The sequence below is a fragment of the Natrix helvetica genome (genome assembly GCF_964273705.1).
Source record: "Natrix helvetica genome assembly, chromosome: 1".
In the NCBI taxonomy this organism is placed as follows: Eukaryota; Metazoa; Chordata; class Lepidosauria; order Squamata; family Natricidae; genus Natrix; species Natrix helvetica.
The window spans coordinates 172,976,799-173,048,887 of NC_138548.1; positions in this window are offsets into that span (position 1 = coordinate 172,976,799).

A 72,089-nucleotide genomic window follows, 5' to 3' on the forward strand; every position below is an offset into this window, starting at 1 on the left:
TGGAGCCACATTGCCTTTTCAAATTTGTAATCAGTGAAGCTGGGCTAGATTTTTATATAGTTTTATCCAGCTGTGTGTGTGAGAGAGAGAAATGAATGGGGGCCTGGGGAGGAAGTCACTACACTTGGGGAGGGAGAGCACCAGTGATGTTAAGCAGAGTCATCCACGGTGAGGCAGCAACTAGCTCAGCTTTTTCCTTTTACTTTTTTTTTTCATGATGAGAGTGGTGAGGCTGTGCCTCACTTGCCTCACCTGACTGCACGTCACTGGTTCCCGACAAATGCCCCTCCCCACAATCTCAGTCCCCAGGTGTGCGTTATGAAGAGGGGTGGTGTGCTCTCTGCCCAACTACCCGAGCCATTCTGCACTGTTCTCGCCTTGTCTTCTCTCTCTGTGCTCGAGGATCAGGAGATCAGGCGGTCCCTGCTCATCACCTGAGCTCTGTCTCCTGTGTTCACTGCTTAGCCTCTCTTGGTCATTCTGTCCCTTTCCTCCCTGCCTACAAGCCATCCCAATCCTGACTGGGCCTGCTCCTGTCCATTTTCCTCCGAAGCCAATGAAGCTACCCACTTGATCTCTATCAGCTCCAATTCCAGCTGAACTTCCCCCGCAGATTCAGGCTCCGATGGGGGCATGATAGCTCCTAAATGCACAAGGTGGAAGGACTTATAAACACCTATAAAACTGAGAATAATAACATTTTAATTTTGGGATCTGATGCTTAGAATTACATGTGATTATAGCTATAATGTAGACTATTGTTAATTTTAGAATAAGAGTTGGATGAAGTAAAGTCAAACTTTTCTACATCAGGGCCAAACTCATTAAGGATGTTAACATTCTGTCCTGCCAAAAAATAATGCTTGATAATTTTATAAGCCACAATGAATTGTTTTAAAGGAAGAATATGTGGGAATGTCATAAAATTAGCTCCTTGTCTGATGATTCTTGGCTGGATATTATCCATTTTGTATAACTTGGGACTTTTGGATACTGCCACTGTTATTATATTATTATTGTTATCCTTGGGATGGTGACATGGTTGATGGGTGGGGTTTTTCTTCTTTCAAAAGTGGGCATTGGGATTTCATTTTAATATGTGCCATAGTGTACACATAAACATAACAATAAAGGTTATCTGATGCCATAATTCTATTTTTATTTTTACTTTATTTTTATTTTATTTCATTGTAAGGAAATGTGTTGTGCCTCTTTATTTGGAATAACATATCAGCACACATTGATTGTGCAAAAATGATCACCTGGAATTCATTATAATGTAGAATCATAAGACTTATATTCAGCTCACTACTGCTAATAATTCATTGTTATATAATATGACTCTTATTTTTGTTATTACAGTACATTTGCTTGTGATGACTCTAATCGAGAATGATAACATGATAATGCTGAATCAGAAATTGAGGGGGACAAAAAAAACCACCCCGAAGTGGGTGTTTTTTTCTTTCTTATGAGAAAATTTGGCAATCATTTGTCACATGGTTTCAGCTAAACTACAGAGAGAAAAGAATGAGAAGGGATTGGGGGAGGGGGTGGACAGATAATGATTAAGATGAAATTGGAAAAGTGTTGCCTGCACTGAAGCATAATCAACACTAAATTGTTCATTTCATACAGTGGCTCCTAAAGAGAACACATTTACAAGTATTGCTAGATACTTGTTCTAACTACAGTGGTTTCCACCAAGGTCCTCTGTTCCGGCGGAAACAGAGGTTTAATCCTATTGGTTGAAGGGTCTGACAGCTCCCTATAAAAGGGCTGCTGTCAGACTCAACCTTCGCTGGATTGTTCTCACTTGTTGTATTGCATAAAGAGCTGTGGTTACCATTAGCCTGTGTGTGCCTATCCATTACCCAATCTAACAAGTATAAAGCAGCTTTCTGCAGTGTGTCCTCTCAAGTAACTCTAATGAACATAGAATTGGACACAACTGGATTGTTAGAGTTTTGGCAGTGTGACTATTATTATGAGATAAATCCAGGAGTAAAACACAGCACACAGAGCCATTAGACAATTAGTAGTGATTTATATATACAATTATATGCAGGCATAAACATTACCTTACCACTCAGCTACGAACACAAGGAGAGAAATGAGATACATGATGAGAGAGAGAAACACCCCTTAATGGCCACCTATATATAGAGACACCTCATTGCATCAGCCTTACATTACATTGCATTAGCTTACAGTTTACAACCTTACATCAGCTGGCAGCTATTAAATCCTTATTACCTGACATGGATAGAAGAAAAAAAATTTAGACAACAGAAATCTCCCTTTTCTTTTCTGCCAGTTTGCATAGGAGCAGCTACCCTATTTTTCAGAGTATAAGACACACCCTTTTTCCTCAAAAAAAAGAGGCTGAAAATGTGGGTGCGTCTTATACATTGAATACAGCATTTTTTTGCCTCACCGACCCAGGAGCACTCTGCAAGCCCCCCCCCCCCAAGGCTAATCATGCCTTCTATTGCTATTATTATTACTAAGTGTCTCAGAATGTTGGATCAATATTACAACATGGGGTGGAAATGGCTGTGCTGGTTAGTTAGAACAATAATTCACATTCACAACATTTGGCTGTGGCTCCATATCTTAAAGAGTCACTCATGAATTCAATTTCCCTTTTTAATATATCTATTTCAAAGATGTATTGTATATGCCACCTGCCAGCAAAACATCCAAGATATTACAGCAATAGCATTCAGACTTCTATACTACTTCATAGTGCTTTGCAGCCCTCTCTAAGTGGTTTACAGAGTCAGCATTTTGCCCCCAACAATCTGAGTCCTCATTTTACTGACTTCAGAAGGATGGAAGACTAAGTCAATTTTGAGCTGATCTGGCATAATGCATCCTGCATTCTAAATACTGCGCCACCACATTATTATGCCTGATTCTTCAGATGAACTTAATGTACATCTTATTTAATCATATTTTATTAATGCACTTTTACAGGAAAGGGTAAGAGAATTGTTAGTAGATAGGAAGACAAACCTTTTTGTTTACTTCTTTGTTCCATAGTTCCAATTACATGATATACCACTATACTCAATTTCTGGCTGATCTGAAAAGCTAAGCTGGTCAGCGCTGGTTCCTTCTTGGATGAGCAACTCCCAGAAAATGTCAGAGCCTTGGACCAGATAGGAAAGAAAGCAATGGCAAACCATATCCATATTATTGCCAAGAAAATTATATGTACTGAATGTCTTCATGAAATCACCAAGAAGCCAAACTCAACTTCAAGAAGGGTTACTTTTAATGGTCCATTTGTACTTAGATCAATATATTTTATTCTGTTTTATATGTCAAACATTTAAAAAAAATCAATGATGTAATTTTATCCTCCAGACATAATTTCAGATTTACCTCCCCACCTCACTCCCAGGGTTATATATTTAAAAGGCCACAATGCAGTGATTTAGAAGTTGGTTGTACTAAACTTTATGATGCTATTAAGTTTTTGTCTGTGGCAGTAAAAGAAGAATTATTTCTTCTTGAGTTAATATAAATTGCAGCCCATATCATGTTATGTTCAAAAGTACTCAGTTGCTCTATATTTGGTATCTAAAAGGTAACTAATTCCAAAGATGCTAAAATTAGAACTACTGTACTTAGCATTCACTCATGTGGCTTAATTTTTAAGAGACATTTTATTTCTACTCTTTTTATGACTGCAGTGGGCAATTATTTTAGAAGGTAGGAGGCAGTGGTGAAATTCAAATTCTTTTACTACCGGTTCTGTAGGCGTGATGGGCGTGACAGGGGAAGGATACTGCAAAACCTCCATTCCTACCCCGCTTCTGGGTGAAGGATATTGCAAAATCTCCATTGCCACCCCACTCTAGGGCCAGCCAGAGGTGATATTTGCTGCTTGTCCGAACTACTCAAAATTTCCGCTACCGGTTCTCCAGAACCTGTCAGAACCTGCTGAATTTCACACCTGGTAGGAGGCCTTAGGTAATTTCCCCATTAGAATTTACAGTGCTTTCTATAGTGAACCAACCACCATTTTGCCAAAGAAATAGTAGTGAGGACAGGCTTTGTATCATTTCAGTGAGGGGTGAATGATGCAAAGAAGGCCCTGAATGTCACTGGTAGAAGAATTGGTGTAGTTAGCATTTTCCAGGAGGCAACAAAGGTCAGTGTTGCTATTTTACATATGTCACTAAAGCCAATATTTCTTTGGGGTTTACTTTTCCATTTGGGGGAGGACCACTTTGTTTTTAATATTGTTAGCCCTCTTTGGGTTATGTCTTGTAGTTTTAAAATGTTTTTCTCTTTTGCAGGAAGGGGTGGAACTGTGAAGGCTGTAAACCCCAGGTGCCAAGCCAGTCACCTCTGGTTACTGTGATGGTTAAGCTCTAAAAATTATCTGATATACTAGAATATTTCTTGTACACTCAGATGAATAAAGTATAAAAGTCCTAAAGCATTAATATGTAATCCTATTGCATAGCTCAAGAAAAATAAAACACGATCCCATTAACACTCTTCCATCTACGTGGTTGACCAATAATTCCCATTTCTTTAGGGGTAAAAGATGATTAGATGCATGCTCTCTCTAGAAGACAGGATAGAGGGATTTCAAACTTGGAGTATGATTCTGGTAGGAGCCTAGTTGAGCTTTGAAATATAAAAGCAACAAGAAGGCTTGTTAGAATCACTCCTGAATGGCCACTCCTTCACATTAATGGCAGGTCCTCTTGATTTTCTGAAAAATGAAATGGCACAGTATGGGGGATGATGAGTGAATTTTACTTGACTGAGGTATGACAGCAAATTTAAGTGATATCACTGATATCGGCTTGGAGTTAGAAACTGTCTGAACATAGCTTGAGATGATCCAAGAGTTGAGGCTAGTTGTCTGGAAAGGGTTTAGATCTATGGTTCCTGAGGAATTGGACTGAATCCTTGGTGAAATGAGCTCTGACTCCTGTGGACTGTATTTGGGCATCAACTGGCCTGTACATGATTCCAGAAAGGAGCCAGAAAGTTGTGGTAAATGTTTCATTGCAGGAGGGAAAGTGCTGATAAAGATGGTATTGGTGCATTCCCACTTTAATGGGCAAACTCTGGGCCTTGCTGCAGGGGTGGGCTACTGGGGGTTCGCAGGGGTTCAGGAGAATCTCTAGCTAAGATTCTGTGCAGTTCGGAGAACCCCCAAATCCCACTCCTGGCTGGTCCCGCCCACCACGCCCCACCCTTCCCAGGAGTCCCCATGCGGCCCATTTTGGATCCAGATAAATGCAGGACACGCACAGAGGCTTGGGTAGGGCGAAAAATGAGCCTACCAGAAGTTCAGGAAGGGCCTCCAGAGGGCCTCTGGAGCCTGGAGAGGCTATTTTCACCCTCCCAGAGGCTCAAAGAAAGCCTCCGGAGCCCAGGGAGGCCAAAATTCCCCTCCCCCCCCTGGTGCAGGAGACCGACTAGGCCACACCCACCATGGCCACGCCCACCCTTGCTAAAAATTTTGAAGCCTACCCCTGCCTTGCTGTATAAAGTAACTATTACCCAATCTTAACCTTTCCTTTTTTAAAGGAAGCTGACTGATCTATCAGACCTAAATATGGAATGTAAATTGTGAAAGTCACTCTTTTTGATGAACTATGATAGGACTTAAATGAGATGTGGAACATAACTATACTAATTTTATTTGATCTCTCAGGATCCTTCCGGACCATCAAATATGATGTCATCTGGTATCATCAACTAGTGTCCCAGGGGCAAGAAAATGTGCTAAGCAAATGTATATTACCTAATGTCTGTGGAAATTCTCAGTCATCCAGGCTGTAATTGTCTCAAAGGTACTTTCCCAAAAGGCAATTGGACTGTTTTTTTCTTCCTTACATTACCTAATCTTGCAATATAGAAAACCACATTTCAGTTATTTTAGTTCTTTCATGGCAAGTTTATCTTCATGTTATAAGTTGGAATGTGTACACTGATTATGTAGTAAGAATATATTAAGAGTGTACCACTGAATGTCAGTTATCCGTTTAGTGTGTATTTTCAGGGTAAGAATTGAATCATGATTCCAAAACTAACCATGTCTCCTACTGGTAATCACTTGGATCTACATTGTTCTGAGTTCTATACATAATGGAAGAAAGTTGAGGATATAAATAGACTAAATAAGGTAATAGAGGGATTGGAGTGGTACATCACCATATTAATTTGAAGGCTGTCAAGGCATCAGTTACCACAATATGATGCTACATGCCTGACATATTGTAGTAGGTCAAAATAATAGGCATTGTCACAAATGGACAAAAATAAAGTGTGTACTAACCACTGAAGCTGCATCAGGACATAGGACAGTTGAGCCATATCAATAAAATCCCATTGTCAGATGATCTGAGGCATTTCAAGTAAGTTCCCTTAAGATAGATTGTGCTGTGTTTCAAACAAATATATTTAGAACTCCGAATACAGGGGGAAAATGACATTTTCAAGGGAAGCTATAAGACACAGGCAAAAGTCCCTGGAATCTTACATGCACTGAAATATGAAGTCCTTCATTACACTCATAAGTCTCAAGGGAATGCTAAAAAGCTGGTGGCAGGACTTCCTCCAATTGTTAAATCCCTCCCTCCCTCCCCAGAATTTACAATATTTGCAATTCTTATCTCAAAACAGCCAGAAAATGGTCGAGGAACTGTTTCTTAATGGGGATCGTTTAAAAAGCTAAATTATGAAGTATTTAACAAGTCTGTTAACAAGTCTGTTCAACATTTTCAGTTGCTTGCAGTGCAAATCATTCATCGGCTGAAAGTCATCCAGCCGTATTCAAAACCACCGAAGCTAAACATAATTGATAGCACCACCTTATTGTATTACTTCATTATTTATTTTGCCTTATGTGTTGTTTGATATCAGAACACGCCTCTTCCATCCCTCTTGAGAACATTTTCTTTTAGTTTGGTTTAAATTGGAAATGTAAACTGTTAACAACCAAAAGGACTGAGCTATTTTTAAAATGCTTCTCTGATTTAGCAATACTGGGACATACCATAATGTTACATTGTGCTCAAAGAGGATGAATGTGCCTTCCCCTCGCTAGAGCAGCGTTTCTCAACCTTGGCAATTTTAAGATGTGTGGATGTCTGCTTTAAAGGGAGGGTTCCCTACACTTCCAAAGAACAGCATTTTAATGATTTTTTAAAAAATCCTAATGCTAATGGAAATGAGATGGAAGAAATGGTTAAAACAATGTAGTAAGAAAAAAATCCCAGTAATGAGGCTATGTTATTAAAGAGTGAAACTATTCTGAGCTTTTAAAAATTCTGGAGGAGCTTCCCCTTCATCACTTGTCTCTGTAGCGCATATGCAATCAATTATAATACTTTTATGAGAAATGTCAGCCCATTTCTAGTGTTTACAGTTCATGCAATTTGATGGTGTATATTTTAAGAACAAGAGCATGATCTCTGCAAATTGGATAGACCTAAACTGCTCTGGGCTTTGAACAGATATGTATTCCTTTTTGGGGAACAAGCCACATTGGCCACAACAGGACCTTTAAGCAGGATTCCTAGGATGCAGAATTACGATTACATACCTGATATAAGAGCCATTAAACTCAATTGGATTGATTTCTCTGCAGACATACATAGAAATGCATAATAATTTGCCTCATTTATGGGGCTTTTATATTTTTTCATACAGAGAAGTGCAATAGCTTTCATATAACCTGAAACTGGTTTGTCTCCTTTTACAGCCATACTGTTGTTGTTATTGTTATTAATATTATTTAAAGAGTCCTGGTGGCGCAGTGGTTAGAATGCAGTATTGCAGGCTGACTCTGCCCACTGCCAAGAATTCGATCCTGACTGGCTCAAGGTTGACTCAGCCTTCCATCCTTTCAAGGTCAGTAAAATGAGAACCCAGATTGTGGGAGGCAATATGCTGACATCGTTAACTAGTCTGTCACTGCTGTAAGGCACAATGAAGCAGTATATGAGTCTAAGCACTATTGCTATTTTCTGTTTTGTTTACCAAAAGCAAAACCATATTTCCATTCACCTATATATGTATTCCTCAGCTCTCATTACTGAACATTAGGATTGTTAGCAACTGTAAGCCAGCCATGTACAATTAAATATGTGACCTGGGTATGACTTTACAAATTGTCCCTTTAAATAGTCTCTAAATAGGAACAGCCAGTATCAACAAGAGATTCATATGGAGGCAGAAAATTTAACAGCATATTTATCATTATTTGGACAGTGCACATGGACCATTGGAATGCAAAAAGAGCACGTTTTTGTTCAAGCCCACAGTCCTCAACGTATCTTGAAATTTATATTTCAAACTGTGCGTATGTGGATGGAACTTAACAAATGGGATTTAACCAATTACTTAAAGCTTTCCACTTCCCCCACTTTATCTGTTTCCATGCAGATCAGGAGTACGTTCCTGTACCGGTTGGCACGGGTTTGCTTCACATGCGTGCCTGCCGCATGTTGCTCACGCATGTGCAGTAGCCTGTAAATTGTTCTGTGTATGCTCAGAAACATGCCACTAAGGGCAGAAGAGACCAGGGAACCGATTCGGGTAGCGTGGCCAGCCTGGGTTGCTGCTGATTCTGCAACCCAGGCCAACTCACCACTACCGGGACTAACTGGGGGCAACCCACCTCTGAGGCAGGGACGTGCGGTCAGGGGAGGCAGGGGAGGCTCTCTTCATGAAATAATAGTATATAATATTATATACTATATATATATATATATATATATATATATATATATATATATATATATATATATATATATATATATATATATATATATATATATATATATATATATATATATATATAATATTATATACTATTATATACATCTGTCCGGCTGCGCCCGGGAGGCAGAAATGTTGTCAGCGCTGCCGGATGACGAAGGCGCCTGAATGGGAAAGCAACGAAAGGGGCAGCGAGGGCGGGCGGTGGCTGTAGGCGGCAAGGCTTGAGCGGGGTGAAAGCCCAGCCCCTTTCATTGCTTTCCCATTCACCCCGCTCAAGCCTTGCCCGAGGGAGCTGGGGATCGGGCTTTGGGTTGGTGGGAGACCTTGAAGGAGGGGGGGGGGAGGGACTTGCGCCGGTGGAGGAAGCAATGCTACGCGGATCAGTGCACTCCGTGGTCCCCTTAATGTTGCCTCAGCCTCCTGCACACGTGGTCCCATTCCCCGCCTTCCTGATGACATCACCAGCCTCACCAGCCATAACCCTCACCGCATGTCACTGCTCTGAGGCAGATGTCTTTCACATTTCTTTCATTTTTCTCTTTTTTTTCCAGAGGGATTTTCCTTAGCTGTATCTAATTCTGGCATCCGTATACCCGTGAAATATATTTTGACACTGCCTTAATTTTTCCCACAATCTAAGCATGAAACAATCTTAAATCATCCTTAGAGGTATTCTGTTTAAATAGTTTTACCATCACCCCATTAAGCAAACAGCATCCTGAGGCACTTGTAAAGTATATAAAATCTTCTGTCTTGAACTGTCCATTCCACAAATGGCACGCTCAGGTGATTCTTAGCAAATGGGATCTGCTGGAGCCTCTTGGCCAATTGAATTTGTGCAAATCATCCCTCACCCCTTTCCTCCAATCAGTTTTTGCCCCTGCAATATTGTTCTCTCATATCCTTATTCTTTAAGCTTTCTCATTACATGCTATAGTTTCCTTTTATATCCGGCCTTCAGGGACGTGCGGTCATTGGAGGCAGGGGAGGCAGAGCCTCACCTCTCATCATGAAATAATAATGTATAAAATAATAATATCCATGAGGGAGTTTCATATATATAAGAGGAAGAGGAGGGAGGAGGAGGAGAGTGTGCGGGGTGGTGCCAGCTGGGCAACCTGCGGAGGCAGGAGGGTTCTTGGAAGCGCCAATAACCTTCCTGCCTTCGCTGTACTTTGCGCGCTCCTCACGACTGCAATCGACATCCAGAAGTGGCAGGGGCTTGATGACGTCGCCGCAGCTGCCATGCGCGGATGGACGGAGGTAGCCAGAGTAGCGCCAAGGTAGTCCGGCGGACGAGCGACCAAGGATCAGGCTGCCTGATCCTCCATCGCTCGCTCGCTCGCTCACTTGCTCTTTCGTCCGCCCATACCCCTCGGCGCCACTCCGGTTACCTCCGTCCGGCCGCGCCCAGCAGCAACATCGGCGACGTCATCAAGACGAAGTGGCTTGGAGGCGAAGTGCTTTTCAGTGCTTTTCTGTGCGTCTGGCGTTTAGGTAGATAGCCAGATGTCCTAAACGCCAGACGCACAGAAAAGCACTAAAAAGCAGCTGCTGTTGGGGAGCTTGAGCCGGCAGAGCGCGCTCAGGAAGGCAGGGAATGGGATCACGTGTGCTGATCCATTCCCCGCCTTCCTGAGCACGCTCCGCCGGCTCGCGCTCTGCGATCCCCAACAGCAGCTGCTTTTCTGTGCGTCTGGCGTTTAGGTAGATAGCCGGATGTCCTAAACGCCAGATGCACAGAAAAGCACTAAAAAGCAGCTGCTGTTGGGTAGCGCAAGCCGGCGGAGCGCGCTCAGGAAGGCGGGGAATGGGATCACGTGTGCTGGAGACTGAGGCAGCCTCAGCCTCCAGCACACGTGGTTCCATTCCCCACCTTCCTGATGACGTCACCAGCCTCACCAGTCGTAAACCTCACCGCATGTCACTGCCGGCCTTGGACTTTGGTTTCAGCCACACTAGCTAGTTATTTATACCATCTTTTAGACTCTTCCAACAATTGTTATGCCAAAAGACCAGACTTGGAATATTGCATCCAGTTTTGGTGGCCATGATATAAAAAAGATATTGACATTCTAGAAAAAGTGCAGAGAAGAGCAACAAAGATTATTAGGGCACTGGAGGCTAAAACATACAAATAATGATTAAATGGATTAGCTGCATCTAGTTTTAATGAAAAGAAGGACTCGGGGGAACCTGACAGCAGTTTTCCAATATTTGAGGGGCTGCCACAAAGAAGACTGGGATCAACCTATTCCCCAAAGCACTTGAAGGTAGAATAAGAAGCAAAGGATGGAAACTAATCAAGGACAGACCCAAACTGACTAAGGATACATTTCTTGACACTGAGGACAATTGATCAATGGAACTGCTTGCCTTCAAAAGTTGTGGCTGCTCCATCATGGAGGCTTTTAAGAAGATACTGGTCAGCCATTTGTCTGAAATGGTATAGGGTCTCCTGCTTGTGTAAGGGGTTGGACTAGAAGACCTTCAATGTTCCTTCCAACTTTATTATTCTGTTAAAAGAATAGCAATATGGAATAGCTATATAACAAGAGTTTCTTGATCTGTTTATTCTTTCCTTTAGCTTTTGAACAATCAATGGGAACCGCAGAGGCTTCTGGGTCTCTCCCCCCTTTTAGCATCTTCAGGTATCCAAGGTATTGCACTGCTTGAGAGAAATTGTAAGACGATGTTCTCATATTACATACAGTTAATCAAATTGACTATGGGCTCTTCCCCAAGGCTTCAATGTTATTAAGCATTCCATATTGCATGGAAGTATTTCTCACTTTTTCTTTGCTTCTCTACAAATGAAGTTCTTCAGCATGAACTTTGTACCGTTCATTTGCTTTGGACTCTATATAGAAAAATCCAGACTGTGCCTCTTTAATTGCTTCATGATGTGCCCAAAAATGAAAATGACTCAATCTGCAGGCAATGATTCCCAGGCATATTCCAAGTCTCTTGTTTGAGATGGGTGGACATACAAGTCGAATAAATAAATTAAGAGTAGCGTAGGAGAAAATATTGATAGCTCATTGTAAATATTAAAATCATCCTGATGGTGAAATCTGTATCAATAGGTGAAAATGATTATGATTGACCCTTTAGTGTCTTAAGATTTGGCAACAGCAAAAAAAAAAAAAGCAATAACTTGTAAATATTTGCTAATTATGACAGTGGTCATTTTAATGTTAAAGTAGTCACCAGGTAATACTGGGTGAAAGGTAAGTGATGGCTAAATGACTATGAAAATTGTCTAGCCAATTTGTGCTTAAAAATTGAATGTTCCCTATGATAGATTGCTCACCTCCAATATTGTATTATAGAATACTTCTTACTCCTCCAAAGAGGGAGGAGATTGAAGGGTTAAACTTTTATTCAGCTATCTTGGAGAAATGCAGCACATTTCCCTGTTTTGAATGCAGCACATTTCCCTGTTTTGAATTTTAGCAAGTTTTAAGACCGTCTGTGTGAGTGTGAGCATAGGCATGAATTCTGGAAATAATTTATTACTTACGCCTAGCTAATTTATATAATCAGCTATGTTGTTTTATTATTCATCATAATATTTTATGATATAATTACTTTAGATAACGCTTGAGCCATAGTCTAAGGCATTTATAGAGTAAACAATTAGGCAGCATGAAATAATGTAGTACTTTGAATGTTTAAAAATGCAGTTATCTTTTTAAAGAGGCTTTTGAAAAGATCAAGTTTTGCATTTGTTTAGCTTAAACCAAGCTCAGCAGGATGAGAGAATGCACAAGGGCAGGTTTCCTTCCTGGATTTTTATATGCGGATCAGAATGTGCTATGTGTTAGGATGATTTGGCAGAGAGACTAGGCTCTACTACAACACCTGTTATGTCCAATTTTACTCAAAGCAAATCTCAAGGGGTGAATGATCTTAGGTTTCAAGAGCCACCTCAATATAGATTTTGATGTTTGTCTACAGATGTCAGAGTGACAAATGGTTTCCGAGACTACCTGGGTGGAGAGCAAAGCAATTAATCTTTTGCAGTTATTTACCAAGTTATTTACCCAGCAGATGCAGTACCTACACTGAAAAATATCACTTTCATTTATCTTACGCAAGATATTTATTGCATTTAAATGGGTTATTTCGTGTAGCATAACATCTAAGATTGATTTTTTTTATTTTGACTTTAACATGAGCCTATTATTCCCTTCATGGCAAAGGAAACAGCATATCTTTAAAAATAGGAGAAGATATAACAAATCAAAGATGCACAATGCTAGATAGTTATATGGACAGGGTGAATAAATATTTTCCTTGACAGCACTTGCCTTAATATCAATAACCATAGATAAGAAAGTCTGCACTCTATATCCAGCTTGTCCATATGACAGGTCTGTAATCTTTGACAATTTGACGTGGAGAATATAAAAAAGTAGATTAAAAACTGTGCAACATAAATATAATGAATAAAGTTTACCACTGCACATGTTGAACTTTCATTTGTTCAATATAGTTTTCTCCTGCTCCTCCTCTTTTTCCTCCCAAATCTACTCTAGAATATAGAAGCAGTGTTGGAAGAGATCTTGGAGGTCTTTTGTCCAACCCCCTGCCTAGGAAGGAAACCCTACACATTTCAGACAAATGGTTATCTAATCTCTTCTTAAAGACTTCCAGTGCTGGGGCATTCACAACTTCTGGAGGGAAGCTATTCCACTGATTAATTGTTCTAACTGTCAGGAAATTTCTCCTCAGTTCTAAGTTGCTTCTCTTCTTGATTAGTTTCCACCCATTGCTTCTTGTTCTACCATCAGGTGCTTTGGAGAATAGTTTGACTCCCTCTTCTTTGTGGCAACCCCTGAGATATTGGAACACTGCTATCATGTCTCCCCTAATTCTACTTTTCCTTAAACTAGACATACTCAGTTCCTACAACCATTCTTCATATGTTTTAACCTCCCTAATCATCTTTGTTGCTCTTCTCTGCACTCTTTATAGAGTCTCAACATTTTTTTTTACATCATGGTGACCAAAACTGAATGCAGTATTCCAAGTGTGGCCTTACCAAGGCATTATAAAGTGGTATTAACACTTCACATGATCTTGATTCTATCCCTCTGTTGATGCAGCCTAGAACTGTGTTGGCTTTTTTGACAGCTGCTGCACACTGCTGGTTCATATTTAAATAGTTGTCTACTAGGATTCAAGATCCCTCTCATCTATTCAGGAAGTTCCTCTGAAGAGATTTTAGGTGCTCTCAGAAGTCTGTAGAGGTGTAGAAGGCAGAAGGAATTGCCTTGAAGGACAAGAACAAGAGCTGCTATGGTGAGAGAGCAATGCAGCTTGAATACAATTAGTTTTACATCTCTAGGGAATTAGTGTTTTAACCTGCTCTACTTTATAGGGTTGAAAAAGGATGAATATATTTCCCAAAATCATAGAACAGAGCTGGGAGGTGCTATTTAGGCATAGGAATCTAAATGGATTGATTGAATGAATTTTGATGTCCCTGATTCCATAGCAACATTGGCTGTCTTACAGTTAAAGGGTAAAGAAAACAGAATAAAAGAAGACAGCAGCCAGTAAGTAACCATAGAGGCCGAATCCTCCTTATAGCTCAGAGCCTGGGAGAACAATTAGGTTTCGCCAGTTGCAAAAGGTCAGAAGGGTGGGAGCAGTGAAATTTTTCCAGAGGATACAATTTTTCAAAATAGGAACCATCGCCAAGAAGGCCTACTTCCTAGGTCCTATTGTTCCTCACTATAAGATAACACTGCTTAGTATATGGGACCTGGAACATGGACCTAGCTGACTTATGCAGAGGCATATTAGAGATGAATGGTTGCTCAAATAACCAGGCCCATGGCTTTATAAATTATAACTAATAAATTAAAACATCCTGGACAGATGCTGTCTCGCAGCTGGGACTGTTGATGCGTGAAAAAGAATCAAGATGGCAGTTATGACCTCATGATCAAAGCCTCACCCCTTTGAAGGGACATGAGATGGTGAAATGTGTATATAGTGGATGGGACTTTGGCCACAGTTGTCATCTTTTTTACACTCTCCTGTTCCATACTTGTAATTTTGCTGTTTGCCTTTCTTGTTCATTTGCTAATGTTTACAAGGCTTATGTTAGAAATTATTAATATCTCAGGAAGAATATTTGCATTAGCAACTGGAATATTACTGATCCAACTAGTTCTATCACACTCTGCTATAATTACAGTACAGATTTTAGATATCATATACTGTAGGTTTGTATAATAGATTTATTATTAGGTTATTAATATGGCTACCCTAAGCCAAGAAAAGAGACATCATTGGGAGTGAAAATGAATTTTAAGTTACAGTAATTGAATATGGATGTATATGTTCCTGGGAGTCCAGTCAAAATATTGACAAATGTAGTCAAAATGGCAAACAAGTAGCTGTGAATGTTCTGTCAAGAAGTTCATAACTTTCTTAGTATCACTGAACAATCAGTAGAATGCTAATATTTTGGGACTAGGTCTAAGTTTAGTATGAAATAGTAAATAGTGTACAGACTTCCTTCCTTCCTTCGGCCGATCCGCTCACACAGAGAGGGACTCCTCCGGGTGCCGTCCACTAGGCTGTGCCAGCGGGCGACGCCCAGGGGAAGGGCCTTCTCGGTGATGGGTCCGACCCTCTGGAATGACCTTCCCTCTGATATTAGAATAACCACGGACCTCCGCTCCTTCCGTAAGAAGCTTAAAACCCACCTGTTCAATTTAGCCGGCCTGGCCTAATCCCAGCTCTCCCACCTCAGTCTATATTTTTAAATTTTACAGGTTGGTTTTAGGCCGAGTTTTAATTTTTATAAATTTGTACAGGGGTTAAGGTTTAATTAGATTTTAATGGTATTTATTCTTATTTGTATGGTTTTTTAATATGGTGCCTGTACACCGCCCTGAGTCCCTTTGGGGAGAGGGGGCGGTCTAGAAATAAAATAAATTGAATTGAATTGAATTGGTGTCCATCATTATTTTTCTGGGAAAAAAACTTATGACATTAATAGTTTAGAATTCTTTATACTGTATATTTATCTTCAGAAAGTTTCTAGTCCCAAAACTGACAAATCTGTCCATGCTAGATAAGGAAACTCAGAAGTATATTAAGACATCAAGGTAGACATTACATAACCAAGTATGCTTCTCATGCTTCCATTCAAGATAATTTGAACCAATCTTCCTTCCTTCCTTCCTTCCTTCCTTCCTTCCTTCCTTCCTTCCTTCCTTCCTTCCTTCCTTCCTTCCTTCCTCCCTCCCTCCCTCCCTCCCTCCCTTCCTTCCTTTCTTTCTCTGCTTAATTTTTATGGTGCAACAACCAAAGCTCTGGTGGTGCAGAGGTTAGAATGCAATATTGCAGGCAAACTCTGCCCACAGCCAGGAGTTTGTTCCTGACAGGGCTCAAGGTTGGCTCAGCTTTCCATCCTTCCAAGGTCAATAAATTGAGAACCCAGGCTGATGGGGCAATGTGCAAATAATGCTTCTACATTGTAAACCACTCATAGAATGCTGTAAAGTACTACAGGGCAGCATGTAACCCTAAATGCTATTGCTAATGCAAATGCTATTGCTATCTTTTCTTCCTACATTGCAAAGGCTAGTTACCATGGCTTTCTAGTTTTCAAGTTGGAACCCCTCCCGCATATATGCTTCCACTGGCCAAAGGAGGTGATTATTCTTTCTTTGTTTGATAGCTTTCTTTCTTTCTGGAAGATTTGCAGTGGTTTGGCTATGACTCTGAGAAAATAGATTTATTTAAAAAAATTGTAGTGCATGTATCATTTTGAGTAGGTTTTCTTCAAGACTCTATGCCTTTGGGGGTTTCTTAAATATATAAACAAGCATAAGTACATGAGCAGATATAAAAACATTAAAGTTATATTGGCAACCATGGCTTTGTAATTAAATGTATAGGATGTCTCATAGTTTTGCCAAGCTGAACAGTGGCTGAGCCTTTGGCAAGTTTAACCTCTTAACAGACACAGACAAATTGGAAAGGGGTAACATTATACCAAGAGTTTTGTTTCCATTTTGCACAGTCTGATTCCAGCATGGGAATCAGGCAAAGAATTCCATCACCTTCCCTGCTATGGGAGCATTAGAAGCTCAGTAAGATGAGCCAATAAAAATGACATTGTACAATATTTGTTGACTTGTGATTCGTATCAGACTACAGATAGAGCACTTAAAACTTCATGGATGGATGAGAAAGAGGGAAGAACGATTTGCTTAGTCTAGTCAAAAACTTTTTTCTTAAAATATTAGTCCCTTTTCGCTTTCTTTCTGTTTGAGAACCAAAATACATATTTCACTATTAGAACTTGTCAAAATGTGCACTCAAAATGTGCAGTTCAACAAAATGTGCAGTTCAACAATATGGGGTTCTGTATCATTCTTACGATAGGAACTACGTAACAGCCAATTGTGTGTGTGTGTGTGTGTGTGTGTTGTTACAACTGCCTAATATGTAAAAACAGCCCAGGTTCAAATCCCAGTAACGGTATTGCAGCTGACGAGAGCTAAATAGCTTGAAATAGATCTATACTAGTCTCCCTTTATTTATCAGCACAAAATGCTATATATATATATTGTATTTGTGCTGATAAATAAATAAAGGGAGACTAGTATAGATCTATTTCAAGCTATTTAGCTCTCATCAGCTAGCCATACCCTTACTGGGATTTGAACCTGGGCTGTATTACATATTAGGCAGGAGTCTTAGCCACTAAGCCACAGGTTCTCCTCCTTATCAGCTGAGCCAGGAAAATAGGTATGTATTTGTGTTACAACCCCTGGTATGCCCAAATAATACAGCCCAGGTTCAAATCCCAGTAAGGGTATGGCTAGCTGATGAGAGCTAAATAGCTTGAAATAGATCTATACTAGTCTCCCTTTATTTATTTATCAGCACAAATACAGCACAAATATAAAAAGGCAACATTAAAAATAAAAATATGGTTTTCTGCCTGGATGGTTTTCTGTAATGAGCCGAAGGACAGAAAGAGGGAGTAGTGAGCTTCCTCCCATATTTGGGCATACCAGGGGTTGTAACACAAATACATATATATAATTAGCTCGAAATAGATCTATCCTAGTCTCCCTTTATTTATTTATCAGTACAATTACAACACACACACACACACACACACACATATATATATATGTTACGGTGAAAGACCGAAATCTGGTGAATGTCAACATTCACCGGTGAAAGACCGAATATTTCATTACATTGTTTTACATTCGGACCTTCACCGGTGAATGTCGACATTCACATAGTCGCTTGGTGTATGTCCGAAAATACCCTTATCCTCTTGACACCCTTACCCTAATCCCCTTACCCTAATACCTCGGCTCCTCGCTTCCTTTTAAGCGTCTTCTATTTGCGGAGTTCTTTTTTTTAAACCTGCGATCCTGCGCGGTTAGAACAAGTAGTTTCCAGGACCACGAATTTATTTATTTGTGGAACACTTCCTTTTGCAATGAAAAGAAAAGAAAAGAAAAGTTACTTCCCATGAATGAGATTTCCGTTCAAGAAATTGCGCTGAGAGAAGCAGCTGCAGCTAATTCGAGAAGCGGCGGGCAAGGCTATACGCGCTGTCATTGCAAAAGGAAGTGTTCCACAAATAAATAAATTCGCGGTCCTGGAAACTACTCGTTCTAACCGCGCAGGATCGCAGGTTTAAAAAAAAACCTCCGTGAATGGAAGACGCTTAAAAGGAAGCGAGGAGCCAAGGTATTAGGGTAAGGGGATTAGATTGTAATGAAACCCGGGAAAGAGGTTCCTCTGAAAAGCAATCCGGTCTTTTAAGAAAATCAGAATATCCTGAAAAAGCTACCAGCAGGAAGGAGAGAAAAAACTGACATGCATTCTGCCTTTCAGAATGCAACCTGTTCCAGCATCATAACCTAGCTTCCATCATTTTCTAATCAATAATCATGTTAATGGGATGGGGAAATAGCTGGTCATCGGCTCTTCTGGAGTATTCAGAAGATGCATCTGGGGTATTATTTGCTACTTTTGATCTTTCTGAAATGAGGACAATTGAACAGCAGTTTAAGGGTTGTAGGGTGATTTTTCCCATATATGCTTGACTAAAATGAAGTAAATGAAAAATAACTATAATGAGGAATTTTCTTTTGCTGCTTTGAGTATTGCATGTGATATAGGGATAACTTCCAAAGCCTCATAGGATTTTATGAGCCAGAGATTTCTAGGACTTCTGGGTGATGAAAATGGTGAACTAGACATCTTCAAAGAGTGGGCTAATGGATTGATGATAAGTTCAGTCCAATGGAACCTCTCCAGAAAAGGGTAGGATGACAGCTTCCCCATTTGTGCACTGGGTATCTGCTTCTCATGAGGAGACTACAGGACAGTGGATGTCTCATAGGTCTCAGCACTGGTGGATGAACGAGGCCATTAAACTCTTAAACATAGTGGAGATTTTAAGGACATTGGGTTCACCCGCCTCAGTTTCTAATCAGTCTCTGATTACAGAATTCTGTTTCCTTTTGCCTGAGTCAGTCTCAATTCCCAAACTGAAGCAGTGATACTTGGTAGGAAGCATGATGGGAGGGATGCACAACATACTGTCACCAGATGTAGTGGTGGACAACTTGCTGCTAGGCCAACTCATCACAGGGCAATTGGCCAACTCATCATGGGGACAACTCGCCACAGAAGAATTCAACAATTCCATTTAATTATTTAAAAATATTTTATAATTTAAAATAAAAACTTCTTTTAATTTTTATCATTCATATTTCATTTTGTCCCTCCCTTTGTACCCTTTCTTTAATGATTCTATTCCACCATTCCTTCAAAAATGCAATGGCGACTTGTCCCAAAGTGAGTCGCCCATGAAGAATTGACCATGTTGAGTTGGCCGCTGCAGGTAGGCTGTGGTGAGTTATACTAGCTCCCTTGGCACAAACCACTCTGTGAGCAGAACAGCTGGGTGGGCCAGAGTGGTCATGATCATGTCAAAACATATTTTGTTCAAAAAAATCATTATAAATGTTTTTACAGGAAGAAGTGTTTTGTGAGGCTGGGGGGGGGAAGCAAGGCTAAGGGGCATAATTGTTAACTGTATTTCTGGACAGCAGCAGTGATGGTTAAGAGAAAGAAGAGAAGATGGGTGAGTAGATGAACTTCCCGGATATTTTATGCTGGGACATTGAAGGTAGCTGATGTTTCATATATTTTGCAGAGCTCAGCAGAAGTCTGGGATAATATCTCTCAGTAGTGAGAAAGGTCACTGGCACAGCTGTATTTACTCTGTACTAATAGGGAAAACATAACATTTGGCGGTAATCTTTCTCAAGAGAAGCTAGGTTTATGTAGAAGGAAAGGTAGTATTTTAGTGTGACATAGATGGGGAGGAGGGGAGAGGCAGAGACTGGGAGGGGGGAGGGAATAGGTTATTGGTATGTGTGAAATCAACAGGTTAAATCAGAATACCAACTTCTCATCCAGAAAAGCATGGGTGAAGTTTGCTTTTTCAGCAGCATCTCCATTGCTCGCAGAGTATAAACTGTGTCTTTGAGGTGAAGGGGGGGGGGGGGAAGTAACAGGATCGGTAAACAAACAAAAAATGTTTGGCACAAACGATAAGGTTACAACAGCATCCTGATATTGCTGTAAGAGGATTTCTTCTACTTTTTCACCTTCTTGTATTTCAAAGAGTCTCATCACGGAATGACATGCTACCTTAAAAATCCCAAGGAGTGTTCAGAAAACAAAATCAAAACACAACAGAAAACATCTCCTTTGAAATGCATGGGTTTATCCTGTAGAAACAAAGCTTTGTTATGATGGAGGGATTCCTTCCCTCCCCCTTCACCATTGTCTTGAGGAAGAAACAGAAGGACAATATCTGCTAACGTTTTGATGTATGAACCACCTCATAACTATGGTAGTGATTAAGACAGGGGTGTCTGCTGGCTGGGGAATTCTGGGAGTTGAAGTCCACAAGTCTTAAAGTTGCCAAGTTTGGACACCCCTGGATTAAGAGAAATTCAGTAGCAACCCAACTTCCACTTCGCAAATTGGTAATTAATCTATATACTACTAAACTCGTGCATCTTTAACCTTTAATTGGGTAAAATGGTACATGATAGGCCCTATCAGATAGGGCAAAACATTTTTCAAACAAGGTAGTTTAAATGAGCTAATTCATTTGAGTGCATATAAAAAACAAGATTCATTACTCCCGTGGAACTGAAGTTTGGGAAATTCAATAAAACATTTTATGATATAAACACTATCCTAGAGCAGTTTATGACATATATGAAACATCAGAAAAAGTTTCCTGTAGATAGCGTCTGATATTTGACCATGCTATACAATTCAACATGGGGTGCTTTCAAGGCAGATACATCTCCAAATTTCTCCCTGGGTTATTAAGAACTTTTCAAGTTACATTAGAAGCTCTGCCATTGTTGAAGGCATTGAGAGATCTGGTAAGGAAATATCTCTGAAGTGCTGACCCAAGAAGTCACGAGTTGTCTAGTGATATCCATTAATTTATCATCTAAGGCCACATAATGGATTGTGAGGCATTAAAATGGTGTGATTTTCAAATGTCAGCCTTTATGGTCAGAGGTTTCTGTAAAATGGCATTGATGTTATACACAAAATGATGTGTTTGAAGCATCTCCATTGTGAATTTCAAAAAAAAAGGTTGTTTCAATAGTTTTAGAAGCACATTGACCTCAAAGCAAAATATGAACCTGAATAAAACTGTTTTATCACTTGCTGTACAAAATGATCCAAACAACCTACTTAGTGCTTGAAACAAGATATCTTGTGCCTGAAATTGATTGTTTTAAATCTGAAAAACCTCAAATTTGCAATGTTTTTTCATATTTCTAGCATTGAGCTAAAACTATGTAGAGTGGGCAACATTTTCCCCCAAATGATCAAGACGTATGAAGAGGTCTACAAAGAAGTATTCACAGAGGTATCCACAAGGTGTACAGTGGTTCTCCAGCACTGGTGAACAGTTCATATTTTTTTCTGTTCACATACAAAAACATGACCTTCCAAAAAAAGAAAAAAAAAGAAAAAGCCCTACCAATAGTGAGTGAAACCCTGAGAAAATATGACAACATATTCCACTTTGAATTGGTTTTCTAAAATTAATCAGAACGATGATATTAAATAAGACTTGTGAATAGTTCATGACTTGAATCCCAAATTCATTTTTCATTCAAAATGATTTTAAGGATAGGGGGCTGGTGAAAAAAAGTACATATACCATCATTTTGAGATCTACTTTTGTCCCAAAAATGTCATAGTTTTCTGTAGGACATGACCCTTTAATTGATTCTCTGTCATTAGCCATATTTTTGGCTATCTATGACAATGTTGAAAGATCTAGTGGAAACAGATGAATTGATTCTGCTATATAGAGATAAGTCATATGAATATTTTGGTGTATGTACTTAAATCTTCAAATAAAATCCAAGATAGGCTCTTTTTTTAAACACCAGATCCAAATGTTTTGTTGAAGAGCTAAACTGGGTAACGTCTCTCATATGGAACATGATTTACACAGCTCTGCTTATTTATATGAACCATATCAGCAAAAAAGGATTGTTTATGTATTTCTATGAAGTGCTGGACTTTGTTTTATAACAGAGCTTTGTTAGCTTTGGTTGAAAAAATCTTTGCAGATGTATAGAATCACAAATACTTTGTGTTAGATATTAACTCTGTCTGCTATAATTTACAAACAGGTCCTCTGTTCAGGCGGGAACAGAGATTGAATCCTGTTGGTTAAGAGGTCTGACAGCTCCCTATAAAAGGGCTGCTGTCAGACCATGAAGCTGCTGGATTGTACAGACTTGTTGCATTACAATAAAGAGCTGTTGTTGCATTAAGCCAGTGTCTGCCTTTTCACTACCCGATTTAACACTTCGCTTATGATAACAACTGTATTTCTATCATATAAAATAAACCTAGCCAAATGATGATAGATAGGTAGATAGATAGATAGATAGATAGATGGATGGATGGATGGATGGATGGATGGATGGATGGAAGGGAAAGAAAGAAAGAAAGAAAGAAAGAAAGAAAGAAAGAAAGAAGAAAGAAAGAAAGAAAGGAGGGATTTAATCATGGTGAGCAATGTGGACTGGAAACATATTTGGAATATGGAACTTTGGGTTATGAACCAATTGTTTGTTTGAATATATTACGGTATGGGATTCAGAGATACCTCTTTCTTCACAAAATGGCTCCTATAACAGATAAAATGTATATGTGAATTAGATTTCCAGGTTCTCTTTGGGATCTTTATAGTACTCCCTAGCAATTGTGTAAATAATAATGATGCTAAAGGCCAGACGTTTGCTTTGCAACATACCAAGTTGATCTTTATTTTGTTCCTTCGGTAAAAAGCATTTCTTCAAAGGTCAGATAGGAGAGGGAGTCTGGTTACCACTGAGAAAACTGTGATCACCACATTGCCTACCTTTGTTCTAGATAAAAATTACCTTAAATTATTAGCATTCTTAACTCCACTTCACAGGGGATTGAATTATTTATCCAAAAGTAAGCACGTGTTGAGGAAAAGTTCTCAGATTGGCTAGTGTTAATAAAGTTGGAGCACCTTACTGGTTGTAAGATATATGTTTTGATTGATTTCACCACCTTGTTTAATATTTTCCATCTTGACTTTGCATTTGTTATTTTGTTTCTTACTGTATGTGGGGAGCTACCCATACTTGATCTGGAGTTGGGCTGTACCAACACTGAATAAACAAACAGATAAGCTTGGGAAACTCATCTCTTGCTCCCAGAGATCTCTTGATGAAAAACATTCTCTGTGGAAGCCCTACAGGTGAAGAAAGCTGTATGGAAAGTCAATTTATTGTGAGGTGATATTGGGTAGATAAAATGTAATTTTTTTTCTTCCCCTCCTCTGCTTTTCCACTGTAAAAATTCCTTCCCAGAAACAGATTTTTAGGAGACTAACATGGCAGTGCTATGATGTGGTGTGTATGTTGTGTGACTTAACCCCAATTCTGCTTTGAAAAAGAGAAAGAACTATATTAGAGCAGAACAGAGAAACCTTACCCAGCGTTGGCTTTGCAAGACATCCATATAGATCAGTGGTGGGATTCAAAAATTTTTACCGGTTCTGTAGGCGTGGCTTGGTGGGCATGACATTGCTTGGTAGGTGTTGCTTGGTGGGTGTGGCAGGAGAAGGAAACTGTAAAATCTCCATTCCCTCCGCACTCCAGGGGAAGGTTATTGCAAAATCCCCATTCCCTCCTGATCAGTTGGGACTTGGGAGGCAGAGAATAGATGGGGGCAGGGGCAGTCAGAGGTGGTATTTACTGCCTCTCCGAATTACTCAAAATTTCTGCTACCGGTTCTCCAGAACTGGTCAGAACCTGCTGAATATCACCTCTGATATAGATGTCTTTTCATTACAACTTCTATAATTGCCATTTAAGAACAGAGATCAAGCAGATAAAAGTTCACCTTTCAGCTATATTGGAAAGAATCCTTTGTCCCTGATGACAAATATTCCTTCATTTGTTTGGAAAGCCTGCTGTCGCTGCTTAAAAATTAATACTACAAAACACACAAGACTTGTGCTTTCTCCTCCATCTTTGATTTTCATCTACTGCTTTCATAATGTGATTTGGAGAAAAAGGCTAATGGGGAAAAATAGTACCATGAAAGTCAACATTTAAAAAAAAATCTCATAACTATCAGTAATTTGTTGAGGAATATAAACTGATCATAGAGGCCTAACTTAATAAAAAAGCACCTGGATCAATTTTTATTTTCAATTGATATATTTGTAATGTCAATCCATTAGTGTTATAATTTGGCCCTGCTTAAATTTCACTTCAGATGCTTTTATTGCATTTTATAGCTTGATCACACAAAGTTATTTAGCACAGTCCCTTGATTTTTGTTAACTTTATTTATGGTTGCATACATTATTTATACAGTAGATGTCATTTTGGGTTATTAAATTAAACCCAGCCCTGTTGTTAAACAATACAGTTAAGTACATTATATAAACCAGGAAAGCCAAAGTTAATTGTTTTTGTCCTCAACACTTTTACTTAAAGGAAACTGAGACAGGAAATAATATGTATGACTCTCAATTTGAAACCCCCAAGATTCTTTAACTCCAGAAGTGAAAAAGACTAGCCAGAGTTATTTTTAGTTATTATATGACCATTACTGAAGAAATCATATTAAAACTTTATTATATTACACTGGAGTATTTGAACTTTCAGCTCTATCCATTGGGATTGTAACTACAACAACAGGATATTAAAAACTTAAGGGTATCTAGTATCATTTTTTTACTGTGAAAGTAATATAATGAAATATAACATCAAGACCAGGTTTATTGCATTTAATCATTATCATTGTATAGTGCTCAACCCTTGGGTTCTGGTGTTAAATTGCCGGCTTGTTATAATACACACACACACACACACACACACACACTGATTCAATCAAAAACAATCATAACATTGCTTCTCTCCTAAAATTCATGTTACTTGGGAGCTCCAATCACTTCATTTAGGCTTCTAATCCTAATTAATCCAGCATGATTAAATCTTAGAAAGGTGGGAAGAATTGTGCAAAAGAATATCCACACAACATTTGCATAATAATTTCTTACAGAGAGTGAGAATAAAAAGATTGTGAATGTCAACTTTGAATCTATTTCTAACCAGAACAAAGAAATGCCCTCATTTAACATCCTAATTTTTTCCTAGAGGGTTGTTTGCCTGCCTGTCAGTAACTTGTTCTCTTTCTAGTTTAGATTTGCGGCTTGAAAATTACCTTGGAAATAGATTTAAATAAATCATATTTATTTATGATCTAATGCTAAACCAAAGCATCTTGAGCATAGAGGTGTTCTAACAAAACAAACAGAAAATCCCAGAAGCTGTAGATGTGTGCTTACTTAACCTTTTTCTATGGATCAGCCTTCCTCAAACTGATGTCTTGAAGTTTTTCCAAGATGACCTTATTATTCTGATAGAGGCTACAATGGTTGAAGTTTATTTGAATTGTAGCCAAGAGTTCTGGAAGGCACCACTGTTGTGGACTAAGAGCATTGTTAAAAATTGGGTTTCCCCTAATTGTTGAAGGTCTCATTGGAAAGCTGCCCAAGTACAGAGTCACTAGGGGGAGGCATTTAGCTGTTCTACTATTAATATTTTCCTTCCTTGGGCAGCCCTAGTTTGCTCCTTATTTTCCTGACTATAGTTCCTGAGCTTGTAGCAGCTGCAAGAGAAGTAAAAACATTATTTATTTATTTAATTTTATTTTGTCAACACGTACAAGGTAACAGGTATTAGTATAAATATGGACATTATCACATGAGATTGGTACAAATAGATGGATATAAGTAAGTATAACATGGCCATGAATACATAAAATGAGTACATAACAATTCATTGAGGACTTCCTCTCACTTCTCATGTCTTTGCGAGTGTGTGTGTGAGAGAAAGAGAGTGAAAGGGGGGGAGAGGGAGGGAGGAGTTGCAGCTGTTGGATTTTTACTTGTCACCCAGTTGTGAAAAGCAGAAGAGTCAGGTGGGGGGGGGGGGGAGGGAAAACAGGTGCCATGCCTTTTTTGGAGGGTATTGGTAACTTTATGCTCTGTTGCAACCAAAGGGATGCTCATCCACAGTTCAAATCCTAGAGATCAGAAGCAGTAGATTTAGGGGTAAACCTCATAAATCTAATGGAGCTACTTCTAATATAAAAGGGAGCTCATATAGCTTGCAAGGAGAGGGAACACTGCCTATATGAACTGAATGAAAGGATTCTAGAGTCATCTACTCCATGGCAAATGAGATTGATATATGCAGGGATTGTATTTTTGTTTTATACTGTTTGGGGCTAAGACAGATTTCTATCGCAGAGTCCCTGAAATAGCTAATATCCGAAAGAGACTTGCATCCCTTTCTGATACCATAATAAGTAGGCCTCCGGGACAGTAATGGGACACAGGAAGACATCAAGATAAATGTACGTTCATTGTTGAATCTAACATAAGAGCTGCTTCTTACAAATAGCTTATATCCTGGGAGCTGTATATCAGGATTATGCTATCTTAGACTGCAGACTCCAATGTCTTGGAGCATTATATTTAATAATGACAATAATGGAAGAGAGCAAGAAAGCATACACATTCAAGTGCTGTGATAAACTATGAATCAGTGATTTTACAAAGGCCATATCATCGTGACTGATAGGCGAATTGTATTGGAAACATTTTTAAAAACCAACTTAACTGTTTTGCTACCAATACATTTTCTTTACATTGAGCACATATATTATAGAACTTCTCACCAGAACTACCGGTTTGCCCGAACCGCTCCTAACCGGCTGACTCCCACCCCTGCTAGAAGTGTTGAAGGCAATTGTAGCAGATAAGCAGAAAAGAAGATGGTGAGATACTACTGATGAGCTGAAATATAGTCACGGGCAGTGGTGGGTTGCCAATTTTTTTACTACTGGTTCGGTGTGCTCCCGCATGCAACACTTCTGTGCATGTGAAGAAGCTTCTGCACATGCACAGAAGCATCTGGGCAGGTAGGCGGAGCACACTGTCACCGCTACTACTGGTTCGGCCAATCCGGAGCGAACCGGGAGCAACCCACCTCTGATCATAGGTAGCTCTTTAAGTAGGGCAGGGAAATCTAGTGAACCAATGTTGGCAGAATATAATCCTTCATGCCATCAAATTACTTGCCTAACACATTCCACAGCTCTTTCTTTGACCTATTTAATCTGTCCTCCTCTACCATGTTGAAGAGAATGTATAACTATACCCCTCTGGCAGACTGAACTACTATGACCTAAAAAGAGAGAGTAGCCCTTGCGGATTTTACTCCGTTAGTCATTCCTGACTACAGGGATTGATGCTCCTCGTGGTTTCAAGGCCACTGTGACATTTCTGCAGTCATGATTGTGACCTAGAAGAACCTGAAACTCTAACCCATGCTGTTCCTCATTGTTCTTCCAACAGCAGTTTGTCCCCACTCACACAACTCTATTCACTAATAAAAGTTCCACCCATTCTGAGGATGATTTCATTTGTTTTTTTGCAGCCAGGCCCAAACTAACATCTCCAGAAAAGTTATAAAATTCTCTCAGTTGCTTTGCTTTACACAGGAAAATGCCAAATTAGTTTTGGGATTGTGTGCCTGTGTTTGTGTTGTATAAATATGTGTGTTGCTGAACACGCACATAATTTTCTTACACTTTTTATAGAATTTACTGCATGACTCTATATCTTTCTGTCACAGGTAAATTGGTCAATGATCTCAACAACATTATTTACATAATAGTTTTGATAATTTAGTATGTTAGCATTTTATTCACAAAGTTATTGAATATGCTAATGAATTAGTTCTAATTATTTAATTTCATTTAGTTTTCTACTCTTTGTATTTATAGTGTAGTTTAGTTTGACCCATTTCATTTATCTCCATATAGATATCTTAAAGTCAACTTTATAATCCTTTTTATTGTATAAAATGGGGTCACTAGTGGTGCTAAAGGTACAAAAGATAAATTAGGTTTATCGTGTCTGACTCTAGGGGTCAGTGCTCATCTCTGTTTCTTAGTTGAAAGAGATAGTGTTGTCGGAAGAGACTTCCGTGGTCATGTGGCCAGCATGATTATGCACCGAGGTGCATGGAATGCTGTTACTTTCCCATCTAAGTGGTACTTCTTTATCTACTCACATTTGCATGCTTTCGAACTGCTAGGGGGTGGGGGTAGAAGCAAATAATGGATGATCAGCCCATCCTATGTCACTCTGGTCTTGAAGCTAAATTGTCAGTTTTACAGCTGACAAGCTCAGCATCTTTAACCACTGAGCCATCACGCGCCCCCTGACAAGGTTGCTAGGTGTTTTTAAAGATACTGGATATTACTGATCACAGATACTTCAGTGGACAAGACTTCAAACTACCAATAGACACTACAGGCATAGTGATGTCCATCGGAACTGAAAGGACCTGAACATAGAGAGTAAGGAAGATGACCTGGACAGAAATATGCAAGGACCTATGGAAAAGTAACTGAAGTCCAGAGTAGCAAGATAACACTCAAAAGTCACTTAGATTCTTCCCTAATTACCCAATTATAAGAAGGGGCAGGAGATGCAGTCAGACATCTGTTATTATTATGACTAGCCCTTATAAAAGATTATACTCTGTGTAGTCCACAGAGGAAGTTTACCCTCTGTGGATAAAGATTTCTGAATTCATTGCCATTCAATTGGAAACACCACAAGCTTCCCAATGTCTCAGTTCCCATCTCCCTGCAGCTACCACTAGTCCATTTTATAAAAACAGACCAGTGGGTGACAACTGCTTTATTAGAGAGTACAAGTGATAATACAAGTAGCAGCAGAGGTGGGTTCATACCGGTTTGGAACAGTTTGGCTGAACTGGTAGTAACTTGGCAGCCTGGGTTGCTGGAACCAGCAGCGACCTAGGCCTGTCACGCCCCCGAACCAGTTCTCCGAGTGGCGCCATAGGCCCCGCCAACTTGTTTTTTGCTTCTGTGCATGCACAGAGCAATTTTAGTGGTACTGTGTATGCGCGTGCAGCATGCATCAAGTGTGCATGCGCGCCACATCCCTGAGTGAAGTGACAGTAGCGGCTGCCGGAACCCACCCCTGAGTTGCAGATAACTAAAATTCAGAAAACTGGCAAATTGATAGCAAGTCTTGAATGCAGTTATAGATAATAAGGACTCATGTGTTATCTAAGTTGAACTGTTATCTCACATAAACAGGCTGAAAAGAAAAGAACAAATTGGCCAGATGAGTAACACACCTCTTTCTCTCTCTCTCTCTCTCTCTCTCTCCCTCCCTCCCTCCCTCCCTCCCTCTCTCTTTTCATTGAGCTGGAGATCCATTTGCCTCAAGCTCTGATGAAGTACATTCTGGATCAGCAAGTTTTATTACTAAACTTATTACTGTTATGATGATATAAGTACATAATTCAATCGGTAAATATTGAATGTGGGTGGGGGAACAATGCAAAGTTTAATTTTCAAATGACCCTAAAAGGATGGGATGGAAAAGTATACGTAAACACAATCATAATCACCATTTCATTTGCAGAAAAACATGAACTCTTGTGACCTTAACGACAAAAACATAGGAAAAGGGTGGTTGTATACATGGGTGGTCCTCACATTTTCCAACATACACAATTGCCCACAACTGCAAGAAACAATGATTGAAATTAAAGGTTGAACATTACAGAATATTCATTCGTAGATGGTAGGTGCTGCACACACGATTGCCCAACTTTGTACATGACTACTTGAGTCCAGCGGAGTTAATTTCAGATGGGGCAGGATTGCTGCCAACAATGCAAGTGTAACTATGTCTACTCAGATAATTTCAGTATAATTCATCCTCGGGGGAAAAAAGTAAACATTTGGGAATGTAAACCTAGGCTTCAAAAATTACAGAAAGCATCAGGTGGAATTTCACTTGGGAGCAAGTTGCCTTTCTTTGTTTCTCATTTACCTCGATCATAGTCTCTTTAAAAACTGTTTCCCCCTCATTTTCTAGAGATGGACTTCAGTTCCATTCAGCAAGCAGAGGAAGGAAGGGTAGTAGCAGGGGTGGCCTACTGGGGGTTCTCAGGGGTTCAGAAGAACCTCTAGCTAAGATTTTGTGCAGTTTGGAGAACCCCCAAATCCCACTCCTGGCTGGCCCCACCCACCCTGCCCCTCCCAGGAGTCCCCAAGTGGCTTACCCTGCAGGTAAATGCAGGGCGCACACAGAGGCTCAGGAAGGGCAAAAAACGGGCCTACCGGAAGTGCGGGAAAGAAGGATTCTGATGCTTACTGACAGATTCCCACAAGGAAACTCAGTGGGAAAATCTGAAGGAAGTTGGAGGTCACTCCCACTCCCGTTGCTTTTTTGCCCACCTGTGGTCATTCTGCTTCTGGTTTAGATAAGGAAATATTTCTGGAACAATGACCTAATGGATCAGGGATACTCTAGTAGTAATCTAAATCTAAAAACAAATAACTGTATTTAAGTAGGCATATGTATGCATATAATGTATGTGTTGACTGAAATATGTGAGTGGATGGGTGTTATCCTTAGGTTGTCCTTAGGTTATTGTACCCAAGGACAAAGAAAGGGCTCCAATGAATTACCATTCTGATGAATGTGTGCTTTTGGGAAACCGTGTTCCAAGAGTGAATCTGGTGTCTTGCCAGTCTGAAGCTTGTAAGATTTAAGACACTGACTGAGACTTTCTGCGGTAATATCGTCATCAACCCCTCCACCATTGGGTAAACAATGAGAAGGATTGAGAAGGTATTGTTTGTACTTGACCTCTGTTTACTTAACAAGAGCAGAAAACTCTAGCTTCACTCAGTTACACCCAGAGGCCTAGCTCGGTGAGATCTTTCTCTGGAAAGCAGCTGTCATCCTTGTTTTCGTGTCAGATTCATATTTAATGCCCCCTTCTCAACTTTTCATTTAATTTACAAACGGGAGAGGGAAGACAGAAATACTTCCCCAGAATGGTGCTGACATAGAAAGGAGCAGTTGTGCTTGTGGAAAAGTGAGACTTTTTTTTACATCCAGGGAGGAAAAAGATTCTGCCACCCATGACAGCGAACATTTGAAAAAGGCTGTAAACTAGAAGACTGTGATTTATCTCTAATAGGTATAATAAAAGTTCAGAAATACCAAATGTGTATTGGAGTTTATAGGAAGTGTTATCAAGGTCATGGGTTATGCTGTCAGTCTCCAGCCCTGCAGTCACAGCCCAAACTTCAGCTTGGTTCAGATCAGACAAATCATAGCATTCCATTCATCAAGCTGACATCCCAGACAGGAATCTCCAGATTTCTGGGTCAAGCAGTCCTGACAAAATACATATGTAGTAAGAGAAACACAACACTCTCATTGTGTTCAGAGGAGATTCTTAAGAAGGCAGCCTTGATTCAGGGCCCTGTGTTTCCTCTGATAATGAAAAGTTGTTCTGTCCGTGCAAACTACCTTCTTGGCTTCGATATACGGGGTGGCATTTTCTGAGCATGTGAATGGCAAATGTTCTTCAGATTGCTGTCATTCTGTAAGGAGGTTGTGGTGTCTGCACCTTGAAGCCACAGTGAGTGAGTGCAGAGAAGTCCCTCCTGGTTGCATTCATCATTCTTGTGCAAGAACTACATAACTAATATCCAGTAGGCAGTCTAAGAAATGCAGCTCCTTCTTGCAATCCTGCATGAGGTTGACTTAGTCAACATGCACCCTACCCACCTTGCTCCGACTTATGAAGCAGAAAATATTTGCAAGGACTGACACTGCTTTAAGGTAGGGCTATCTTTATGTGCAAAATCTGTATATTTTGTCACTTTTTAGGACTTTCGTTAATTCATTTCAGTCAGAGGTGGGTTTCTGCTGGTTTGCCCCGGATCGAGCAAACTAGAAGTGGCGGTGGGGGGAGGCTCCACCCACCCACCCAGATGCTTCTGCACATGTGCAGAAGTGTCACGTGAGTGTGAGCATGCACAGGAGTGAACCGGTAGTAAAAGAAGTTGAAACCCACCACTGATTTCAGTGATCCTTTGCTCTAAACACAAGTCTTAGATGAAAGCTTTTGGAATCACTTTAATTATATTTATTATTTATTTACTTTCTCACAGCCATTGCTATAAATTCTGAAAACAGAATTTGGTTTCACAGAGGCTCTTCCTTAAACAGTTTTCCAGGGAAAACTCATATTGGAGTATTTGGGAACTGAATAAGTCTGCTTCCTTTCAAGTAAGCAAGCCAACTCTTCAGTGTCTGCCAAAAAGATAGGGATATGGATGCCATCTAGATTGGAAGGAAAACTCTTTCGTAGGAAAGTGCAGAGTATTGGAAAGATGCCTCCAGGCCCGGCCTTTTAATTTGTTGAAGAAAAGGAAGCCAGAGCATCTCCCATTAGGCTAATGTTTTTCAAACTAGTCATTTAAGATATGAGGACTTTAACTCTCAGAATTGTGAATATGAGCCAGCAGTTAAAATCCTCATATCTTTTTCGATCCCTTCAAAGGGTTCCCTTCCAACTCAGTTATTCTCTGATTCTGAATTCTAGGAAATGGCTGGATAATTCTGGGAGTTGAAATCCACACAACTTAAAGTTGCCAAAGTTGAAAAACACTGCTTTGGACTGATTAAATAGAATAGATATATCCCTTCGGCAGGAGGTGTTCTTATAGGTAACCTGGATTTATTCCATGCAGACTTTATTATTTTGAACTTTATCTGGAAAGAAACAGGTATCCAAAACAAAGCAACTGCAACTGTTAAAAATGTCCCACCTCATCCCTCCACAACATATGGGCTTCTGCATTTTTATTTTATTTTATTTATTTTGCCAAGCATATATTAGATAACACATATAAGTATAAACATGATTTTGGATACATCAAATGGATACGAATAAAAAGAAACATTAGGACAGGACTGGTAGGCACGTTGGTGCACTTATGCATGCCCCCTTTGCAGCATTTTGTGTCTGCAATTCATCTTCAAGTACAGTACCTAGTAATAACTCAATTGTGAAATAATGAAGATTCTCAAATGTATTAAATAATGAAATGTAGGACTCTCAAACATAACATTGTTTTTAATTTTATGAAGTATTTTAAAGTGAAAAAAACAAAGCAGACTGGACATTTAAATTTCATATTGCTCTACCGTATCAGTTAAAGGATATGTGGAAAGGACACAATTTCCAGATGGTCTGATACAACGAAAAATAAACAATCAATTCATAACAAATTGTGCAATAATAAGTAATGTATCAAATAACTGGGATAAATACAGAAAAGCATAAGCCTGAATTTTCCTCCTCTTTCTTCATTATTAAACATTCACTTTTATGAAGATGAAAATACAAAGATATTCACTCAGTGGAGAGAGAACAACTTATTTGGATTGTAAGGTCTGATTTTTTTAAAAATGAATTGAAGGTAAATTATTTTGAGATTCCACGGTGATCTAGCTCACCGATTGCAATATCTTCCAATAAGCAGCATAATATTAAAATAAATTGAAGAAACAAATGGGAACATCTATAGACTTGACTCAATTTAAAAATCTTATATCATATAATTTGGAACATTTGCTGGGCCTTATTCAGAAATTGCTGATAAAGTATGACTTAGAAATGAAACAAATTAAAGTCTGAATGATTAAATAGATGAAGAAGTTAGATATAGTAATAGATATGCAACAATGGGAATTTTAACAAATGCTTGTTCATTTGTATTTTTAACTGTTGCTTTGTGTGTGTTTATTTTATTATTCTTATAGTTGTTTGAGATAGTTCATGAGCATTTTGTTTTAGGTTTTATAAAATGTTATATATTGCATATGACATGATCTCACACAGAATGTAGATGCAAAGCATTTTAGTGGCTTGGAAAGAGCCAGCTGCCATTTCTTGCTTTATGCATTAAGGCCACAAATTGAGCTGGGAGAGGACTGGGAAATATTATCTAAGTGGACCATTCTATTAATGGTAAATTCAAAATCCATTCTTTGCACCTGGGACATTTATTGTCTGCCAAAAATTGCCTTTGCCCAGCAGATGCTTTACATCCAAAATTCTATTTGAATCAAGTGATAATTCTGAGAGCAAATAGTAACTTCAGTGGAGAAGGGATCAGTTGAACCATTCTTTCGTGGTTCAGATTAAAGAAGCAACCAAATCTCTATTTGGTTTGTAAAAGAAGCATGGGAAGTCTCCAACAAGGAATTCAAACATTACTAACATGTAGCCTGATTTAACATTCCTCATTTTCCTTGAGGAAATCTCAATGAATCCAAGGGGATCTACTTTGTGATACATATGTGTTGTGGCCCAGGAGGCGCCGTTGCCGCTGCCACCAGACTCCGAGAGTGAGGGTCCCTATGAGTCGGCTCAGGAGGATGTGGAGGACCCTGGACAGGGTTCCGACTCTGAGCAGGGATCGGAGAGTCTGGTCGGCCACCAGGAGGCACCTGAGGCATGGAGCAGCGGTGAGAGCCAGAGGAGGGGGGCTCCTGATGTCATGCCTTGAAGCAGTGGGGAGGAGTCACGAGACAGTGAGTCAGAGATAACAGGGAGTTCCTGGACGCTCGTTATCGCCGCGCCCATAGACGCAAGGAGCGTGGGCGTAATTATCGGCGGTAAGGGCTCTCAGATGTTGATCAGGAGACTCCTTTTCAGGCTATAAAAGGGTTGACTGTGGATACGCCCTTTGCAGCAGTCAACAAAGGACTCCTGCAAGAAGTTTTGGTCTTGAAACATAGCCAGCTGGATACCTGCTTTCGTGTCTTGCCATTGTGAGCTTTGTCGTGGTGGTTTACTGCCACGGAATGTTCTGTCTGTCTGTGAAATAAACCTTGTTCATTTGTATTGTTCCAGAGCGTGTTCTGTGTGGGCGAAGGAGGAAGGGGGGTCAGAACACATATGTATAGTAAGATAGAGGTAAAGATTCCCCTCGTATATATGTGTTAGTTGATCCCGACTCTAGGGGGCAGTGCTCATCTCCGTTTCAAAGCCAAAGAGCCAGCACTGTCCAAAGACGTCTCCATGGTTATGTGACTGGCATGACTAAATGCCGAAAGCACATGGAACGCTTTTACCTTCCCACCAAAGGTGGTTCTTATTTTTCTACTTGCATTTTTACATGCTTTCGAACTGCTAGGTTGGCAGAAGCTGGGAATAAGCAATGGGAACTCACTAGGATTCAAACTGCCGAACTGCTGACCTTTCTGATTGACAAGCTCAGTATTTTAGCCACTGAGCTAATGCGTCGCTCTATATATGCATAGTATAGTATAGTATAGTATAGTATAGTATAGTCTCTCTATATATGTTTAGTATTGCACTATAAATTACCTGTAAAATCCTGATGTAGTCTACATGCTTTTTGCTCTATAAGCTACATTGACATTTTTCCCTATCTGTAATAAAGTTATCAACAATTCTTGTGATTATATGCTTGCTTTAAATTGGCTGCCTTGGGAATTTTACTCCCAATTAATAGCATTGACATATGTTTAAAAACAGCAAGTGAAAAGCGCAATCAATTACGGAGAAACATTTTGTGAGATGGGCAGGTGTATAAATATGATTAATAAATAAATAACATAAAATGTCTGGTTTCCCTTCAGGACATTCCAAAGCTTGTTATGATCAACCCAATCAAAGAACTTGCTAAAAAAAATGAATCACGTACTGACTTATTTTTGGTACCCTTTGGCTTTCTCAATTATCCAGCATGCATCAGCAATGTTACTTGTTTCTCAGCTTTCTCTAAAGCCAGATTGAACATCTGGCATCACACTTTCTGTGTATAATTCTATGTCTGTTGGGTAATCCTTAGCATTACTTTGTTACAGTGGTGGGTTTCCATTTTTTTTACTACCGGTTTGCTTGTGCACTTGTGTGTTTCTGCATGTGTGTGACGCTTCTGCACATGTGCAGATGCGTCTAGGTGGGTGGGTGGAGCCTCCCATCCCTGCCACTACCGGTTTGCCCTATCCACGCCAAACCGGGAGCAACCCACCTCTGTTTTGTTACCGGCTAAAATTAAGGATATTGTATGATAGTTTTCCAAATCTGTTACGACTCCTTTTTTTTACATTGATACGCAGCCTGATGTTTTCTGATTTCATTCTCTACTGTGTCATTCTCCAAGTTTACTCACAGTTTTGTTAGAACTTTTACTGATTTTTTTTTGTTGCTTGCCATTTTTCTGTAGATATTCCATCAATTCCTCTAGCCTTCTGACTTAGTAATGATCAGGATGGTGATATAATTTCAGGTCTAATAATACAGGCTGGAGAATACTTCCTAAGATAGGATGGATAGTGATATCTCTCTTTACTAAATTTCAATATATCTTTTTACTTCTCTTTGATCTTAATTGCATAAATTACAATCTGTTTATTGGAATTATTTAGCATATTAATTCAAGGTTGGAACTTCCTGAATTTTAAATCTCTTGGAAGTCTTTGTTTTTTCTGGGTCTATTTACATTATCCGTGTCTTTATGGATGGAGTACTGCTTCTCTTTTCTAATACTGTACTGCCATCTTTTCTAATAGCTCTCTGAAATTTTTTGTTAAGTGTTGTCCTGAGACTTTGATCTTTCTTGGGCATTGGTTTCTCTTCTTTTCTTGGCAATTTCCACTGTTAGTTCTGACAACCAGTTTTCTTTCCTCCATTCGCTTTCAACTTTTGCAATCTTTTTTAACATTAATACTTAACTATTTCTTTGATTTTATAACACAATACATCTAGTTCCCCTTCAAGGACATTCAGGACATCTAAATGATTCATGATATTCCCTGTAGCTAACATGCCTAACGACATAAATACCACATCCTTTGTCGAGCTAAAGCACCTGCTATTTACGCAGAAACGCTAAACCACAAAGCCTGTCCGGAGAACTCCGGGCATGAGAGAAAACCACATCCTATGGAAAGCTTTTAGCCTGCTTAAGTTTGCCCGGCAACAGGTTTTTAACCAATCATGTAATCGTGTGTTGTATTACGAAAACCCTTCTTGTATGCCTTAATAAATACCGTCTCAATCAGCCAGTGGGGGTTCTTTTGGCATCCTGCTGAGCTGGTTGGTGCGTTTTTACACACCTTGGTGTTCGTGCTTCCTTAGCAGAGCCAGACCCACCTAGCTTAGGCTCACCCTAACGAGGGTTTTCACCCCTTCGGGGGTCCACAAGCCTAGCTCAGGTGCACCCTCGCGAGGGTCCCAAAAGCAGACGAGGTCGTCACCGTGTGGCAGCCAGCCGCACAATCACAACTGGTGACCCCGACGGTTCGAATTGCCTTCGGCTGTCCCACGCCGAGTCCCGTGGCTACGTGTTCGACGCCTTGATTCTCATCTTACGCACCTGGCGGGCAAGCGCATCGTAAGTTATGGGTACCTCACCCTCAAAGTCTCACGCCTCTCACAGGCTAGAGCTTTCCCTTTTAATCAAGCAAGCTAATAGTCTGCAGAAACTTAACGACACCACTATCTACCCTCTTTCTAAATCTGATATCGATCAACTCCTTTTTTATGTCTATCGCCATTGCCCGGCTTACCCTGAATCTGGAACTCTTAAACGTTCCACATGGGAACGCCTTGGCACTTATCTCCATTCTTCTCCGCGCGCCCCCTTTGGCGTTATCTCTTCCTGGCGCGCTGTTATGTCTGCCCTTGAGATTGTATATCCCAAAGATTCCCTCCCTCCTGCTACATCCCCCCCCTCCACTTTCTCTTCTGACACAGTTTCTTTGTCACCTCCTGTAACTGCTGATCCTCCCCCTCCCTATCTTCCTCATACGGCTCCTGATTGCCCCCTTTCCCCCCTTCTCTTTCTCCTGCCTGTTCCCCCCTCTTCCTCCCCCCTTCTCCTTCCCAGGGCGGTCACATCTCCTCCCTTCTTCGCTCCCCCTCCTTTTCCCTTGACTCTTCTGAATTCCCTGCTGCCTATCCCCTCACGTTTGTCCCGGGTGCTCCCGGTCCTCCTGTTCATTCCAACATAGAACTGCGTGTTTTAAAAAATCTAAAAGAAGCAGTTTCCGCTTATGGCTTACAATCCCGTTATACTCAAGGTTTGTTGGATTCTCTCGTTTCTGCAACTTCTGTAATGCTTTTGTATGACTGGAAAACTCTGTTCTCTATGCTGATGAATCCTGCTCAATATGTTGTTTGGCTGTCTGAATATGAAAAACTAGCTGACGCTGAAGTCCTCAAAGGTCTTCCGCCTCAAGTTACTGCTGACCATCTTAAAGGCACAGGCGCATTTTCTACTCTTGTTCAGCAACAAAATTGCCCTCGGTGTGCCTTTGCCTTGATTCATTTACTTGCTATGAATGCTCTAAAACGAGTAGATGACTCGTCCACTGAAGCCACTCAGGCTTTTTTGAAAATTATGCAAGAATCTAATGAATCATACTCTTCCTTTATCAATCGCTTGCAGACTGCCTTAGAAAGACAAATTGACAATGAGGCTGCAAGGAAAGAACTTTTGGTTAAATTGGCTTATTCTAATGCAAATGAGGATTGTCAGAAAGTTTTACAAACTGTTGCTAATAAACCTGGAGTCACTATCGCTGAGTTCTTGCAACTTTGTCGTGTCATAGGAACAACGTCTCATAAAATGGGGGCTCTTGCAGCTGCTATTTCCTCCTCCATTTCTGCTGCTATCCCTCCCCGCCCGCTGCTATGGTATCTGACACACTTGCTCTCTCCCGCCCAGGCAACTGTCATAATTGCGGAAAGCCTGGTCATTTTAAAAGTCAGTGCCGTTTCCCAGGCGGTGGAGGCCAACCAAGGGGCTCTCGGGGTCCCCCCCACCCCTACGGTGAAGCCTAAAACCATCTGCCCTCGCTGTCGCAAAGGTTTTCATTGGGCTTCGCAATGCCGTACTAATCCCCCTCCTGAGACCCCTCCCTCGGGAAACTAATTTCGGGGTTCTCAGCCAACCCCACTCCAAAGGCTGATCCTCCTATTTTGTCTATTGCCTCTCGGCACTCTTTGGTGCATGCTCCGTCCCCTGACATGCTTTCTTTACCCACCGCCTATCCGGTGGCACTTTCAGAAGCTTTTACTTATGATGATCCTGGCTCAGTTTTTACCCTCCCACTGTCAGTTACTTTATTGACTCCACTTCCGCCTTCTCAACCCCTTTTGCTCATGCCTAACTCCACCCTCATCCTCGAAGGTGTGGTTGCTGCTCCTTTTCTTTATGACTCCTCCTCCTTAAAAAATATTTCTCTCGCTGGCATCGGAGACCGATGCTTCCACCTAGCGGCTGATACTATAGTTGCAACTCTTTTAATTCTGCCTTCTTCTGATACTTCTTCAGTTTATGCTTTACATCAACCTGTCCAGCCTAATAAGCCTTTGCTTACTGTCTCTCTTAATGGACGTCCTTTTACAGGACTGGTGGATACTGGAGCTGACGTCTCTGTCATCCAACAATCCGAATGGCCCTCCTCCTGGCCTTTGACTGATTCTCCTTCAGTGCAAGGTGTGGGCGGAGCCCAATCGGCCAAGGTTAGCACCAAGTGGCTTTTTGCATCTACTTCTCATTCCTCTCTTACTGCTTACATTAAACCTTACGTCTTACCTTTGTTTATTAATCTTTGGGGACGTGACTTGCTTTCTCAACTTAATGCTACCTTGAATATTCCTTAAAATCATGTCATTATTTTCTCTTAAGCTTTCGCTAAAAACTAACACCCCCATCTGGGTTGATCAATGGCCTCTTCCCATTGAGAAACTACAGGCCCTTCATGCACTGGTGGATGAACAATTGCAATTAGGCCATATTGAACCATCCACCAGCCCTTATAACACACCTGTATTTGTTATTAAAAAGAAAAATGGGAACTTTCGTCTCTTACAAGACTTGAGGACCATCAATCTAATTTTACAACCCATGGGAGCGCTTCAATGTGGGCTCCCAAATCCAAATTTAATCCCACAAGACTTTGATCTTGTTGTTATTGACTTAAAAGACTGCTTTTTCTCTATCCCATTATATCCTGAGGATAGACTTCTTTTTGCCTTCACCATACCTGAATATAATAATTCTAAACCAACTGCTCGATACCAATGGAAATCTTTACCCCAAGGTATGATGAATTCTCCCACAATGTGTCAATACTATGTTGACAAAATTTTGCAACCTTTTCGCCGTAAGTATCCTACATTTTTGATCTACCATTATATGGATGACATATTGCTGGCAGCAGAAGGACCTAAAGGTACAGTATCAAAAACGTTACCTCATTTACAATCCTTGTTACATACAGCAGGCCTTCACATAGCTCCAGAAAAAATTCAGCACCAATACCCAATGCAATATTTGGGTCACAAAGTAATCGCATCTGCTGCGGCACCTGAATTACCACGTTTAACACTTCCCCCTGATCCCACATTGGTTCAGCTACAACAGTACTTGGGAACTCTTAATTGGGCTAGACCCTATTTATCCCTTTCTACAAATGACCTTTCCCCCTTGTTTCAAGGCTTGGTAGGCCTTAAACATCCTTCTGATACCATACATTTGAATCAGCAGCAACTTGATTCTTTGGAAAAGATCAACCTTACATTACAAACTACATGGGTGGATAGAGCAATTCCACACACTCCCCTTTCATTGGCCCTTCTTGCAACTCCTCAACTTTTGACAGGAATCATCATACAAGTAGTGATGATCCCAAAACCTAAACTTTACATTTTAGAATGGTTACATCAAGCACATACACCTCGCAATTCACTCACACCCAGAGCAGCCCAAATGGCTTTGCTCATTGAAAAGGCACGAAAAAGAACCCGTGCCTTAATGGGAATGGATTTTGTTACACTTTATCTCCCTTTCAAGCTATCTCAATGGGAGCCTCTTTTTCAAAATTCTACCCTTCTCCAAGATGCACTCACGGAATGGCCTGGTCAAATTTCATGTCATCTGCCAGCTGACCCAAGGCTACAAGTTATTAAGACCATTCCGATACAATTCTCCACACCAATAACATCCCAACCCATTAAAGATGCGTTAACCGTATTCACAGATGGGTCCAAAAATCATGGTGCATGTACATGGAATACACAACAGATATGGCATAAGAAATTGACAGCTACACAAACATCTGCACAACAGGCTGAGTTGGCAGCCTTCATTTTGGCTTTGGAATTATTTTCTTCCGAACCTCTAAATATCATCACAGACAGTCTGTATGTTGCTCAATTAACTTTACACATTTTTGATGCCTATATCTCACCCTCTTTAACACCTTCCCTTTTGACATTGTTTATACAACTGCAAACAGTACTACACGCAAGGACTAAACCTTTGTTTGTAGCACACATTCGTAGTCATCAACATCTGCCTGGGTTCCTATCGGAAGGAAATCACATGGCAGATGAGGCCTGCAAAATGATGCCTGTAACTATTGTTTCACCTCAGCCTGCCCCATTGACAGCAGGTGAAAGTCACACCTTTTTTCATCAAAACAAAAAAGCCTTGATGAAGCAATTTGGCATTTCAATGGCAGAAGCTACTGCCATCATTCAACAATGCCCCACGTGTAGTCTCCAAGCCAATAGCATCCCGCAAGGGGTAAATCCAAGGGGTACTGAGGCTTGTGAAACTTGGCAAATGGATGTTACTCAATATCCCCCCTTTGCCCCATGGAAATATCTTCACGTTTCTGTGGACACTTTTTCGGGTTTTATTATGGTAACCCTGCAAAGGGGTGAGAATACCAAGCAAACAATTAATCATTGCATTCGATCTTTCGCAACATTGGGGTGTCCAAAAATTTTAAAAACTGATAATGGTCCCGCCTATACCTCCTCTGCCTTTGCTCAATTTTGTTATAGGTGGTCCATTATTCACAAATTTGGAATTCCTTTTAATTCAAAAGGACAAGCAATAGTAGAAAGAGCAAATAAAACCTTGAAAATAGCTCTTGATCGGCATATGGGGTCAAAAGGGTTACACCCCCCCAATCTCCCGATGTTGCAAAACATTCTAAATACTTGTCTTTATACTATCAACTTTCTTAACCTTACTGGCACACCAGCTTCTTCTGCAGCTTCTCGTCACTTTTCTAAACCTCCTCTCCCTGCCTCCCGACCTCTTGTCTACTACAGGCAATTGCCGGATCCACAGTGGAAAGGTCCGGCACAATTGATCACTTGGGGAAAAGGCTACGCAGCGGTACAAATTGATGACAAGACTCTCTGGGTTCCTGCTCGTTGTGTTCGTCCGTATCACCGCATACCAGAAGAAGATCAAGATGACCCCGCCTTTTCTTCTCCCCCTGACATATCACTCCTTTTTCTTTAAACTCTTTCTCTCATTGTTGTCTTATGCCTCTGCTTGATTTATTGTTCACCCTCAGGTGATTTTTGCACCTCTTGACACTCATGTGACTTTTGTGTTCAAAGACACTCTTCTCACTGCTTGTCCCTATGCCTTGCAGCATCAGGGCCAATTTCTTTTCCCTTCTTTAAAACCTTTGATATTAATTCAATACTTGTATCATGACTCTTGTCAAGTTCGTCTTTCCTTACAAGTAACTCCTCAAACTATTGGCTCCTACTCGTGCATTGGATTCTTGTCCAATAACACCTATTTTAACCAAACTGTTTATCTCCACTCAACACCCTCTGTGGCTTATCCTCCATTACCTTCAATTTTTCTTTCCTGGATGACTCTTGTCCGCACCTCTCCTCACCCCTCTTCAAGAACTTTGCTTCGCCATTTTTCCTGCTGTTTTCCAGAGCCATGCGATGTGAATGCTTGTTTGTGGAAAGCCAAGGAAATTCCAGACTATGCACCAGGAGTAAGCGAGTCTCTCCCAGAAGCAAGGATTCGCCGAAACGCACCTGACTTTCCAAAATATAATTCCCTCATACGAACACACCAGGTACGCTACACCTTCGTACAAGGAGTGCCATATGCTCCCACCATGTCTTGTCGACAACGATCTCCTATCAAGAAAAAAGGTACTTTTTGGTGATGGTTCTTTAGCAACACATGGCTTCCTGAGGATTCAGAACATTATTTACAAACATTTCATTTTCGTTCTACTCAATTAACTGTAAAAAACCCCAAGGCAGCAGATTTGGGACTATATCAATGTGAAATTACCAAGATGGTTAAAGGATTTGCCACTTCCACCAGATTGACCTTATTGTTGTTTCAGAAACAGTCCTCTCATTCCCCACGAATTCGGCGTGCTGCATCACTTACGTCTGACACTCAAAGTTGTATTGACTGCATTACCATCACACGGACAGGTACTCGCATTACCAAAACCCTGCTATATTCCAACATCAAACCTGAATGTACATCTGACTTATCATCCTGCACGCACAATGCTACCTTGTACCATCGTTGTAAGGAATCATCTGGGAAGATTCATTGCTATGATCCAAAGTCCTTAGGCCCAGAGACTGCCTCCCTTTATGTATATGGATATAAAGGAGGACCTAGCGAAAATTTGCCTTTTATTTTTTCAAAAGCCCAATCAAGTTCTGGATATATTACGCATAATGTATCCAGAGGACAATCTAAAATATCAGCATGTTTTGACATATGTGAGGCTATTAGTAAAGGTCAAGGATCTTCTTATGGTAATGCAGGACGTCTTTGTGGCAATCTTGGGTGGCAACGAGCATATTTACAGGACAGGAAATATCTTTTCCAAAAAATATCTGGATCCAATGTAGGAGCTACTACCACTTACAATTATTGGTATACTAAAGATATTTCTACTCAACCTGATTATAGGGGTCCTCAAGGCATTAACCTTACTCGTGAACCTGCTTCATCAGACTGTGATTTTAACAAATGCAACCAAGTTTGTATATATTTATACACATCCACCACTCCTAGCACTCAGTACCGTTTTCTAGGTCTTGGAATTGATGGAGGTGGGGCAGATCCGTATGGCTACATTATTATTCAATTAACAACAACTAAAGTGGTTCGTAAAACCATCTCTGTTTTTCAAAACTTTGAAGAAATTATTTCTCAATTATCCTCTTTGGTAATGCCTCCAAAAGCTCATAATATGTTTATTAGCCTCGCTGAAACCATAGCTAAAGAACTTACTGTAAAAAATTGTTTTGTATGTGGCGGAACTAACATGGGGGACCAATGGCCTTGGGTTGCACATCAAGTTAATTATACTGATTTGGTAATTCATCAATCTAATTATACTTTTACCCAAAATGGTACTGAAGTATGGAGAATTGATAATTCTCTGATTGGGCAAGAATGTTTTTGTCGTAACAATACTGCAGATCATACAATCCATGTAGGAGACACTCCTTGTTTGGGCCAATGGAATAACGGCTCCTGGTGGAGCGTTAATGGATCCATGCTCAAATTTCCTGTTTTGTCAAACATTCCTGCATTGGCTTATTTAAAAACACCTGAAGATACCAAAGAATGGCAAGCCCCTGCAGGCTTATATTGGGCATGTGGAACTTATGCCTATAATAGGTTACCTCCTCAGTGGTATGGCTCTTGTTTTTTAGCTTCTATTCGTCCTAGCTTTTTTCTTTTACCATTGACCGTACGTACTCAATTGGGAATGCCTGTTTATGATACCTTAGATAATATTCACCGTAGCAGACGAAGTATATCCCTAGGAACTGGTGTAAAAATAGGAGATTGGAAAGATGATGAATGGCCTCCTGAACGCATTATTAATTATTATGGCCCTGCAAATTGGGCAAATGATGGGACCACTGGATCCTTTGGCAGAGATCCCAGTTATTTGTTAAATCGCATTATACGACTTCAAGCGGTGGTAGAAATCATCACTAACGATACTGCAAAAGCCTTAAATAAATTGGCTGTTGAAAGTGTAAAAAGTACGACATATATAATGCAAAATCGATTAGCTTTAGACTATTTACTGGCTAAAGAAGGAGGTGTTTGTGGAAAATTTAATCTAAGTAATTGTTGTATTGAAATTGATGATAGTGGTCATGTAATCAAGGAAATCACTGACAGAATGATGAAAATTGCCCATGTTCCTGTACAGGCATGGACTGGAATTGATTTTGGAGGTATGTTTGATGGTATTTTACCCAAATTCCCAGGTTTGAAAGCTATCTTCATATTAGTTGCAATGATTGCTATGGGATGTATATTATTACCCTGCTTATTACCTATTTTTATATCTATGATAAAGCGTAGTTTGAATGCAATTGCTGAAGCAAAAGCTGCTGCACAAATCAATATGATGCTTGAGAATAATACATATATGTTGGTGCCAACAGATGAAAGTAAGCAACCCTTGCTACATTTGTCCTCGGATAATGATTTGGAAGATGATGCTGAAAGTATGGTAGGTGCTGACACAGGAAGCTTGGGGTTGGAGGGCACCTCGCGACTTGAGATAGCACTCACCTCCATGGACGTAAAAGCTCCATGTTTTCAGCTTTAATAAAGTAAAAACAGAGGAGGTGTAGCTAACATGCCTAACGACATAAATACCACATCCTTTGTCGAGCTAAAGCACCTGCTATTTACGCAGAAACGCTAAACCACAAAGCCTGTCCAGAGAACTCCGGGCATGAGAGAAAACCACATCCTATGGAAAGCTTTTAGCCTGCTTAAGTTTGCCCGGCAACAGGTTTTTAACCAATCATGTAATCGTGTGTTGTATTACGAAAACCCTTCTTGTATGCCTTAATAAATACCGTCTCAATCAGCCAGTGGGGGTTCTTTTGGCATCCTGCTGAGCTGGTTGGTGCGTTTTTACACACCTTGGTGTTCGTGCTTCCTTAGCAGAGCCAGACCCACCTAGCTTAGGCTCACCCTAACGAGGGTTTTCACCCCTTCGGGGGTCCACAAGCCTAGCTCAGGTGCACCCTCGCGAGGGTCCCAAAAGCAGACGAGGTCGTCACCGTGTGGCAGCCAGCCGCACAATCACAATTCCCCTCGCAAATGGTAAGTAGATATGCTTAGGATCATACCATGGAAACTGGTTGACTTTTTCCAGCTGCTTTAGCTTGACTTGGGGAGGAGGAAAACCACATGGATTTCTTCTCCCCCCCCCATTGGAAACCAGGCGGCTGTCAACGAGAAGGGAGCGCACGCCAGGTGGGCTTTTCCTAACAGTCGAATCCTCCCCTCCTGTTCTTTCTTCGACTGTTGGAAGAAGCCCACGTGTGGGGAGCCAGCAGGGGGAGGCAAGCCAGGGGAGGGAGTGTTCTGGTAAGGGGCCTCTGGAGGACCCGGTACGCAAATGCATGCCAGATTTCTGGATACCGGACCGGACCGCCTGAAACCCATCTCTGGTGGAGACCTATATTAAGCAAAGGGTTGATTCTAAAACTCTTTATTTATTTATTTTTATTTTTTAAAACATAAAAGACATAAACATAAAAAATTCTCATCCATTACATACAGCATGTCATTTGGTTTCAAGCTTTTGTGCATCCATAATTTCAATTACATACACAGTCACAAATTTTCCATCTAATATGACTTGGTACCTCACTTTCATTTTACATCGTACATTCAATTACAGTTAATATTTCTTTCCTTTCAGCAAACCTAATTCCCCTGCATTCTTAATTATCTATTTAATAACAATATACCTTTATGTAATCACTTATCTCATTCTGATTATTTTTACAGTATAAAAGAATTTACCAACTATTTATGTTTATACATCACTACTTTCAATTATGCATAGTCCCACTAATCATCCATCAAGTATGTTTATATTCATTATTGTCCTTGTACCTCATACATTCAAACAAAAATCTTGTTCCTTCATTTTTAAACAAAGTATTCTAAACGCTCACTTCATACATGCACCAATCTTTCATTACTTCCTTATTAAACTATTTATCAACAACAAGATATCTTTATAATATGCATCACTACTTAGGGTTATGCATAATATTACCAATCGTATATTAAATGTACACAGATTCATTATTATCCTTATCCTTCATTTTAAAACAAAGTATTCTAAATTCTTCAATTCATATGTATGTCAGTCTTTCATTGTATCGCTATTAATCTATTTAATAATTGTATTATCACTTATCTCTTTCAATTAAAACATACATAAACCATTTTTCATTTCCAGGTTTTTTTTACCCAACCACTGATAAAATAAGTCCCATATCTTATAAAATTGCTCATCTTCTTGTTCTCTGATTTCAAATGTCAATTTACTCATTTCAGCACACTCCATTATCATTTGAATAACTTCCTCCTGTTTTGGTATTATATCCAATACAAATTGGTATCCAATTTTTTTGCAAATATGATTCTAGCTGCTGTTAAAACATTTATAATCAAATATTTCAAGTCTTTATTGTAAATTACTGGTATAATTTCCAATAAAAAAATCTCTGGTTTAAGGTTTATGTGTTTGTGTATCATTTTCTCCAACCACATGTGAATCTTAGTCCAGTATCTTTTAGCTTCAATGCAAGTCCACCACATGTGGTAGTAAGAACCTGGTATCTAAAACTCTTGAAATGGGAGAGGACAAATAGGGATTTTTGAGGAGTTTACATTTCAGTGACTATACCATAGCATAATATGGATGCGTAATCTCCTGGGTGTGTTGATGGCAGGAACGGAAGGAATCTACCCTGGAAAGCAAATTTCATTTAGGATATGCTTAGGGTTTGTGAAGAGCCAGGAAATCTGAGCTCTGCAGAAAGCTCATGTAAATTCTATTTGAGCAGAACTTGAGACCTATGGCACAAATTGCCACAGACTGCTGTTACAAATCCTACTTTTTCAGCTTTTGCTAGGGTAACACCAATAAGGAATACGCCTATATGTATGGCTGTTCTTGAGGGATATTTATAGTCCCATATTTCTGGTAAGAACTTTGAAATTCCTTCAGAATTAAGATTATAAAATATTTTATCTGCTGTTTCATTTTAGGGTTCATTAATGCAACCTGCTATATCAAGTATGATATGATAGCTGCCTGATTTACCTGCCGCAAAATCTTTGAATGATTATGTAGAGGAACATGTCAGAAATGCTGGCTTTGTATAATAATTGAACCCAGATGCTTTTTATTTTTTACAAGTCCACCAAGCATGATAAAATGCCCCTTTACGTCATTCACATTCCCAACATACATCTGAAATGCCCTTATACCTTCTGGACATTATTTTATAAAAGTTTTCTTTGAGATCAGAAACCATTGAAATTTGTTTGTATACAGAATTCATGATGAATATTTGTTGTTATTCTTCCTGAAACATCTGTTTGGGCATCCATAAATACTTACAAAAAAAATTATGATTAATTTAACAATAAAACTCTTCCATTCATATTGGAATCTTATTCATCCTGTCCAGAAAAAACAGGGATTCAGTAACCCAATGTTTAATGATCACCAAAAGTTGAATGCAATAAAAATAGAATTAGCCTTAAAAATATAAACAGTGAACATTAATGACTGGAATGATATGTTTATATCCAGATGATCACTGTTTACAATCATGGGAAAAATATATAGTGAGGTGTTTTTTGTCACATCTGTTCTTACAGTTATTTGTACATATTCAAATAATCAGAAATTTACTTTAGGTTATATCTCAGCAGTTTAGGATCTTAAGTGTGATTGATGGCCCAGATTGGATGAAAGTCCCACATTGATTGCCAAGTATCTTATTTTATAGCCTGGGAATGTTCATCTTGCTATAAAACATTGTTGTTGCTTTTTTTGTAGCTTGATTAAAAAAATGGGGATGGGGAAGATATTATACATTGACAACTGTAAAGAAGGGGGAGGAAGAGGACTGCACCTGAACAATGGGCTGAGTTAGTGACTATTTTGCACACTTTTTAAGTTCAGTACATTTCAGCCTTGTTTTATTTTTGTTTGCAGACTGTAATGGTTAAAATAATACAGCATTCTTAAATCCTTGGAGTTCAAAATTGGAAAAGTTGAAGCACTGACTTCCTGATAATGAAGTCTTTAAAGCTGTTACTTTGCAGACCTCAAAAATAGATAAGAGCTTAGTGCTGTTTTGTAGCCAGTCCATTGAGTTCATTTATACCAGTATTTTAAAAGTGTGATCCTAGGATTCTCACAGGCCATCAACAATCTTCAGCCTCTGCTGAAAAATAATACAATATTAAAGTCCCATCAAACAATCATGAATAGCAGTAATGGCAGTGAATACATACATCTGTGATTTGTTTAAAAAATGTGGTAAATATTTATAAACATAACCCATACAAAGGAAAGTTCTTTTGGAATCTTCCATAATTTTTCAAAGTGGGAATGGATCCTAGGAGAAAAACAGTTTATACTAGTTTGCTACTTCTTCAGCAATACTTTTTATCTTCAATTTTTGTTTCCTTTCCCCCCCAGTTAATTTAAAAAATATCTATGTGATCTTTACAGGAGATTCAAAGCCATTTTGGAAAACAACAGTGGTCTTCTTAGCTTTTAAATCTGAAGTAAAGAAATATGGCCTATTTTTAGACTTCTTAGCAGCCCCTTTCAGCTTTCTTTACTGAGCACGACAGCTTTCCTGCCTACAGGGGTTGGCCAGGCCTTTCCGAGGATTGTGGGAAATCCACTACTGAATGATATAGATGGCCAACTTGAAGTCCTCTCAGAGAGGACTCATAGCTTTGACCACCAAGTTCAGGGAGAGTTGAACCAGAGACTCTACTTGGCAATGCTACCAGTTTCAGCATTGCCCCTACCGTGACAGCCACTGCACAACTGATTGGCATGCCAAGTATTTTCTTGTGGTTCACGTTACTTTAAATTTATTGGTATGTTGTGTAGGCCTGCACTAATGCATCAGATGTGCTGAACCCTGAAAACATAAGAATTCAGCTTTGGTGTCCTCTTCAGTAATACCATTTATATCAGGATACATTTGGTGAAAATTACCCTTCATTATTCCATCAATTTATTATCAGATAGGCTATAACACCTTCTTTTGATGCATCAGGTGAAAATAATGTTTGGTAGAAGGCAATGGTGGGATTCATTTTTTTTTTGCTACCAGTTCTGTAGGCATGGCTGGTTGGTCATGTGACTGGGTAGGTGTGGTTGGGTGGTCATGTGACTGGGTAGGTGTGGCTGGTTGGTCATATGACTGGGTTGGTGTGGCTGGGTAATCATATGACTGGGTGGGAGACAAAGACTAATAATTCTCCTACCAGAACCATTAGTATGTATCAGATGGGGATAAAAAATCAGAAGCACTGAGTTTCAAAGACAAACAGATAATGGCTTTATAATTAAGAGTTCAAAGAGCTCTTAAGCTACTTAGACAGCTAAGACACTGACCAGTGGTAAAAGTGAAGATTACAATTAATGGCTAATCCCAAATCATACATTTATGAAAGAGTGCTAATTAATTTAATAACATTAAAATCATTCTTCCATCAATGTCAGCCAACAAAAAAGTTAACTCTCAGGAAACCTTCTAAGAAACTGGATTACACTTAGTGAGTATGAATCATAGCCAGATTTTGCTGCAACGTGCCCAGATTCCCCCCCCCCCCCCGGAAATTCACTGCTTCATATATAAATTCTTCCTTATTTCTAGTTTTAGGCCTACTTAACCAATATGTTTCAGATGAACGAAATCAAGTCCAACTCTTATGAGGTATGACTAATTAAACTGAATGAAGCCAAGACATGTTCAGTATTCACTATAAGGGATGTTATGTTCTCTTTGGTTAATTTAGTAATGATAAAGTGTAAGAAAAACAGATGTTTTTTCTAGATATTGGCATCAAAATAAAATGGATGAATTCTAACTCCTTAATAAATCTAACAATGAAGCAAAAGCCAATTGATATGGACAATGTTTATTTCCACGACAATACTTAATTTTATTGATATTAGATAGGTGGTTTAAAACATTTTTTTAATTAATTCTATCACATTGGAAACAACCATAAATGTGTCCAAACAAGCTTACATGTTCCCTAATGAACAATTCTTCTCTAGCCAATATATTAGCTAATATATTTCAGAATATTATGAGAACTTTGAAAAAAATACTCCGGGCTATTTACAAAAGCAAGGGACAGATGACTCATGCATCTGTTTTGAAGATAGATGCAGATGCTGAGTTTATTATGTCCTTGATTAACGTATGAGAAAATTAAATGCATGCAGCAGGATTGAATATTTCTCACCTGGGTGATCTGATATTCCAAAATATATTGCAAAATATATGGATTCATCTGCAAAGGAGCCTGTACCTTGCTGCCTCTAACAGTATGTTTTTCATAAAGCTAGGGTCGACAATTAATCTATATTTCATCCAACACATAAGTACAGGTGACTAAAATAATTTTTTTATTTTAATATTATGTGAGTTGCTTGGAATCTACTTATTGTGGTATCATTGCCTACCAGATATTTTAGTAGAGTATCTATAAAATGCACATTTAATTCAGTAATTAATTCTGCTTTTTTTTGTAGCCAGCCTTGAATCAATATGCCACTGTAATTATAGTTCAGGCATAGACTCAAACACATATTTTCAGCCAAGCCTTTTAAAGTTTTAGGTCATTTGTATATATTTTTCATTGTGCAAAATTATATGGTTACAGGCTATTCAGACCATTTTGATGGGTGACATACAAATCTGCAAAATAAACGTACAAACATTTCTTGGCAAAAGTTTGTTTCAGTCCTAAGAAAGTTATTGTAACTTCAATGGAAGCAAGATTTACCGTTTGAATCTTCACTGAATAACCTGTGCTAAATCTCAGATTTCATCATATGTAAAAGCATAGAGGATCCCTATATACAGGTAGTCCTTGACCACAATTGAACCCAAAATTTCTGTTGTTAAGCAAGACATTTTTAAAGTGAGTTTTGCTCCATTTTACGACTTTTTGCGTCACAGTGGTTAAACGAATCATTACATTTGTTAAGTTAGTAACAGTTGTTAAGTGAATCTGGCTTCCACATTGACTTTGCTTGTCAGAAGATCTCAAAAGGGGAGACTGCCACCATTATAAATATGAATCAGTTGCCAAGCCTTCAAATTTTGATCATGTGACCATGGGCATCTGCATCTATCTGCAACAGGCATAACTGTGAAAAACAGTCATAAGACACTTTTTCAGTACTGTTGTAACTTTGAATGGTTACTAAAAGAACTGTTGTAAATCGAGGACTACCTGTACATATAATTATATAACAAAAGCTAGTTTACGCCAATATAATGTGCTCTCTCTCTCCACACCATCTTATTCTTGCAAACAATTCTTACTGCCATCATATTTGTACATAACTTCAAATAATACTTTTTCTTTTTTAAAATTTTCCCATCTTTCTTTTTCAGGATCTCTAGCTCCAAGTAACAAAATGTTCTTCATCAATCTTCATCTGCTTAACCCATTACTCTTCCTTCATATATTTGCTTTGTAAATCAATCCTCATTCATTCTTTCTATACATAAACCCATTAGAATGTACTTTTTTCATCACGTTCAATTTCATTTTACATTTTTCTTGACATGTTCACATTTCAAAAGCAAACTTGTACACTGAGCTTTTTAAAAACTTTTTTTTAAAAAAAATTCAGGCCTTACAATAGACCGCATAGGCTCACTATCTTTCTATCACCATTTGCCCTTCTTAAGATTTGTTCTTTCATTTCCTCATCTCCAATAACCTTTTACCATTTATGTACAATGATGAAATAACTGAAAATTTCAGCTCTTTATTTTCTCTTTAAAAGAAAACCATGTTGCTTATGAAACAACACTATTTCTAGCTATACCTCTTATTGCATCATTTATTTTAACATTCTGTGCAAGTAAGTGTGTGTGTGTGTGTGTGTGTGTATTCTTTTTAATAAATTTACAGACATTTCAAAATCTCTGCTTTCACTTTGTCATTATGGGTTCTGAGTATAGATTAATGAAAAAAATGAATTTCAACAACTGTAGAATCAGGCTGCAGCATTACAAAATTGATAAAAATGAAGGAGGGCTGAATACTTTCTGAATGTAGTGTATATACCCACAGAGAAAGACGGCCCACCAAATTAAAAAGAGAAATTATACCATTCTATTCCAATATGTTCTTCCCAATATATAGAAAATAGACAGCCCCCTTTTTTTCTATTCTTTTTGATGATTCAGCCTTCACCTGTTCTGCATAATCTTTTCACTCATAACTGAAAATGTACATGTTCCTTGATGTATTTTTTATTTTGTGATTCATCAAAGTAAGGGCATTTAAATCCAGAGTGCTTAAACATTTAAACAGTAACAGAGTTGGAAGGGACCTTGGAGGTCATCTAGTTCAACCCCCTGCTCACGCAGGACACCTGTACTAGGGATTCGAACCACCTAGAGGCTGTCACACATTAACTGAGGAGATTCTACAATGTAGATGTAGAAACGGTGTTGTACAAGTTGTTGCCTCAGGATCTCTCATTGTTGCTCTGCTAATAGTCCTTTTAAAAGAGTGTCTTCTATGTCAAATTAGTTAGAGCTAATGGGAAGATATTCCAGGTTTATTGATCTATTTATTTGTTTTGCGTACAACTCGATTTACAAATTAGACTCTTAATGCTCAGTGCATTATTCCCAAAGAAAAAGAGATGATGGTGGGAGAGACTATTGTGTCTGGAGATTTGCTAAACAAAGCTTTTTAGTTATGTGCAGAAACTTGGCCTCCTCTTTTGGGAGAGGAAAGGATTAGTGCATATTATATGAAGTGTGCAAGATGGCTAAGGGGACTCAAGTCTTTTTGGGGACAAAATATTTGTAGTACCCTGCATAATCACAATAGGACATCACATTCTTGATAAGCGGTTCCACATTTGAAGCACTTCTTGGATTGCTGAGAAGCCATATTTCATTTTGGTGTGGGTCACATGACCAATCCAGGAAGTGCTTTGAAAGAAGCCGGCCTATGAGGAAATTACTATTGCTATGAGGAAGCAGGATGATTACGTTTTTTAAAAAAATCTAATAAAGAGAAGATTCATTAGCCAGTTTGTACACTTCAAAGTCAAATCCCTTGTCCACGCATTACAACTTTTTTTTTAAATAATTGTTCCATTCTTTTCTAAAAAAAATACTTCTTGGAAGCCACATTTGGAAGAGATCTATTTGGAATAAATGTGGAATAAGTAGAACTCTCTTACAGTTTTCATTATTTTCAGTTTTGTAGTCATATTTCATGTGTCAAATTTTATACAAAAAAAGCATAAACATTTTGCTGTTTTAATATTTGCATTATGAATATGATTTGGCATTTTTAAAAAAAAATCTGGCTTAATACAATACATTTTAAAAATTATTTTCAGCGATATGCAAATTTTGGTATGCATTTTTTCCATAGCATCCACATTTGTACTTTGTACTCTTTCAATACATTAGGGAAGGTGTGAATTTTAACGTGTTAACCTTTGGGTGGCATGTTGGTTTAAAAGTGCAACGTTAGTTACATTTGCATTAAAATATAAACCCGATTAATTTTCCTCATCACCGTTCTTATTAATACAGTAGTTAGATTTCAAAATGGGAACATATAATTTCTGACAGCAATGCCTTTTTAATTATTTATTTGGGATGAATATTTTTAAAACTTTGGAAAAATGCATAAAACACATTCCTAATTCCTTCTAATGGGAATTTATTGCCTGCTCTTTCCAGACTTGTGAAATGTGGCAGAAGAAGAAATTAATTCAATCTTTGCAATTAACTGGAAGGTTTATTTTCTCAAAACGCTCCAGAACTAAACTGTTTGCCTCAATTACATTTTAAAAAGTTAAAAGAATTACTGTCTGAAATATTAAGAGAGGAACAAAAAATATTCAAAAAACACTTTAATTTAGAATTCATATTCAGATTTGAGCTCCTTAAGATTACAGATGCACTTATATTATATAACTACATTGTCTTTTTGCATTTATGTAGTGTTTGGTTTGTTGCTACTAATTTTTCATAATATTTTTTATATGCTGTATATATATATTCAATAAATAAATGCACAATTTATTTATAAATAAATATACACACATACATACACCCATACTACACACACACACAAACAAACACACATGTATACACACATAAACACATATGTTTGATGCTTTATTCAAAGTGTGTGTGTTTGTGTATGTATATGCTATTTGAATAAATCAAAAAGGTTTTTTTTTAAACCTAGCTATGCTCCTGAGACTGGATCGCTACAGTGCCAAGGCCTTGCCTCCTGACTATAGAATAGAATAGAATAGAATAGAATAGAATAGAATAGAATAGAATAGAATTCTTTATTGGCCAAGTGTGATTGGACACACAAAGAATTTGTCTTTGGTTCAGATGCTCCCAATGTACATAAAAGAAAAGATACATTCAGCACAAATCATAAAGTACAACACTTAATGATAGTCATAGGGTACAAATAAGCAATCAAATCATATTAGGAAACAATCAATATAAATTGTAAGGGTACAAGCAGCAAAGTCATACAGTCATAAGTGGGAGGAGATGGGTGATAGGAATGATGAGAAGATTAATAGTAATAGTAATGTAGACTTAGTAAATAATTTGACAGTGTTGTGGGAATTAGTTGTTTAGCAGAGTGATGGCGTTCGAGAAAAAGTCTGTTCTTGTGTCTAGTTGTTCTGTTGTGCAGTGCTCTATAGCGTCATTTTGAGGATAGGTGTTAGATCGGCGAGAAACAGCAGGCGAGAGGCGCGAGTGAGTTTCAGCACTTTTTATTGCAAGAGGAGCTCCAGCAGACCAGCCGGCCAATGACAGTTGTTTAAACTTCCGGGGTTTGGGCAACCAATCCCTGGTGAGCATGTGAAAACATGTACATTTAACAACGTCCATACATACGTATCAGTATGAGTTGAAACTTTTTATTGTTATTGTTATATTGTTAGCAGGCCAGGCATCTTGCTTTATATATACTTTGAATTAGATGTTTTAATGTTTTTTACTGTTTTAATGCCTTTTACTACTGCTTTTATTATTTTAAAATGTTTTTAAGATTTTAACTGTAACATATGTTTTGAATTGTGATCCGCCCAGAGTCGTTTGCTGAGATGGATGGCTATAGAAATCAAATGAATAAAGTCAAACAAATAAATACAAACCAAAAAGTGAATTACAGGTTCAAAAACGCTGAAAAAAGATTTTCAAGTTTTACTAGAATGACACTGAATTGTACGTCACAGCTAAATCAGACCTGGATTGTCTCTCTGTATTATAATGACCCATTCAATCATCTAGTCATGGACTGTCTTTGTTATCATCCTTCCCCATTCTGGCATTTCCGAAGGTACTGAACTACAGTTCCTGTTATTAGTTACGTTGATTAAGCTTGATGGAAGCTGTATTACAAGATTCTAGTGAATACATTTAAAAAGGAAAAGATCATTATTTAGGAAAAGATACCATGCAGCAAGCGATGTGTATAATAACATAAGGAGGAAGATATACATGCAGCTTCTGTTGTTATCATAGAACTTTTTCCAGCTGATGACTGCTATTACAAACATTTGCTAAAGTAATCCAGGTTTTGATGAAATGGCCTCGGGCACAATATAGAAACCACTTATAAACCCTTCAGGCTACTTCGGCTGACTGCTAGCTGCAGGAGTTTCTAGATCAAGAACTGTAACTTAAAGAACTGTTAACACATTTCTAGTCTACAGTTGAAGTCTAACATCTAAAAATCTTTTGACCTTATCTCCTGATGGCTGTAGGTTACAGTGGCTTGAAATAAACAAAGCAGACCATGCAGAAAATGAATGGGAACTAAAGAAACACTGATGAATGGGTGAAAAGCACTGAGTAGCCCCCTTACCTGTCCCGGCCCTCAGATACATACCTCTTTAGTACCTTCTTCTTGTGAGATTATTTTCTTGGGACATTTTTGGGTTCTGTGATGCCATCAAAATAATTGATGGATGGATTGATTATGTGCAATCAAGTAGCTATTGACTTAGCCACCAGATAGATAGATTTTCCCCATGATAATGTGTCCCTGACATGGTCTTTCTGGTCTTCCAACTATGAATATATTACTGATTTCCTGGCATACCTTGTTCAAAATCTTTACTAATTCTTCTTCTGTTGCTTACCATATTTCTCTTGGATATTCCATCAGTTCTTGTATGCTTCTGTTTCAGTAATAACCAGAGTGCTAATTTACCTTCATCTTCTACTGCAAGAGATTCTTGTAAGTAGAGAACATTCCCTAGGTATCTTGGTTGTTGACATTTCTGCTATACAGAATTTGTGTATACTCCTTCCATCTTTGTTTGATCTGTTTGAATCTGTCCAGGGGCATCCTTTGAAGGTGTCAACAAAGTAGATACCACACATTGTTGTAGCTAAAATCTAGTTAATTTTACTAAGTTTCATTCAGAGATAAAAGCACCAAAGCACAAAATTCAGCAATATAGCAGGCACTTAAGGCATTGATGTTCATTCATATAAGATCTAGTAAAAGAAAGAGTGGCTATTGTGAAGTATCTAGTGAACTCCAGGTTAATGACTGGCTAAAAGCTTCTATTCCTTCTTTTAACTACAAAGTGCCTCTCAAAGTCCAACCCAGTATCCACATTGTGAGAGGTGGTTAGAAGACAAAGTAAGGGAATGCTAGGAATGGCCACAGTATGGCATGGCCTTGTGCCACAGAACTGCTTTGGTAGTCATGAAGACCTGGCTAAAGGGGCTCTGGTAAAGCTGCAATGGATAATATATTGCTATAGAAATTATAAGATGTAAAGCATATGGTAGAATTCAAAGAATGTTTACAAAGGAAACTTGTATACTCAGGAGAAAAGAATGGAATGAGGTTCTTGATATATTCAGACATAACAAAATGCATATTTGCAGAAAGGTAGTTGAAACAAACCAAGGAACATCAGAAGCTTTCATAGTAACATCCAGAATAAAACAGGGATGTGTACTACTATTGTTTATCACCTACATTGATAGCATAAACAAAGAAGCCAACCCAAGAGTGGAAATAACATCAACAACTATTCTTTGCAGATGATCAGACATTGATAGTAAGTATAGCTAAGAAATTGTAAGAACAATGTAATATAGCCATGAACCAAGAATGCAAGACAAATAATATCAGAATCAGCAAAGAGAAAACAGAAGTAATAGCAATCAGAAGAAAAGAAGTATATCTTAAACATAGCAATAGAAGGAACAAGCATAAAATAAGTATTAAAATTCAAATAACCACGAACAACATTTACAGAAGATGTTAAAATGGACAAAGATTAATACACAATGCAGTAGGTAAACAAAGTATTGGGACAGCGAGGTCGACGTCTACAACATAAGGCAGTACCAATCAGCACAACGAAGCATCTCATACAAAACGTTATTTATCCCCACCCTACGTTACCAGTGTCAAACATGGCTAATAATAATTAAGGATAAATTAAAGTTAGTCACCACAGAAATGAGATGTTTGAGAAAAGCTGCTGGAGTGACCAGAAGAAATAAAATCAGAAATGAGACCATAAGAGAAAGGACTGGCAAAGAACAAATCCTAAACTACATATAGAAACAACAAATAGTTTGCTCATCTGGAGAGGATGTCTTGGGATACCATATTGTTTAAGGCATATACAAATAGAGGAGAAGGTAGAAGAACACAAGGCAGACCCAGAAGAAGATGGAGAGACAACATCAAAGATACACTACAACAACATCAATTAACAATGTTTGAGGCTGTGAGAACAGCAAGAACTAGAACTTTGTATCTCAATTGACCCCTGAAGTAGTAGAAGAGGAGGAGGAGGAGGAGGAGGAGGAGGAGGAGGAGGAAGAAGACAGTCCCATGATTTGTTCACATATAATTGAAAGATCACTCAAAGATGATTTGCATTACTATAATAGTGAATTATTCCAGTGAGTTAAGGGTAAATTTTAATTTCAGCAGTATTTGGTTGAATGCAAGCCCCTCCAGAGGCATAGACTTCAACATCTGGAATTCTGAGAAATGGCCACAGTTGTGTAGTAATTTGGAGAATGTACCATAATAAAATAACTGGTAATTAGCCAGTCACTAAGGCCTTTTCTTTTTCTTCCTAGCAGTATAAGGAAGTTTTTTGTTCTCTTTGTGGAGATTTGGCCATATCAAATGACATGAAGAGTTCTGCTCCACAATAAAGTGCCTCTAGAAAACTGGTGAAGAACTATGGTTTTGCTTTCTCACAACATTAAGATGTATATGTAAAACTTTTTTTTCAACTTGTGAAACAATCGGCATCAAGGAATGTTGCATTACTTTGCCATTAATTCCAGTACAAATGTTCTTTCTCTGCTCGTTGAACAATTTTACTGGAAGGGGAAAAAATTCCTCACCTTAATTGCATTTGATTTACTGTTTGTTCAAGGTGGGAGTAGATAGCATGGATGTTTGGATGCACAGGTTTTAGCACATATAAGTCAGAGAGTAGGGGGGGACCTGTCTGGGTGCATTACATTACTGACATTTGAATGTACAGCTGAATGCTTCTTTCCATTCACAACCTTAATAGTGTTAGCCTGTGTCTATAATTTATATTATATTATAAAGTTAGTCTTTCCACAAGCATAAGAACAGTTCAATTAAAAACAATTAAAAACTCTTTCTAGAGTGCAGAGAAGAGCAACCAAAATGATTAGAGGACTGCAGCAGAGGTGGTATTCTACCAGTTCGGACCGGTTCGGATGGGAGGCTGAGCACATGCGCGCTCACATTAGCAAACCAGTAGAGAAGGTAAGTGAATACAACCCTTGGACTGGAGGCTAAAACATATAATGAATGGTTGCAGGAACTGCCCATGGATAGAGAGGGACCAGGGGAGACATGACAGCAAAGTTCCAATATTTGAGGGGCTGCCACAGAGAGGAGAGGGTCAAGCTATTTTTCAAAGCACCTGAAGGCCAGTCAAGGAATAATGGATGGAAACTGAACAAGGGGAGATTAAACCTGGAAATAAGGAGAAATTTTCTGACAGTGAGAGCAATCAACCAATGGAACAGAAGTTGCCTTCAGAAATTGTGGGAGTTTCATCACTGGAAGCTTTCAAGAATGGACTGGATTGCCATCTGTCAGAAATGGTGTAGGGTCTGCTTGGGCGGGGGATGGACTAGATCAGTGGTGAATTCCTATTGGTTTGGCCGAACCCATCGTGGTTTGTTGGCCTGGGTGGCTGGAACCGGCAGCGATCCAGGCATGCCACGCCCCCAAACTAGTTTTCCGGGTGGTGCCATAGGCGCCGCCAACTGGTTTTTGAGTTCTGTGCCTGTGCAAAGCAATTTTAATTGCACTGTGCATGTGCACAGAGTGCACACACACACACACATGCAGCACCACATGAGCGAACCAGCACTAGTGCCTGCCAGAACCCACTTCTGGACTAGATGACCTGCAAGGTTGTTTCCAACTCTGTTAATCTGTACATCTGTTGAGACAATTGAGAGGTAGACATTGTCCACTTGGATGTCCTCCAGATGTGATAGATTCCAATTCAATAGATCCCAAAGAGTATGGCTAATTATCTAGGTTAGGCAAAACTAATATCCAAAAGCTCTGGGTGTCAATGGAAAATGAATTCGATGATTCTCAGACCATGCAGGGTCAGTGCTTGCTGAACTTGATCTCTGTCATTAAGTGGGGAAAATTTTATGGATGTCAATGGCTGTCAATAACATTTCCCTTGCCAATTTGCATCATCCATAGACATTGTGTCCATGGAATCTGAGGAACCGACACACACACAGAATAGACAAGGGCTAGGACATTTGACTGTTTCTTGTCTCATGTAGCTAAGGGTCACCCTTTTTTGCTAACCTTAACAATAGTTACCGTTCAGATTCCACCACAGGACATCATGTCATCTGAGGAAAATGCTGGCCTTAGTTTCTTCAACCTTCAGTTTACTGATTCGTTATTTCTGGATATGCTGACATCCCTCGGTTCTTCTCTTTGCTCTTGGCAAAGGGACACTTTTGAAAACTGGCTGGAAACAAGGGACACATAAATAAATGTGGTTTGACCTATTTATAGTTCGACAGAAGGTGGTGATCCTGAGGAATCTAGTCAGTGGTCTCACCAAGCAACTATGCGCAGGGTACACTGAATGGATTAGCTTCACTTCCCTCTACCAGACAGTTTAAATATCCAGAGAGAGTTCAAACCAGTCCAGCATTAAATTTATGTGACTGTGAAGGATGTTGGTTCTGTTTTTACTCAAAAGGCACTGCCTGGAAATAAAGCAGGTTATTTTGTCCTTGAAGAGTATAACAGGGATGGTGGTAGGGACTCTCCTTGAGGGAAGAATTCCCTCACTACTGTCAAACCATTCACTAAGGCTGCATTACTATTACTATTAGTCTTCTCATTGTTCCTGTCACTCAACTCCTTCCACTTACGACTGCAGGACTGTAATGTTGTTGCTTGTATCCCTACGATTGATATTTATATCGGTTGTTTCCTGATTGCTTATTTGTACCCTATGACTATCATTAAGTGTTGTACCTTATGATTCTTGACGAATGTACAGTATCTTGTCTTTTTATGTACATTGAGAGTATATGCACCAAAGACAAATTCCTCGTGTGTCCAATCACACTTGGCCAATAAAGAATTATACTCTATTCTATTTTACATAAATACCTGTCCTTTTTTTAATATATTTGCAAGTAAGTTTGAATATAATTAATCAATGTACAATTATGACATTATTGATTTATGTGTCCATGTGTAGATGAGGGGGGCCATATTAGTCTTGTTCCAGCACTTAATAATCCTCTTGGGGGTCCTGGGGAAGATGTATTAAAACAGAACACACATTACATTAGCTATTATTTTGATAGTGCCTACTTGATATTTAGCAGAAGTGAGAGTGAGGGTACAGTTGGAAGTGGAGGAGGCAGCAAATCCCTGGCTGATATTGCCATGTTGATCTGCTGCTTGGCTGTAATCCCTTCTGTCTTCTGCTGCTCCAGAATCTTATACACTGTGTGCACAATTATTAGGCAAGTTGTATTTTGGAGGATTAATTTTATTATACAACAACTACAGTGAGGTTTTGGTTTTCTTAGGAGAATATCTATGTGTGCACAATTGTTGGGCAACTATTCATGTACATAATTATTATGCAACTAAATGAAAAATGAAAATTTGCCCATCTCACTCAGATGTTTATTTGCATTTGTTAAAGTGAGAATAATAAACAAACAACTCAAAATGTACAAATAAATATTTCTGACTACATACATACATACACACACACACACACAGACAGACAGACAGACAGATAGATATAGTTGCTGGTCTTGTTGTATTCGGATTTTTTCCCATGTAAGATTGAGATTGTCTTGGCAATGTTTCAGCGAGATCTCACTCGCCATCCTCAGGCTGGTGTTTTTGGCCAAGCCTGAGGATGGCGAGTGAGACCTTGCCAAAACGTTGCCAAAAGAATCTCAATCTTACACGGAAAAGACCCGAATACAACAAGACCAGCATACCTACACCTGTGAAAAATCTACGAAAACATACATACATACATACACACACACACACACACACACACTATTGCCAAAAGTATTCGCTCACCCATCCACATAATCAGAAGCAGTTGTGAGCGAATACTTTTGGCAATATAGTGTATGTATATGTATCTATGTCCAATATAGCCACTCCTCTTTTCAATAACAGTCATAATCCTTTCATTCATGGAGTCTGTCATTTTCTTGACCTGTTGATGATCAACCTTTTGTGCAGCAGCAACCACAGCCTCCCAGACACTGTTCAGAGAGGCAGACTCCCATTTAAGAAGGGCCCACAAGTTATCAGTAGGGTTTAGATCAGGTGAGAAAGGGGGACATGTCATTGTTCTTCACTCTTTAAGACCTTTTACTGACTAGCCACACAGAGTGGAGTACTTTGATGCATGCGATGGAGCATTGTCCTGCATAAAAATCATGTTCTTGAAAGATGCAGACTTTTTCTTGTACCACTGCTTGAAGAAAGTGTCTTCTAAAGACTGGCAGTAGGTTTGGAGGTTGATTTTGAGTCCATCTTCAACTCCAGAAGGTCCACTTAGCTCATCTTTAATAATACCAGCCCATACCAGTACCCCACCTCTACCTTGTTTGCATCTGAGTCAAATTGGAGCTCTGTGCCCATTACTGATCCAGCTACGGGACCATCCATCTGTTCCATCAAGACTCACTTTCATCTCATCAGTCCATATAACCTTTGAAAAATTGTGCTCACAGTGTCGGAGCAGCCATGGAAAACCTCCCATTTTGTTTCTTGTCCTATCATCTAGAAAATAACACTAAGAAGTTGAGCTCTGCTTACGTCTGGGAAACTATCTTCATATGTGCTTGGCACCTATTTTATCAGTCAAGGGGAGACCGGTATTCACAAGGAATCTCAAGGGAGCAGATATAACAAGAATAAAGTGTACCACTGAGTGCCTGTTTATTTCAGAACTTATTTCATTACCGGAATGGACACCCTGAGGTTTTTGATGCTAAAAACACATGTATTGGTGAGAAGGAAAGAAACAGCCATAGTCCTACTTGAAGGCAACAGATGCTTGTCTTCCTTCAGTCAGAGTGGGGATGTGCAATACTGAAACATTCTCTCTGCCCCTATAATATATGAGGCAATACATAATGACACATAGCTTATACATACAACTACAGATTTATGAGTAAAACAGCAGATACATTTAAATAAGGGCTTTCTAATGAGCAGTTGAAAAGACTTTTTGATAAGCAGCTTTGGGTAATGAAGAAAAAGGTTTGCTAAAAGGCTTTCTTTTATCAGCACTACCAATCTTTTATTTTTAAAGATTAAATGTTTAAAATAGTAGGCTTTTTTAAAAAAAATTACAATACACTTGCACAAGACTGTACCATTATTTGCCATGCCAGAAGCCACCAGCCAGTGGGAAACCATCTGCCAATTGCAGTGCAATTTCAGGAGATGCTGGACCTAAAACCTTGGCTTAACCATCTTTCAGTTTGAACCCCAGGCTGTGCTTTCTACTTTGATTGCACAAAGCCAGGGTTGGCACTTCCAGACAAAGTAGGTGTGAGGTTTTACTGATTTCTCCTTTGCTTGCAGATGTCTGATCATGTTTTTTCCCCCCAAGTATTGCCCCCTATATTTGGGTCTCACCCCTGGATAGGAGTGAGATTATGCTTTAACATGTTGAGAGGTCCTGCCTGCTATATTCTCAAATTACATGTTTGTTTGTTTGCTTATCAAACGTATACCCAATTCCAAACTGACAACTTTTAGCAGTTCACAGAGTGTACAATAACCAAATAACCACAGAAAGATCCAGTCTAGAGTAGTAGTTAAGGCATCAGGCTGTAAACCAGGAGATGCTAAGTTCTAGTCCCACTTGAGGCATGAAGCCTCTGCTGATTCGCCTTGTGCCACTCCTTCTCTCAGCCTTAGAAAGCAGGCAAGGGGAACTCACCCTGAGAAAATATTGCTAAGAAAACTGCAGGGACTTGTCTGGGGCATGTCCAGTAGTCAGGACTCACTCAAAGGCAGACAGACATAACAAACCACAGTACAGTTAAAACAGTCACATCATAAAATCCCCAATGAAGTGTTGGAAGAAATGTCCTTCTGGGTTCATTTCCAAGTGGGGAGAAAGACACTGGAAACATGGTGGCTGCTTGGAAAGATGGTTTTAATGGTGGACAGGTAGTCGCATGGCTAGAAGATGTTGGGTGAAGAAAAAAAGGTAAGAGATGCTGAGAGTGCCTGAGTTTTATACCATCTCTGGGCTTTTGAATTTGAGTTTGTACTCTGATTGGTTGTCAGAATCCTATGGGGCCATGCAGGGGCTACTCTTAGGCTGTCCTGAGTCCCAGGCTTGGTTGAGCCTTCCTGGGTGATGTAATCTTCCCAGGTGCTATGTGGTGAGATGGGTAGAGGGCCAATCCTATCTATGTTGGATCTTGAGTTTATTTTATTTATTTTATTTATTTATTATTCACACTTATAGACCGCCCCCTCTCCCGGAGAGGACTCGGGGCGGTGTACAGTCACTAAAATACATTATAAAATACATACATAAACAATTAAATTAATACTGGTGAAGGAGGTTATGAGACTGTAATCGAATAATAAATATAATACGTTAAAAGCCTATAAAACCCTTAAAACCCAATTAAAATAAATAAATCCCGGGAGGTAAAACTAAGACAGTGCCAGGCCAGCTGATTGAAATAGGTGAGTCTTTAACTTTTGCCGGAAGGAGCGGAGGTCGGTGGTGGTTCGAATGTCTGGGGGGAGGTCATTCCAGAGGGTTGGGCCCATCACAGAGAAGGATCTACTCCTAGGTGTCGCCCGCTGGCATTGCCTAGCAGACGGCACCAGGAGGAGCCCCTCCCTGTGTGAGCGGATAGGTCGCAGGGACGTGTGTGGTAGGATGCGATCCTGCAGATAACTAGGTCCTCTGCCATGGAGCGCTTTAAAGATGGTAATCAATGCCTTGAAACGCACCCGAAAGGCTACAGGTAGCCAGTGCAGCTCGCGCAGGAGAGGTGTTACGTGGGAGTAACGAGTACTTCCCATAATAACCCGCGCGGCTGCGTTCTGAACTAGCTGCAGTCTCCGGATGCGTCCCAAGGGAAGCCCCATGTAGAGGGCATTGCAGTAGTCCAGGCGAGACGTCACCAGCGCATGAGTGACCGTGCGCAGGGCACTCCGGTCCAGTAGGGGGCGCAATTGGCGCACCAGGCGAACCTGGTGGAATGCCCCCCTTGCCACGGCTGTCACATGGTCCTCCATTGACAGCCGGGCATCAAGGAGGACACCCAAATTGCGCGCCCGCTCCACAGGGGACAACTGTTCGCCCCCTATGGCCAGCGATGGAGTCAGCTGGCTGAACCGAGGTGCCGGCAACCACAGCCACTCGGTCTTGGAGGGGTTGAGTTTGAGTCTGTTGTCCCCCATCCAGACCCCGACGGCCTCCAAACACCGGGACATCACTTCGACAGCCTCGTTGGGGTGGTTTGGGGTTGAAATATACAGCTGAGTATCATCAGCGTAGAGGTGGTATTCAACCCCAAAACCACGGATGATCTCACCCAGCGGCTTCACATATGCGTTGAACAGGAGAGGCGAGAGGACCGACCCCTGTGGCACCCCACAAGTGAGTGGCCTCAGGGACGACCTCTGTCCCCCTGTCAACACACATTGCTTCCGGTCAGAGAGGTAGGAGCCGAACCACCGCAAAACGGTGCCTCCGACTCCCATCCCCTCCAACCGGCGCAATAGGATACCATGGTCGATGGTATCAAAAGCCGCCGAGAGGTCTAATAGGACCAGGATAGAGGAGCAACCCCTATCTCTGGCCCTCCAGAGATCATCGACCAACGCGACCAAGGCTGTCTCGGTGCTGTGCCCGGGTCGGAAGCCGGACTGGCGTGGGTCTAGATAATCGGATTCGTCTAGGTGTCGCGGGAGCTGCTGCGCCACCACATTCTCAACAACCTTCGCCACGAAGGGAAGGTTGGAGACTGGACGATAGTTAGCTAGCTCCATTGGGTCGAGTGAAGGCCTCTTGAGCAAGGGTCTCACCACCGCCTCTTTCAAGGCGGTTGGTAAGTAACCCTCACCCAATGATGCGCTCACCAGGCCCAGGAGCCAGCCTCGTGTCACCTCCCAGGCTGCCAGTACCAGCCAGGAGGGGCACGGGTCCGTTAAACAAGTGGTGGGTCGCAGCCGTCCACGCAACCTGTCCAAATCCTCGGGGGCAACAGAGTCAAACTCCTCCCAGAGTGGTCTCTCAAGACTCGCTGTTGGCGGCTCGTCTGGTCCACTGACGGAGGTCCACCCGCTCCGGATCTGATCGATTTTGTCCTGAAGATATTCCCCGAACTCCTCTGCTCTACCCTGTAAGGGTGTCTCCCGCACCCTCTGCGATAGAAGGGAGCGAGTCACCCTAAACAGGGCGGCAGGGCGGTTATCCGCGGACGCAATAAGAGCAGCACAATGTCTACGTTTGGCCGCTCTTATTGCCACAAGGTAAGTCCGCAAATAGGCTCTTACCTGTGTTCGGTCAGATTCGGAGCGTGAGGACCTCCACCTGCTCTCTAGACGTCTCCTGTGGCGCTTCATCACCCTAAGCTCCTCAGTAAACCAAGGAGCCCGGGTGGGTCGATGCCGCAGGAGAGGTCGCAAAGGCGCAACCCGGTCCAAGGCCCCAGTCGTCGCCCTATTCCAGGCGGTCACTAGGTCCTCGGAGCGGGAGCGGGACAAGGCTACAGGAATTGGCCCAAGCTCCGTCTGGAATCTATCAGATTCCATCAGGTGCCTGGGGCGGTACCAGTTTATAGGGTCTGGTTCCGCCTCCTCGCGGTGGGGGATAGCGCCAGGGAAGTCCAGCCGGAGGGATGAGTGGTCTGACCATGACAGGGGCGTGATGACTAAATCCCCTATTCCCAGATCACTCGTCCACTGTTCAGATACAAAAATGAGGTCCAGTGTGTGGCCCCCTTCGTGAGTGGGGCCCTGCACTAATTGGGTCAGGTCCATGGCCGTCATGGAAGCCATGAACTCCCGGGCCGCCTCGGAAGCCGCTCCCATTGACGGCAAGTTGAAGTCCCCCATGACCAAGAGTCTGGGAGTCTCAACTGCCGTCGCAGAGATTAGCTCGAGGAGCTCGGGCAGGGCTGCTGATGCATAGCGAGGAGCCAAGTATACAATCAGCAAGCCCCACTGCCTCCCTGGGCCCCAGTTCACACCAAGGGACTCACACCCGGGAGTGAGGGCATTTGCCTATGAATAGACCTAGATATCTCTTTATCTCTTAAGTGCGGACATCTGCTGTGGGCTATTGAGAATAGTAGGGGCTAGAGTGAGTCTGTTTCCTGCCTGTTTCTCAATTTCTCATCTAGGGAAATATAATATCCTGGCTTTTTAATACTTCTTAGAATATTTCATTTTTCTGAAATATTCTAGGAGAGGAGTGGGTGTTAATGTCCTACAGAAGACCAAATAGCAACAATCAAACAAAAACAGAGAAGAAAAAGTGGTGTAATGCCATTTAAGAGAATGCAGTCTAAATCATTAGGTACTCAACTGTTTCCTGAAAACCAGTGGGGAGGAGGAATATTAAACAAGGCTGGCCTCAATTACATAAACAAGGTAATTAGCTACCAAGTAGTTTCTCCTTAAAAAAAATTCCACTGAAAAATCCACAGTCTGACAATACATTTTTGGAATCAATTAAATGAATATAAAATTAATTGCAGCTTTGGAATTCTTCATTGCTTTTCGCCAGTCTAGACACCAAGTGTTTGGAAGGCAGGAGGTTAAAAAAAAGGCAGGAAGCTGAAATGGTGAAGTAGGCATAGTTAGACAAAATAATAGGAGATGTACAATCTTAAATGGGTTACCTTTAGTCAGAGTCAATTAGATTTTATACCCAACCCATAGAGATTGATTACTGATTTATTATTCATTTCGTTTGGCCACTCACTTGCCAGGCAATTTTGGATGGCTAAGTAACATGGAGTTAAAAGTAGCAACCAAATAACACAAACAAATGATTCTATTATGGTTGTACTCCTTGGTGATCTATTCCAGATCACCCAAATAATCTGTAGTTCTTGGTCTGATGCAGTTTTCTTAACCTCAGCAACTGTTGGCTGGGAGAATTCTGGGAGTTGAAGTCCATGCATCTTAAAGTTGCTGAGACTTAGAAACACTGCTGTAACCCTTGCACATACTGTAACCCTGAAAGGTGTGGTTTGCTTGTACGCCTCTGTGACATTTAACTTGCAGAGCAGGGCATGGCCTTTCTGCCAGAGCTACTAGATCTGGCCTTCAACTATGAGGTGCCAAAGAGTTAGAAAGGCCTACATCCTTGTGTTGCCAGCTCGTGTCCATTAGGTTTCTTACGTTTCACCTTGATAGGCTGAAAAGGAAGTCTCATGTGAGCTTGCAACCCACATTTGGCTGAATGCAGATTCTAGAGCCGTGACGGCTAACCTTTTTGTCCTTGTGTGCCAAAAGTGTGTCTGTGCACACAACAGAACATGTGTGTGTGCACACAACAGAACATGTGTTTGTGCACACACACCCATAATGCAATGCATGTGCTATACCTTCACGGGCATCCTGGTCCCCTACGCATGTGTGCACAACCCCCCTGCCACCATGAATGTGTGCATGACCTCCCCCCCACATGTTTTGGGCCTGGCAGGCCTCCCTGAAGCCTCCTGGGACCAAAAATGGGCCATGGGGGGGTGGCGCCTCGCCCCCCTTGCCCCCTATACATGTGCACGCTTCTCCTGCATGTGCGACAGAGACCCCAAAATCAGCTGGCTGGTGGGAGGCATGTGCTCACATGCACAGTGGAGCTGAGCTGGGGCAACAGCTCATGTCCCCGCAGAGAGGGCTCCGTGTGTCAACTATGGCACACATGCCATAGGTTTGCCATCACTGTTCTAGAGCTATGCTTCATGCAGTTGGGAGCCTGCACAATTACAATTCGCCAGCACACAAAGCATTAACCTTAAGCTGTCTAGCATGGACCTCACCACTTTCTTAAGAGGTCTCTAAGGGGGCATGCATAAGTGCAGTAGTGTGCCTACCCTCCCTGTTCTATTGTCCTCACTTATTCATACCCATTTCCTGTGTTCATGTCCATGTTTATACTTATATCTTATACATGTTTGACAAACTAACTAACTAAATAAAATAAATGAAACTGTATTCTGCTCAACACAATGACATGTTCTTGCCAGACCTTCCCTGTTGATACAAGGGAATATGAGGGCAGAGAGGCAAGCAAGAGAGCACATTTTCCTCTATACATTTATGAATAGATGTTTGTTTTTCACTTTTAAAATGCTCAATAGGACAACCCTACCAAACAGCTTTTGAAGTAACCTTTTGATTTTCTAAGGGAAGGAAAGACCCATTTTAAATTGCATCTCTGAAAATCGCTTCTGGTCATTTCCTAAGCTGTACCAGCAGCTGTGATCTAGGAGCCTCTAAGCTCCTCTCACCAGAATCCCGGGAGGCAAGGGGTCGCTTATTCCTTTGCCATCTTTTTCTGTCACAGAACACATGCCTTAAGTGGAAGGGCTGGGTGGCAGGAAGGAAGGAAGGAAGACATCTCTGTGACATTGACGGGGAAAAACAGCTTCTAGGAAGTGAGTTAGCAGAAAGGAAGAGAGGCAAAACTGGAGGGAAGAGTAGGGAGGGTAGAACAAGGTGGGAGAAGGGATCTAGTTTCAACAAATAAAGGGCTTGTGTTTTGTAACACTCCTGCTTGATTCTTCAGTGGCTGCAAGCAGACCTTATTTCAAGAACACTTCCCAAGAAATTCACTGTGGGAAGACCAGAAAGAAAGGACTGTCGCCATGTTAGAAAGAGAGGTCTTGCCCCAGTGCAGTTTCTCCTCACCAACAAACAAAGGAATATAACTGCAACTTTGAGGTTTGCTGAAAAAAAAGGATGTTCCTGTTCATTGACTTTCCAGAGTTTTTATCAAAATAAAATGCCAGAATATAAAAATGGAATACCTTCCTTCCTAGCAGACTAAACTTCAGCGCTAGCTTTTAAGTTGACCACTGAAAGCCAGTCCAGACAAAAAGCTTTTAGTGCATTGCTTGAATATCTGCGTACTTTGGCTCATCTCCATGAGAAGTGGATCTATATTTGGACTTTATTCGCGTGTGCCTGTATGTCTCTCTGTGTAGTTACATGCTTTGCAAATGCCTGTGCAGTATCAGGTTCTAAGAATATAACACCAAGGTCTGATTCCCTTCTGAAAAAGATCAGAAGAAGTTCATGATATTGTGAAAAAGGTATATTTATGAACAAATAAATTGGTTGGGAGTCAGTGGTAAGCCCATTTCACATTCTTTTGGATTGTCTAAAGCAGGGGTCCCCAACCCCAGTCTGTGGACCGGCACTGGTCAGAAACTGGGCTGTGCAAACCAGCAAAGCCCCATCCACAGGATGCAAGCAGCACACAAAACCCCACCTCTTCCAGTCCGCAGAAAAAACTCTTTCAATAGAAATGGTGCCCAAAAGGTTGGAGGCCGCTGGTCTAAAGTCCAAAGCTTCAATATCAAAACACCCGGGAGACATTCTGAGAAGTTAGTAGCTATTCAAAGTAGCAGTTCAGCTCTCTAGCTTTTTCTGACCCAGACTGGTGATCCTGGATCAAGAAGCAGCTACTGCAATTCAGAGGTGTTATTCAGCCAGTTCTCTCCGGTTCGGGTGAACCAGTAGCTGTGGGATGCTCTGCCCACCTGCCCCGATGTAATGTGTGAGCACTGCACATGTGCAGAAGGCGGTCTGCATACGCACACACTCACATTTGCAAACCAGTAGGGAAGGTAAGTTGCTCCCACCACTGCTGTTAATTCCCACAACAGAATTATAAGCCTTGATAATGTATAAAGGAACACCTGAAGGAAGTGGATTGGATGGATAAGAGAAAATGTGACTTCAATATTAGATGTCTGTCATTGATAGGAGTGGGGTTGTTGCTTCTACTACCTGCTCCTGAGCTTCCTGTATACATGGGCATGGTCACAGTGTGAATTAAATGAGTGTTCCTTCACCTATTCTCATTTTAGGGCAGGAACTGATAGCTGAAAAAATTCTGTGGAAATTTTATAATGGATTAAAACATTTCTAACGGCTACAACAGTGTTTCTAGGCCATATTCCCAGCACTGTTACTTAATCTTCCGTACTCAGGGCCCAAGACACTTGAAC